This window comes from Natator depressus, chromosome 24 (genome assembly GCF_965152275.1).
Source record: "Natator depressus isolate rNatDep1 chromosome 24, rNatDep2.hap1, whole genome shotgun sequence".
Taxonomy (NCBI): Eukaryota; Metazoa; Chordata; order Testudines; family Cheloniidae; genus Natator; species Natator depressus.
Window position 1 is genome coordinate 19,261,039 of NC_134257.1, and position 62,606 is coordinate 19,323,644.

The following is a 62,606-nucleotide window of genomic DNA, read 5'->3' on the forward strand; positions in this document are numbered from 1 at the left end:
ACAAACTCGTGGGGAAAATCCCCTTTCGGGAATATCCTTGGCCCCTGGCCAGCTCTGAAACGCGCCCAGTCAGCACACGGTTCTAGGGATTTAAAGAATAAATATTTCCTCCCATTTCCACAATTGTTTCACTCCTTGCCACGGGGACTTTGTGACTTCCAGCCCCCTCCTCCTCGGACATTGTCACTCGGACGCTCCCAGCTCAGCCCCCGTTATTCTGTGGCTGCTTTTCGGTTACGTTCAGTAACAGTTTCACCCGGCAGGTGGCTCTGAGTCCATTGGAGAAGTTAGGAAATCATCCCTGTAGGAACAGACCCCACTCACCCGTCGCCAGGAGAGCAGCGAGGATGCAGACGGCAATGGGAAAGCAGTAATGGGGCCTGTGACGGGGTCTGTGATGCAGCCAAATCTCCAGCCGGGGGATTGATCACAGACGGGCTGAAATGAGGTCAGAAGAGAGATTGTATATGCCTCATCCGGCCGGCATAGTGGAACCACCGAGCCATTTGCCACAGTTCTGTGGAAACCACCCGCACCTCCGACCCCTTCGTGGCCGTTGTGTTCACAGCATCCACCCAGAGCAGACAGAGACAAACCCCAAATACTCCAGCTGAAAGGTTGCAGCATAAGGTGACTCTGTTTCTGGGGATCCAAAACAATCACCGACAAGAACAGAATCAAGAAAGAGACAAAGCAGGCTGCTCCCTGTGGCAGTGAGAGACAACTCACCAGCCTTGTTCTAGGCTGGTTCTTTCCAGACTGCATCTGGTCCCATGCTTCCCTGCAGAGCCCCCAAGACAGCCAGCGGGACCAGGAAACCCCACTTCCCTTCCTCCCCATTAAAGTGATAGCTTGCCATTGCAAGCAGTCCTCAATACAAAACACCCATTAACATTCACGGAGTGGAGGAGTGGGGCTGGGAGCCAGGACTCCTGGGTGCTAGCCCCAGCTCTGGAAGGGGAGTGCTGTCTAGCGGTTAGAGCAGGAGGGCCTGTGAGCCAGGAGTCCTGGGTTCTGTCTCTAGCTCTGGGAGGAGAGTGGGGTCTAGTGGTGGGGGTGGGGGCTGGGAGCCAGGCCGCCTGGGTTCTATTCCTTTCTTCGGGAGAGAAGGGGAACAGGATCTAGTGGGTTAAACAAGGGTGGCTGGGAGCCAGGACACCCAGGGTTTATCCCTGGCTCCAGAAGGGGAGTGGGGTCTTGTGGTTAGAGCACAAACAGACCAGAGGGGTGTCATTTACCAAATGCATCCGATGAAGTGAGCTGTAGCTCACGAAAGCTTATGCTCAAATAAATTGGTTAGTCTCTAAGGTGCCACAAGTCCTCCTGTTCTTTCTGCGAACACAGACTAACACGGCTGCTCCTCTGAAACCTGAATTAGGTCAGGGGTTCTCAAACTTCATTGCGCCGCAACCTCCTTCTGACAACGAAAATTACTGCACGACCCCTGGATGGGGGACCAAAGCCTGAGCCCCCTGCCAAGCCCCGCCACCCTGGGCAGGTGGTGGGGGGAGGGGGGGAACCGAAGCTCAAGGACCCTAACAAATCCAGGGAGGGTGATCACTTTACATAAGCTATTACCAGCAGGAGAGTGGGGTGGGGGGAGAGAAAACCTTTTGTAGTGATAATCACCCATTTTTTCATGGTTTGTGTGTATGCGAAAGCTTATGCTCAAATAAGTTGGTTAGTCTCTAAGGTGCCACAAGTCCTCCTGTTCTTTTTGCGAATACAGACTGACACGGCTGCTCCTCTGAAACCTGTTATAGTGTGAGGTTTGCTGACGCCAAGTTAAAGATACTAGGAGATCGTTACAAGGCCAGGCAGGACGTGCTCGTTGTTTAAGTTGCTAGGAATGCTTGTTAGAGGTTGCAGGAAATAAACATTGTTGTGACCCACATAAGGAAGGCAGAGTATTTGTGCAAAGTTTTCATTGGCTGATGTGTCGTGCAGTAGCATTAAGGAATATAAAAGTGTGTGTAATGACCTGCTCTGGGTGCAGGATTTGAGATTCTGTTCTCCCTGGACCTTGTTTGCAACTGCAAATAAACTTTTCTGCTTCTCCACCCCGTTGTGATTATTGGGTGACGCACACCGGGCAACGAACCCCTGCTGTTGTGTTGCCTCTCGGCACTGGCTGCCGGCAACAGATGCATCAGCCAGAATCTTGTGTCTGAAGCTGATTTCAGGGCAGCAACAGACCTTTAGGGTCACCACTTTGTTACAGGGTTAAAATTAACATTTTGAAATGGGTAAAAGCATGCAAGAATTGTTTTCTCCTGCATTGCAATCTGATGTTCTTGTTCAAATGTTCTGTGTAAATTAATCCTGTTTTGTGTGCAAATGAGGGATGTGTGTGTTAGAAGATAAGTGTGAAGGCCATCACCGGACCAGATTTCTAGGGAGGAACCGAGGACAGATGTGAGGGCTCCAGGAGATGGCAACACGCCCCTATTGAGATGTCAGAGGAAGGCAAAGAGATGACTCTAAAGATGAGACAGGCATCTATCAATGGGGACAAGATAGCTGTGATCAACACCAGCATGGGGTAACTCCCTGAGAGACTGATAAAAGAACAAGATAAAGGATAAGGAGGACCATTTAGAGAAAACAATCTCAAACGGCAATTAATTACAGCATGACAATGCAAAACTCATTGGTCCCAATGAGTAAAAATTGCTATATAAACGAGGTGCTTTGTCATTGGATTTTGGGTTCGTCCTGCCAAGACTTCCCCAGAGCATTGTGTCGCGACCGACAGAAACCAGCTCCTTTCTACCGTGACAAATCTAGCTGGCCGCTAGATTGATCCAGACCCTGGACTGGTAACTATAAAATCAACTGGCAGGCCCGTGTGCGTGTGGGTGTGATTGAATGTATGCTAACTGTTGTAACTTCAATAAACGCAGCGTGTTGCCTTTTCCCCTGAAAAAGATCCCCTGTGCTTCTCATAAACATAACAGTCTTGGTGGAGAATTGCGAAAGGGGGAGGATGTGTACTGTGATTGATGAAAATATTGCTAAAGGGAAAAGGTATCCCATATGTATAAAGTGATGGTTCATTCGGTGTGCACACCTCGGCTCATAGAGATACCGGGCAATAGTGGGAGGATTAGAGTCCTCACTGCCCCTACCTGTCTGTCGGGGAAAACTGTACAGATATATATATTTAAGCTGTTTGTACAAACTGTCTAGGTATATACACCCCACCAGTCGTAGAGATACCAGGCCATAAGGGGGAGGATTCGAGTCCTTGCTGTTCCTACCCTTCTGTCGGGGAAAAATTGCATAGGTGAATATACCCTCGATCGTAGCAGAGTCGGGCCCAAAGGGAAGGGGGCTTAGCATTCCCCCCTCCTGCTCTGTCAGTCAGGGTTTTTACTGAGTATACACTTTTTGTGTTATGTAAGTCCCAGCCCAAGGGCATAGAAAAGTTATAAAAGTAAAAGAACTTTATTAAGAAAATATGTTCAGGCGAAAAGAGTCCCTGAAGGACAACGCTCAAGAGGAGCAAAAGAAATTGCTATTCATACAGGAAATGACTCCTTTTAAGAAAATTTTGCAAACATTTGGGCACAGCCTGTGGACTGAACAAGCATTGCCCGATGTCCATACTATCTAGATTGGCAAAATATTTGTTGGTCTACAGGCCATCGATCCCGATAAAAAGGGACTCGGATGCAATTTAGCTCTTGGGGGAAGCATGCAATGAGGCATTCCTCCGCTTGGCAAGCTGCCGAGAGGAGAATGCCGCACTGTGTGAGAAACTTGGTGTATCTGAACGAGAAACTGATAAATGGAAAATACTGGCCACCAGGATCCAAAGCCAGTTGGACATTCCCAAAGATACCCTAAGAGGAGTTAAAATAAAAGAGGGGATTAGCTGAACAAATAGAGGAAAAAGAGAAAAGAGAATCAGGTTTTACAGGGAATGGTAAAGAAACTAAAGTGAGAACAAGGTAAAGCCCCTGCCAACCACCACCGTTGCGAATCTATTTTTAAACACCTCAAAAAAAAATGGGGTTTGCCCCCCCACCACATGGCAGCCATGATGGCAGGAGAATGGGGCCAAGCCCAATACAGCGAGATCCCCGAACAGGAGGGAGAATGGGACCCTAGTGAAGCTGGGAATGGAGATATATGGGATGAGCTCCTGGGATCATAGAATCATAGATCATAGAATATCAGGGTTGGAAGGGACCTCAGGAGGTCATCTAGTCCAACCCCCTGCTCAAAGCAGGACCAATCCCCAACTAAATCATCCCAGCCAGGGCTTTGTCAAGCCTGACCTTAAAAACTTCCAAGGAAGGAGATTCCACCACCTCCCTGGGTAACGCATTCCAGTGTTTCACCACCCTCCTAGTGAAAAAGTTTTTCCTAATATCCCACCTAGACCTCCCCCACTGCAACTTGAGACCATTACTCCTTGTTCTTGTCTGGGATTGGAACCTATCCAACAAAACCCTATCGCAGCCATACCGCGAACCGCAGTCACAGCACCCACACAGGGTGGGGGAAATACAACTCTCACCACCGTCCCTGTATCAGCTGCTGATCTAAAAGCCATGGCCGAGAATTTGGGACCCCTAAAGAGACCCAGTTTCTGCCAATGGTGCTCTCATGCGTTTTTTCTCGCAGTAAGGGAAGAGCTGAACGCCTCTAAAGCCCCCCGCTGGATGAGCATCTGCGGGGCGTCAGAGAGTCGGGGGCCCTAGATAGGATTAGAGTCCACGAGAAGAGCAGCTTAGTAACTTCAATGGGACGTTTTGGGGAGCAAATAGGCAGGAGCAATTTTATAGCACAAGCCGTAGCCACAACCCAAGAGCCCAATGAAGACCCCAAGAATTATTTAACCTGATGGGGTTTGATGCAGGTAATGGCCGGCTTAACACTGGGGGGCAGTGCCACCACGCTGGATACAGCGGCAGTCAGCGTACAATCCTTAAGAGACTAAGCTGCTTCCCTAACCCCCTACTATTAGGAAAAACTTTTTCACTAGGAGGGTGGTGAAACACTGGAATGCGTTACCTAGGGAGGTGGTGGAATCTCCTTCCTTAGAAGTTTTTAAGGTCAGGCTTGACAAAGCCCTGGCTGGGATGATTTAGTTGGGGATTGGTCCTGCTTTGAGCAGGGGGTTGGACTAGATACCTCCTGAGGTCCCTTCCAACCCTGATATTCTATGATTCTACTACTCCGGGGGACTCGGAATTTGGCAAGAGGGTCGCTCACCTACCCTAGGGGAACTAAGAAGTTCGGTCCAACAAATAACCACCCTTTCTGGACCACAGCCCACTAGAAAAAGGGAAAGAGCTGCCTATGTAGCTGCATTAGAGCCAGCCGTTACGTACATCAAGGAGAGAGGCACAAAGGGAATCACGGGCTCCCGAGGAGGATATACTAGAGGCTGTTCCCGTGGACGGGGAAACCGGGGGGGGACAGGGAGATCGGTTATACCCAGACCTCCAGCAATATCAGACACCCTCCTCGCAGCACTCAAAGGAGGGTAGTGGGCTCACGGAAAATGAGGTTCACCGGCTAGCCTGGTGAACACTAATGCAGCACGGGGCAAACCGAGAACAGTGGAATGGGGCCCCTGCACTAGACCTAGTCAGGGAAGCCATGAGGTTGCAAACCCCACCTAAAGAGGTGGCTAGCATAACTCCTAGTGCACCACCCCCCTCTTCCTCACTGCAATGCCTCCCAGACCCACTCCCTTTTCGGGGGCAAGAATAGAGGGGCCCGCTGAATGGGGAACCCCCACCACCAGCAGGGGCACAGAGGTGGATGTTCTTAGGCAGCGTCTCTGTACGGTCGTGTGTGTCCGTTCAGCAGGGTGGATATACCCCTACACTAGCTTTAATAGCTACAGGGGCTGCTGTATCCTTAATCAAAACAGCCTCAAAGGCAGGAAAAGGATTAAAACAAGTAGCTTTAAAATCCTTTAAAGGGAAACTTAGTCTCGGGTGGGAATGGACTCAAGTCCTTTTTTCAGTACAAAGGTTTAAGACATTGGGGGATTAGATCCAGACTCCCAACATGGTTGATGAAATTATCTGGGATCCGACTGGTTGTTTAAAAACCATGTGGTGATGGATATGCCTAGAGGTACCCTGTGGAAGTTAGAAATTCCCCCTCCCCACTCGGTAAAAAGCAGGCAGGATGTTATGTTATCAAAAGAGAAAGAGAGACCGGCAGCCGCACTTACAACCCAACAAGCTGAAAAGTGGCGCTTGAAATTCCCCTCAATAGGGACTCAAAAGAAAACAGATTGCTGTAAAATTAATGCTTGCGTTAAGATTGTTGGGGAATTTGTGCCTCTCCAAAAACAATACTCATACCCAAGAGAGGCAAAGGCCCCATTAGTGCAAACCATCCAGGACTTAGAACAACAAGGGGTCATTCAAAAAACAAATTCACCCTTGAACTCCCCTGTGTGGCCAGTGCTGAAGGCAGGTGGCCAATCCCGGTGTCTAACAATTGATTATAGAAGAATCAATAAGGGCACCATTCCTATGGTTCCTATTGTGGCCGATATGACACAGGTCATACAAAAAGTGCAGGCCAGATCTAAATATTTCTGTTGTTTATTTGGACAACTGTTTCTTTGCCATACCCCTACATCCGGACTCCCGAGATCAGTTTGCCTTTACAATAAAGGAGCAAGGATTCATGATGTGACAGAGAGACTGCCGAGACTCATCAAACCCTCGGATCGCTACCCCTTCCTGCTTCTCCACGTGGGCACCAATGATACTGCCAAGAATGACCTTGAGCGGATCACTGCAGACTACGTGGCTCTGGGAAGAAGGATAAAGGAGTTTGAGGCACAAGTGGTCTTCTCGTCCATCCTTCCCGTGGAAGGAAAAGGCCTGGGCAGAGACCATTGAATCGTGGAAGTCAACGAATGGCTACGCAGGTGGTGTCGGAGAGAAGGCTTTGGATTCTTTGACCGTGGGATGGTGTTCCAAGAAGGAGGAGTGCTAGGCAGAGATGGGCTCCACCTAATGAAGAGAGGGAAGAGCATCTTCTCAAGCAGCCTGGCTAACCTAGTGAGGAGGGCTTTAAACTAGGTTCACCGGGGGAAGGAGACCAAAGCCCTGAGGTAAGTGGGGACGTGGGATACCGGGAGGAAGCACGAGCAGGAGCACGCGAGAGGGGAGGGCTCCTGCCTCATACTGAAAAAGAGGGATGATCAGCAAGTTATCTCAAGTGTCTATACACAAATGCAAGAAGCCTGGGAAACAAGCAGGGAGAACTGGAAGTCCTGGCACAGTCAAGCAATTATGATGTGATTGGAATAACAGAGACTTGGTGGGATAACTCACAGGACTGGAGTACTGTCATGGATGGATATAAGCTGTTCAGGAAGGACAGGCAGGGCAGAAAAGGTGGGGGAGTTGCACTGTATGGAAGGGAGCAGTATGACTGCTCAGAGCTCAAGTATGAAACTGCAGAAAAACCTGAGTGTCTCTGGATTAAGTTTAGAAGTGTGAGCAACAAGGGTGATGTCGTGGTGGGAGTCTGCTGTAGACCACCAGACCAGGGGGATGAGGTGGACGCAGCTTTCTTCCTGCAACTCACGGAAGTTACTAGATCGCAGGCCCTGGTTCTCATGGGAGACTTCAATCACCCTGATATCTGCTGGGAGAGCAATACAGCGGTGCACACGCAATCCAGGAAGTTTTTGGAAAATGTAGGGGACAATTTCCTGGTGCAAGTGCTGGAGGAACCAACTAGGGGCAGAGCTCTTCTTGGCCTGCTGCTCACAAACTGGGAAGAATTAGTAGGAGAAGCTAAAGTGGATGGGAACCTGGGAGGCAGTGACAATGAGATGGTCGAGTTCAGGATCCTGACACAGGGAAGAAAGGAGAGCAGCAGAATACGGACCCTGGACTTCAGAAAAGCAGACTTTGACTCCCTCAGGGAACTGATGGACAGAATCCCCTGGGAGAATAACAGGAGGGGGAAAGGAGTCCAGGAGAGCTGGCTGTATTTTAAAGAATGCTTATTGAGGTTACAGGGACAAACCATCCTGATGTGTAGAAAGAATAGTAAATATGGCAGGCGACCAGCTTGGCTTAACAGTGAAATTCTTGCTGATCTTAAACACAAAAAAGAAGCTTACAAGAAGTGGAAGATTGGACAAATGACCAGGGAGGAGTATAAAAATATTGCTCGGGCATGCAGGAGTGAAATCAGGAAGGCCAAATCACACTCGGAGTTGCAGCTAGCGAGGGATGTTAAGAGTAACAAGAAGGGTTTCTTCAGGTATGTTAGCAACAAGAAGAAAGTCAAGGAAAGTGTGGGCCCCTTACTGAACGAGGGAGGCAACCTAATGACAGAGGATGTGGAAAAAGCTAATGTACTCAATGCTTTTTTTGCCTCTGTCTTCACGAACAAAGTCAGCTCCCAGACTACTGCACTGGGCAGGACAGCATGGGGAGGAGGTGGCCAGCCCTCTGTGGAGAAAGAAGTGGTACAGGACTATTTAGAAAAGCTGGACAAGCACAAGTCCATGGGGCCGGATGCGCTGCATCCGAGAGTGCTAAAGGAGTTGGCAGATGTGATTGCAGAGCCATTGGCCATTATCTTTGAAAACTCATGGCGATCCGGGGAAGTCCCGGACGACTGGAAAAAGGCTAACGTAGTGCCCATCTTTAAAAAAGGGAAGAAGGAGGATCCTGGGAACTACAGGCCAGTCAGCCTCACCTCAGTCCCTGGAAAAATCATGGAGCAGGTCCTCAAGGAATCAATTCTGAAGCTCTTAGAGGAGAGGAAAGTGATGAGGAACAGTCAGCATGGATTCACCAAGGGCAAGTCATGCCTGACTAATCTAATTGCCTTCTATGACGAGATAACTGGCTCTGTGGATGAAGGGAAAGCAGTGGACGTGTTATTCCTTGACTTTAGCAAAGCTTTTGACACGGTCTCCCACAGTATTCTTGCCAGCAAGTTAAAGACGTATGGGCTGGATGAATGGACTATAAGGTGGATAGAAAGCTGGCTAGATCGTCGGGCTAAACGGGTAGTGATCAATGGCTCCATGTCTAGTTGGCAGCTGGTATCAAGCGGAGTGACACAAGGGTCGGTCCTGGGGCCAGTTTTGTTCAATATCTTCCTAAATGATCTGGAGGATGGTGTGGATTGCACCCTCAGCAAGTTTGCAGATGACACTAAACTGGGAGGAGAGGTAGATACGCTGGAGGGTAGGGATAGGATACAGAGGGCTCTAGACAAATGAGAGGATTGGGCCAAAAGAAATCTGATGAGGTTCAACAAGGACAAGTGCAGAGTCCTGCACTTAGGACAGAAGAATCCCATGCACCGCTACAGACTAGGGACCGAATGGCTCGGCAGCAGTTCTGCAAAAAAGGACCTAGGGGTTACAGTGGATGAGAGGCTGGATATGAGTCAACAGTGTGCCCTTGTTGCCAAGAAGGCTAGCGGCATTTTGGGCTGTATAAGTAGGGGCATTGCCAGCATGATCATTCCCCTCTCTTTAGCATTGGTGAGGCCTCATCTGGAGTACCGTGTCCATTTTTGGGCCCCACACTACAAGAAGGATGTGGAAAAATTGGAAAACGTCCAGCGGAGGGCAACAAAAATGATTAAGGGACTGGAACACATGACTTATGAGGAGAGGCTGAGGGAACTGGGATTGTTTAGTCTGCGAAAGAGAAGAATGAGGGGGGATTTGATAGTTGCTTTCAGCTACCTGAAAGGAGGTTCCAAAGAGGATGGATCTAGACTGTTCTCAGTGGTAGCAGATGACAGAACAAGGAGTAATGGTCTCAAGTTGCAGTGGGGGAGGTTTAGGTTGGATATTAGGAAAAACTTTTTCACTAGGAGGGTGGTGAAACACTGGAATGCGTTACCTAGGGAGGTGGTGGAATCTCCTTCCTTTGAGGTTTTTAAGGTCAGGCTTGACAAAGCCTTGGCTGGGATGATTTAGTTGGGGATTGGTCCTGCTTTGAGCAGGGGGTTGGACTAGATACCTCCTGAGGTCCCTTCCAGCCCTGATCTTCTATGATTCTATGAAACACGGAAAGCCTCTTATGGCCTGGACAAAGTTCACTTTGCCCTGTGTTGAGTTCTTCAACCAACTGAGCACGAACATTCAAATTCTAGAACAAATACACTCATCAGAGAAAAACAGCTATTAATTCAGTTAGCTTCTCTAGGGCTGCCAGCATCAGGAATACAGGTGAGTACAATTCCTTATGTGTGTCCAGGGATGGGAGTTTCCAAGCTATGGACGATTTCTGTCTCCTAGGCATTTTGGGGGAGCTGTGAAAATTAAGAGGGACTTTTTTTTTAATTACTGTCCATATAAACTGTATAAAATCATTTTGTTTGTAAAGTTTTTTTAATGCACCACTAGGTGGCGAATGTCATTTCTGTTAATGATCATTTAAAATATTTACTTCTGGGGGAATTCTGCACCAAAACATTAAAAGTTCTGCACGCAATATTGTAAAATTCTTCAACATTCTGCATATGTTATCTGTCAAAATAATAGAATATAATCCCACCCGTTTCAATTATTTTGGTAATTTATTTCAAAATACCTGTCAGGAAGTATGTCTGTAACAAGGAAAATGATTCACGAAATGGTTTTTGATAGATTCCTTACGAGGCAGGTTAATACAGAACTTTGAGTGATCATTCTTGTAAACTACAACACAGCAATGTGTTTCTGCACCCCTCAAAAGCAGGGCAAAGGCTTGGGGGAGTCGGGGCAACGGAGAAGCTGAGGGAGAGGGAAGTCATTGCTGGGAAAGAGCCTGGGAGGGAACCTGGAGGGTTGTTGGGTGCATGTGGGAGAAGTGTGAAACAGGGTTTTTTGAGGGGGAGTTGTTAGGGAGTTGGGGAGCCTGCCCCATGCAGACCCTGACTGACCCGTAACCGCTCCCATTTAGTCAGGCATATCTTCCAATGTCCATAAGTGTCCTTAAGCCCCCCTCCACCATCCCTATGTGTCCCTGCACCCCAATTCAGCCACCCCCTCCCTGGCAACTGATGGCCAAGGCCCATCCTCTGCACAAGGCAGCCGGAAGAGCTGTCCCTGACTTTACTAAAACTAACTGTGACAAAATGGGGAGTGTGGGGGTCCAGCACCCACCGCAGCTCCAGCTTCAGGGTTTCCTCCCCGCCACCGTGGTGGCTGGGAGCTGCGGGGGCCCCCTTCACACCCAAAGCGACTGGGAACAGTGGGAGCCCCCTGCCACCTGCCACGGCACGGAGCTCTGGGGCTGGTGGCCAGGAGCTGCGGGGGGCCCTGCCGCTTGTGGTAACTGAGAGCTCTGGGGCCCCCACTGGCTGACAGCTCCAGCCCTGCTGCCCCGGGGCTGAAGCAAAAAATGTCACGGAGGTCTCTGGAAGTCACGGATTCCATTACCTCGGTGAGATAATCGTAGCCTAATAAACCCTTCTGTGTCACACGCTGGCTGAGGGTCACTGCTGACGGTGAAGTTGGGGGCAGGGCCCTTTGGGGGGTGGGTAGCGTTTTCACAGGTGTACGATTCGGGGGGCTCACAGTGTGAACAGGGGGTTGAGTGCTCCGAGGTCAGAGGCTGTCCCGGGTGTGAGTCTAGCCCGAGGGGAGTCACTGCAGGAGGGTCCTGTCTGAACTTCATTCCGGGCAGTTCAGAGCCCCAAGCCTGGTGCCCGGGACACTGGGCTGCCTAATTTCCCCACTGGGGTCTTTCTGAGCCTGATCTTAGGGCACAGAATGGCTTCCTTATGAGGTGAGCTTAAAAAGATTGGGGCCTTTCAGCTTGGCAACAAGATGACTCGGGGGGGATGAGACAAAGAGTAAGAAAATCATGCCATGAGGTGGGGAAAGTGACTAGAGAACTGCTATTTCCCCTGCCCCACGGCACCAGAACCTGGGGTCACCCCATGAAATGGACAGGCAGCAGGTTTCATACAAACAAGGGGCCGTGCTTTTCCCCTGCAATGTACAATGAACCTGTGAAACTCGTTGCCAGGGGATGTGGCGATGGGCAAAAGTATAGCAGGGTTCAGAAAAGAACTAGATCCATTCCTGGAGGATAGGGCCATCACTGGCAATTAGCCAAGCTGCTCAGAGACACAACCCCATGCTCTGGGTGTCCCTAAACCTCTGCCTACCAGAAGCCGGGAGGGGAAGACAGGGCTGGGTCTCTCCAATATCGCCATGTTCTGGGCACTGCCCTGGACGTTCTGGGTGTGCCACTGTCTGGGACAGGAGAGTGGCTAGCTGTGGCCTCGCTTCTGTTCCTAACAGGCTTCTCGATGGTCCCACCCACGAGAATTAAATTTTTCCCGTTTGAAAGAAATAAATAAATGCAATTCCAGAGAGTTTGGTCTCCAGTGTGTTTTATTCAGTGAAGCAACATCAGAGGGATGTGAGTGCGTCCGGGAGCAGAGAACCCCTGCCGGGGGGAGAGCGGCTAACCCAGGCTGCGGGGTGGATTTCAGTGCGGTGGGGCCGTTGCACCGGGTGGGGAATCAGGAGAGAAGCGTCAGCAGGAGGAGCCCAGGGAGGGCCGGGAGGAGGTGCCCGGCTGGTCCCGGAGCTGCGCCCGCCACGCTGGAGGTTGTGGTTTCCGGAGCCGCCCCTGCCACGCCGGAGGCCACTGTGCATTTGACTGTGGTTAGATCTGCACCGATCCCTGCGACGGTCCCCGAACCCGCTTTTATCTGGGCGCAGAAGGACTCAGAAGCGCAGCCCTTCATGATGGTCTGTATTTGACTTCCACCTGCGTGTTTGGGAGAAACAGGTGATTGCCAGGGAAACAGCTCCACTCCCCCAGCTGGACTAGGACACAATGGCCTCCTCCTCCTCTGGGCCCCCCCAAACTCCCCTCCCCAGACCCCCACAGCCTTCATTTCCCCATCTGTCTGCTCGCGCCAGCCTGTCTGGCCCGGGATGGCTTCCCCCTTCTCCGCTCAGACACAGTCCCGCTGTGTGCCTGTAAACCAGTCACTTGCCGCCCCGATCCAGAGCCCACTGACAACATCTAGATTGGATGAGGCCTGTATTAGCCACACGGCTCATCTACAAAGAAGCAGCTCAGTGCTGGTGGCAGTGCTGGGATCTCCAAGAAGGGGGCTTTGTAGTGAATTAAGGCACCATGATGGGACGCCGCAAAACAAGGTTCAGATCCCAGCTCTGCCACAGGCTTCCTGTGTGACATGGGGCAAGTCACGGCACTGCTCTGTGCCTCAGTTTCCCCATCTTTAAAATGGGGAGAAAGAGCCTTTGTTTGCCTGCTTAGATTGCAGGCTCTTTGAGGGCAGGGACTGTATCTCACTGGGCATCCTTCAGCATCTGGCAGAAGAGGGGACCCTGATCTCAGTCAAAGGTCTTGAGCAGCACCTGGCTCAAGAGGGGACCCAAATCTTGGTCAGGGGTCTGTCCAGTGCCTAAAAAACAGGGGTTCCCAGGACTAAGCCAGGCCCTACCACAAAGAGTTTACAGATTAAACTTTATACAGGCAATGGAGAGAAAGAGAACCAGAGGCCCAGGGAGGGGGAGACACTGGCCCAAGGTCACACCGGAGGCCACCGCTGGGAATAGAACCCAGGAGTCCTGATCTGCAGCCGATACCTTTCCCTAGGGCCCCTACCCAGCGTCCCGCTTCTGCCCTACGAGGGGGGCGGGGGAGGGGAAGAAACAGCAAAGGAAAAACAACGCCGGAATAAATGAACTGAAGTTACCAATCGTTACGATCCCAGCGGCGTCAAGACGCTGGGTCTCGGATCCAGCACACTCTGTGGTCTGCTCGTTGCATTGAGCAGCATTCAACACGTAGCAGCCCCGGCAGCGCCGGCCACTGGGTTTGGGGTCGGCCGGGGGCGCTGGGAAGAAGCGGAGCAAACGCAGTCAGCTCGGGGTACGAGCCCCAGGATGGGGCGGGGCCGGGAGAGCAGCTGGGGGCTGCAGAGCTCAGCCCCGGGGGCCCCCTGCAGGGGGCGCTGTAGCTCCAGGGACGCCGGGGGCAGCAGGGGCAAGGGAGGGGTTTGCAGCAGGGAGCCCTGGACCCCACCCCGGGTGGGGCCAGCCGGGTTCACACCTGGTGGGAGCCTAGAGCCCCGCTCACTAAACTCCACCCAGCCAGGGGCTCAGTGTTAGTCCACGGGGCGCCCCCCGCAGGGCGGGAGGACCAGGCCTGGGACGTTATCGTGGGGCAGGTTCCAGGCAGCCGGAGGTGCAGGGGATGGGGCAGGAGAGGCGGAGATGCGGAGAGGTACCTGTCACGGTGGTTGTTCTGCAAGCGATGCTCGTCCTTGCTGTCATTCCCTTCCCAAAATTCATAGAGAGGGGGCCGGCATTACATTCGCTGGATGGGATACAGCCCTTGAGAAAGCTCTGTGTCCTCTCTCCCTCTGCACAAGAGGAGAAGTCTGAGATTCCCCTTCCACTCCCACCCCACCTTCACAACGACACCCTGTACCATTAGTCTTCCTCTACCCATGGGGAAACTGAGGCACAGAGAGGGGAAGTGACTCACCCGAGGTCCTACAGGGCTAGAGAAAGCCATTTCAGAACCTAAACCCAGCACTTAGATCCTCCAGCTCCCCACTCAGGGGCCACCTAAACCTGGGGGCCCCAAATCTCTTACCGAGAAAGTATTTTCACTGCCGAAGTTCCCACCCGGGGGTATGTGCCGGGCCGCTGAGATCCCGACACTAGGCATCCAGCCACCGCTTAGCCGTGGCGGGAGTCACAGTCTAGGCATTCCCCTTCCGATATCACCTTCGGGGCCTGATCCAGGGGATGCCCTCGGAGCACGCCCACCGGATCCGGCCCTGCACAAAGCCCAGCCAGGGGAGGAGATGCTGGGTTGCTCCCACCAGATACCCAGGAGCCCAGTGGGTCAGACGCTCCCTGTGGACGTGGGGGAATCAGGTTCCAGGGAATGTTTAACTATTTCATACAAGGTGGGGTGGCTTCAACAGGGAGACAGAGAGACCCACCGGGATCCAGGGGGCCAGGCACAACCGTAGGAGGGGAGGGATCTGGGCTGAAGTCTCCAACCCGATTTGGGCCAAGTGGGGATTTGAACTTGGCTCCCCCAGGGCCCAGCTGAGTGCCCCACCACTGGGGTCTCCTGGCAGCCCTTCCTCCACAGCTGTCTTCTGCAAGGAAAGGCTGACCCGGTTCAGACGCCCGACTCCCGGCGAGGGGTTTCCAGCTGTGGATCCCAACCAGAGCCGGGTGCCTCCATGAAGCCAAGACGTAGGGCCAAATTCCGGGTGGGGGCCGGGCTTAGGCCACACCCCTCGCCTCGGCATTTCCTACTGGCTGCTTAGGTGGCTCCCACTCAGCGTGCTGGCTTTTGCAGATCCCATCCTCAGTGGGCCCCTGACCCCCTGGCTGGCTAGTCACCTGGATGGATTCAGTGGACACATGGGGCCACCAGAGGCCAGCAGATGCTTCAATGGCAGTCACCGCGACTTTGGGGGTCCCAGAGCCCCTTCCCCAAGCTCCCGGCACTGACACCTGCCCTGAGACGCTTTCTTACTGCAACCTTGCTCTGTCCAGTTCATACAGCTCATCACAACTGCATCATCCTTCCTAGCACCTCTTCTTCTCTACACGGTAAGGGCGCCTTCCTTTACCGACGCGGCACGTCAAACCTGTCGCCAGGACAGCGTTTGAACTGGAAAAACTGCAGCCACTGGGAAGTTGCTGGGCCTTGCATCTGAGACCCACTGAGATGCCTTTGGTGCACGAGCCCACAGGGGGCCGCACAGAGCCCAGGAGTCCTGGCTCCCAGTCATTGCCTGTTCGAACCCAGCCACCCCACTCCTGTCCCGGGGGAAGGTGTAGAGTAGAACCCAGGAGTCCTGGCTCCCCAGCCTGTTCCCTGACCCATGTTGATAAGGATCTATTTCACCTACCCACTATGACTTCAGTGAGAGAGATGCCGCAAGAGTCTTGTCCAGGGGCGCAGGTCTGCATGCTGCCCGTGCAGCTGTTTCCAACTCCAGCGCAAACCTCACACTGCAGACAGGCCCCTGGAGAAGGAGAGAGAACAGGGCGGGTCTAGATTTGTCCCTTCCTTGCCCCCTCACTTTCCCCTGAATTTAACTGACCCCAGCTGCGGATCTGGCCCCATTGACGCCAACTGGGGATCATGATGTAGAAATGCCTTTTATATTCTCTTGAGCTCATGTGTGTGAAATTCAGATCTGTTTCCTTTCAGACAAACTCGTGGTGCAAATCCCCTTTCAGGAATGCCCCTGGTTTCTGGCCAGCTCTGAAATGTGCCCAGTCACGATTGGGTTCTAGTGATTTAAAGTGTAAATATTTCCTCCCTTTTCCAGAATTGTTTCACTCTCTGTCACAGGGACTTTGTGACTTCCAGCCCCCTCCGCCTCGGACGCTGTCACTCGGACGCTCCCAGCCCAGCCCTCATTATTCTCCGACTGCTTTTCGGTTACGTTCAGGAACAATTTTATCTGACAGGCAGCTCTGAGCTGTTGGCACGTTGGAGAAGTTAGGAAATCAGCCCCTGTAGGAACAGACCCCACTCACCCGTGGCCAGGAGAGCAGCGAGGATGCAGACGACAAGAGAAGTCTCCACGCTGAGGAGGAAGCAGGAGATCGGCGCTAATGCAACTGTAAGCAGAGTCAGGATGAGCTCTACCCTGACTTCTGGTGGCGAGTCATGGTGGGTTGTGGAAAAGAACTTCAGGAGCTGATCTCATTTGCATAGGCACACCCACCCTGCCTAGATGGTCACTTTGGCTGCTGTAGGAGCCCCAGTTTCTCTGGGGCCAGGAGTAAACTGTTATTATCCTGATTATGTGACCCAAGGACAGCAGAACTGTACTCAGCCTTTTGTTATGATGGAGGGACTCACCATCAACTAAGCAGCACTCGCTAGGCAAGGGTCATGGGTTCCAAAACCCAGTGAATGGAGAGAGGCTGGGTTATTTGGTGAGGGGTTTATGTGCTAATTGTACTTCCTCATCTCTCCACTGTGGAATATCAGAGCTGATTTTGATTCTATTAGGAGTCTAGTTACAGGCTGCTGAGCTCACTTTGGGCTAATGGTGCATCAGCCCTGGGCCTCTCCTACTACAAGCTGAAATCACAAAAGAGCTGAACTGACTAAGAGCTGAAATCACTGAGTGTTGTGTTAAGTAGTGGGGGAGCCTGAAGCTATATGGTAGAGCAGTTTGCGGGACGGCGAGTGGAGCGGAGCGGCTGGCGGAGCAGCTCATGGGGGTGGCTGGCAGAGCGGAGCCCCATGGAGAGGTGGGGCCATCAGCTTTGGACCACGTAAGGTGCCCCTTAACTCTTCTCCACCCAGGTAGGGAGGTAAAACTCTGCAGATAAACTTTTGAACTCTGGGCCTGCCCTGACCAGGGACAGAGACTTTTGGGTTGTTGGACTTTTGGGACTTGGGTGATTTTGGGTTGCTGGACTCAAGAACCAAAGGGAAAGGACACGCCCCAATTTGCTTGGGGTGGGTTTTTTTTTGCTCATGGGTTGTGTTATGAATCCTGTTGGTGGTGTCTCCCCAACATAATGCCACATTGTTTCTCTCTGTTATTAAAAGGCTTTTTTGCTACACTCAGACTCTGTGCTTGCGAGAGGGGAAGTATTGCCTCTTGGAGGCGCCCAGCGGGGGTGGTATAGATTTGTCCCAGGTCACTGGGTGGGGGCTCGAGCCAGTTTTGCATTGTGTTATTGGAACAGATCCCCTAGATCCTGACCCCGGCCCTTGTTGCTGCCAACTCTGACAGGCAGAAGGGTTACATTTTGGGGGTCTCATTCGGGATCCCTGAGTCAGTACCCCCCGCAAGCACCTATTGAGTGATCCACTACATTGGGAAACAATTTATATTTTGTTTTGTTTGTGCTTATATTGTGAGGAAATTACTGTCTTTATAATGGCTAATATGTCAGGTTTGTTGGGCCCTGGCTCAGCAGCTTCCAGCTCAGAGGCTGCAGCCTCGGCCGACGATTGGACAGAAGCTCTGGGGCAAACGCTGGGAAAGGTTGTGCTGTCCCATGCTGCGTCAAACTCTTGTCGTCAGTTAAGGTTGTTTGCTGGGGAGGAGGAGTTTGAACCCTGGTTGGCGCATACCACTGAATTGCTGCAAGAGTGGGCCCTACCAGATGCCGAACAGCGAAGATGCCTCCTAGAGAGCCGTGGCGGCCCAGCATTAGATGTGATTTGCACCCTGAAGCTCACTGACCCTGGGGTCAGTGTGAAGGACTGCCTAGAGGCCCTTGAACACACCTTTGGGAGCGTAGAGGGCCCTGAAGACAGCTACTGTAAGTTCCTTAATTCCCGACAGCAAAAAGGCAAGAAGGCTTCAGCCTACATCCAGAGACTGGAGATTGCTTCAGAGAGCTGTCATGAGGGGAGCAGTGACTGCTGAGCAGATGGATCAGACCAGACTGGCTCAAATTGTAAGAGGAACTCAGTGTCAGAACCCGATTCTACTTCATCTCCAGCTTAGAGAACGACGGGAACATCCCCCAAGTTACTCCCAGCTGATGAAAGAGGTCAGAGAGGAGGAGGAAAGGCAGGCTGCCCGTGAGTTTTGGGAAGCCCAAACATCGGATCCAGCCAGCACAACACCACTGCCAACGGCCAGTGTACTGATGGTGAGCACCAGAGAGGAACTTGCCCAACAAATGCAGGTCCTGACGGAACGGATAGCTGAGCGGCAAAGTACCGTTGACCGAGTTCAGACTTCCAGGAATAAGGAGCCTCAAACGGTGGCGATTGAGAAGCCCGCACTTAGAGCCACCATCCAACCCAGACGAAGGGGGAAAGGTCAATTCTTCTGCTACCGATGTGGTCAGGATGGGCACGGTGCTGCCAAGTGCCGTAATGAAGAAAACCCCTCCTTAGTGTATGGAAAGCTGAGGATCAGTTGGGAGAGATCCGGTAGCTGCCAGAGGGTCTGGGGACGGGGACCCCCCAGGTCTGCAGGATTTGAAGATTCCCCCAGAAAAGACTGTCCAGCTGGGATCCCCGCAGGACTGATAGGGCCTCGAGCAGAGGTCACGGTGAGGATTGAAGGGGTGGAGTGTAAAGCAGTGCTTGACACTGGATCTCAAGTGACTATTATATTTCAGTCATTCTACCAGCAGATGCTTAGGCACCTGCCTATACAGCCACTGACTGGCCTTGGCCTGTGTGGCCTCAGCATGGATGAATACCCCTACCAAGGGTATGTCATCGTGCACCTGGAATTCCCAGAGGAGGTTGCTGGGGTAAGAGAAGAGGTAGACACAGCTGCCTTAATATGCCCTGACCCTAAAGGGACCTCTGATGTGTCTGTGCTGATAGGGATCAACTCCAGTCTCTTCAAGGTACTCGCGGATTACTGCAGAAGGCGGGCTGGGGACCAGTACCTGAATACCCTGATGATCCATACGCTTTGTGCTGAAGCCTACAGGAAAATTGAGAGCGCTAAAAGGGACACATCTGAGCTACCGCTTGGAGCACTGAAGTACGCGGGCATGACCCCCTTAGTAGTGCCTGCAAGGACGGAGCAAGAAGTGCTTGTCTTGAGTACCTGACTGAAAGGCAGTAAACGGACGTTAGCAATGTTAGAGCAGCCGATGGGAGGAGAGCTCCCTGAAGGAGTGCTGGTCCCCAGTGGAGTCATAACTCTACCCGTTGAAGCCCAGGAAAGGGTGACTATACTGATTGCTAATGAAACGAGTCGTGATGTTGTTGTGAAGCAAGGACAAAAGACAGCAGACCTCTTTGAGCCTGAGTCGATTGTAAAACCCCAGTGTGAAACTCAAGTTCCAACAGTAGACCAAGCAAAGTTTGACTTTGGAGATTCACCAGTGTCCGAGGACTGGAAAGATCGCCTGAGGAAGAAACTCTGTGAAAGATCCAAGGTGTTCTCACTGCATGAGTGGGATGTGGGATGTGCAAAGGGAGTAGAGCACAATATCAGACTACATGACTCTCGACCTTTCAGGGAGAGATCTAGGAAGGTTGCTCTCTCTGAGATGGAAGATGTGCGACATCATCCTGAGGAGCTGGCTGCGAATGGCATCATTACAGAGTCCCGCAGCCCATATGCCTCACCCATTGTGGTGGTCCGTAAAAAGAATGGGAAAATCCGGACGTGTATTGACTACCGCACTCTAAACAGCCGTACTGTGGTCGACCAGTACACTATGCCTCGAGTGCAAGATGCCTTAGACTGTTTGCTGGGAAGCCAGTGGTTCTCTGTGTTGGATCTTCGAAGTGGATACTACCAGATCCCTCTGGGAGAAGAAGATAAGGAGAAGACAGCCTTCATCTGCCCATTAGGGTTTTATCAGTTCAAATGCATGCCCCAAGGGATTTCTGGAGCACCTGCCACCTTTCAACGTCTCATGGAGAAAGTTGTGGGAGACATGAATTTACTGCAAGTGTTAGTTTATTTGGATGACCTGATTGTGTTTGGAAGAACCTTAGAGGAGCATGAAGAAAGACTTCTTAAAGTGCTTGATCGGTTGGAGGATTATGGTCTGAAGCTTTCAATTGACAAATGCCAGTTCTGCAGAACCTCAGTGAAGTATGTGGGTCACATCGTGTCCCAAGAGGGTGTGAGTACTGATCCCAATAAAATAGAAGCACTCACTACATGGCCACGTCCAAGTAACTACAGAGAACTCAAGGCCTTTCTTGGATTTAGTGGCTACTACCGCAGATTTGTGAAAAACTATACTACGATTGTAAAGCCTCTGAATGATCTCACCAGGGGACACCAGTCCAGCAAGAACAAATCTAAGACCAAGAATAAGGGGAGGTCCCCAAAGCCTCCTGTGCAGAGGCACTATGGCCCCTTCGAACCATTTGGGCCACGGTGGGATGAGAGATGTGAAAGGGCTTTTCGAGAAATCATTACTTGCCTAACTCATGCTCCAGTCCTAGTTTTTGCTGACCCAAGCAAACCCTTTATCCTGCATACTGATGCCAGTTTGGAGGGTCTGGGAGCAGTCCTGTACCAGGAAGTGGAAGGCAAACGTAAACCTGTAGCCTTTGCCAGCCGAGGACTGTCTGATAGTGAAACTCGCTATCCCACCCACAAGCTGGAATTCTTGGCCTTGAAATGGGCCATCACTGAGAAATTTCGAGACTACTTGTATGGTGCTCAGTTCCAGGTGTGGACAGACAACAATCCACTGACTTATGTGTTAACAAGTGCTAAGCTGGATGCTACAGGGCAGAGATGGGTGGCCGCCTTGGCTAGCTATGAGTTCAGCATTCAGTACTGATCAGGGAGAAGCAATGTAGATGCAGATGCATTGTCCAGGCATCCGCAGGCTCCAGAAGTTGCTGTGATACCCACAGATGGAGTGAGAGCTATTTGCAGTGTGAGTCGCCGAGAGCCAGAGGCCCGAGAGAGCCTTCAGGGATGTGTTGCAGAAACTTTGGGCCTGCCCCCTGAATGCATGCCTTCTGCTTCAGTGAACTATATTGCATTGGACCAATCTCCCTTGCCCATGCTCAATGCGGCTGACTGGCAAGAAGCCCAGCGGCAAGATATTGACATTCGTGATACACTACTTGCCAAAAGGGAGGGGCGAAGCCCAGCTGCGGTTGTCCCACCTAACCCGGAGGGTAAACTACTATTGAGAGAATGGACCAAACTAAAACTGATTCAGGGAGTGCTACACCGAATGACCACCGCCCCTTTACAAAAGCAACGAGCACAACTAGTGCTGCCAAGAGAGTACAGAGCCCTGGCCATGAGGGCCCTGCATGATGACTTTGGGCATTTAGGGATGGAGAGGACCCTGGAACTGATTCGTAGTAGGTTCTATTGGCCCCGAATGGCTGAAGATGTTCGCAGGAAATGTGAGACTTGCGCTCGACGTGTTCAAAGGAAAACTCTGCCCACGAGGGCTGCATATCTCAAGAACATCACCAGCAGCAAACCTTTGGAGCTGGTGTGCATTGATTTCTTGTCTGTAGAGGCAGACAAGAGGAATGTTGGGAACGTTCGAGTAGTGACTGACCATTTTACACGGTATGCACAGGCATACCCCACACGTGATCAGAGGGCCACCACCGTCGCTCGAGTATTGTGGGACAAATATTTCTCAGTCTATGGATTCCCGGCTCGGATACACTCTGATCAGGGGCGGGATTTTGAGAGTCACCTTCTGAGGGCGGTGCTGAAGATAGCAGGAATTAAAAAGTCTAGGACAACGCCTTATCACCCCCAAGGTGATCCTCAGCCAGAGAGGTTCAACCGAACCCTATTAGACATGTTGGGGACTTTGCGACCAGAGCAGAAGGCAACCTGGAGCCAGCATGTCGCATTTCTGGTGCATGCCTACAATGCCACAAAGAACGATGCTACGGGAGTCACCCCATATCTCTTGATGTTTGGGCGAGAACCAAGATTACCCATAGACTTGTGCTTTGGTGTTTCAGAGGATGGAGATAGCTATGAAACTCACCAGCAATATGTATCCCGACTAAGGGAAAAGCTGCGGGATGCTTATCGCTTAGCTACCGCTGCGACTCGGAAGAACGCAGACCGCAACAAACATCGATATGATGCTAGAGTGCGTTCGCAGGAGCTCCAGCCGGGGGACAGAGTCCTGCTGCGAAATTTGGGTATTGCTGGCAAACACAAGATAGCTGATGGATGGAAGGCAATACCTTACCTGGTGATGGAAAAGCTGGGAGATCTGCCGGTCTACAAGATCAAACCTGAAGATGGTCCAGGGCAAATAAAGACTGTGCATAGAAACCTTTTGCTCCCTGTGGGGGAATTGGTAAGCATCCCTTATGAGATGGGCCACGACAGGGCAGACGGGCAGAACAGAAGTGCTAGACCAAAGCCACCATCCAACATGGACAGCGGGCCCCCTGCAGCTAACGTACCCCTATTCAGCACATCCGAGAGTGAGTCTGAGGAGGAAGACACAACCATGGTGTATCCTGGAATGGAGACAAGATTTCAGTCTCGATCAGCTGAACCAGGAGAGAGCTCCCCCTCCTCCTCCCTAAACCCCATGGCAGAGGTATTTAGGCCCGTTACTGGCACCCTTGTGCCGCTGATGGGACCCCCCTGTGATGATGCACACAGGTTATTGGACAGTGGAGACATCCAGGGGGAGGGGGCCCTAGTCACGTTGGACCTTCCACGGTCAGAACCGGAGATGCAGAGGCCTATGCCAGTAGCTGAGGGATCCTCAAAGGAAACCTCTCCATTCATCGCTCAAGAAGATTTCCTGCCTACCCCTGCAACAAAAATTCCAATAGACGAGACAGGGTAATAAGACCAGTAAAACGGTTAACTTAGGAGGCACCTGGGGTGACTAGTGAGGAGCCAACACACTTAGCACACAGGCTTGTGAAAGCTGAAGTGGGCTTTCTGAGGCCCTTTGGAGGGAACCAGTGAATTGGTATAATAGGGAGTGTGATTGGTTGGGACGACAAATTCTCGGCTGGGGGGAGGATGTAAGCAGAGTCAGGATGAGCTCTACCCTGACATCTGGTGGCGAGTCATGGTGGGTTGTGGAAAAGAACTTCAGGGGCTGATCTCATTTGCATAGGCACACCCACCCTGCCTAGATGGTCACTTTGGCTGCTGTAGGAGCCCCAGTTTCTCTGTTATTGGGGCAGGAATAAACTGTTATTATCCTGATTATGTGACTCAAGGACAGCGGAACTGTACTTGGCCTTTTGTTATGATGGAGGGACACACCATCAACTAAGCATCACTCGAAACTCAAGTTGGGGGCTGAAATGAGTTCAGATGAAGGATTCCACATGCACAATCCAGCTGACAGGGTGGGTGGAAGGACGGAGCTATTTGCCACAGCTCTGGGGTAGCCACAGCACTGAGCCCTTGGCAGCTGGTATGTTTGTGGCACCCAGCAGGAGAAGTCAGAGACAAACCTGAAATGCTCCTGCTGGAAGGTTGTGGTTTAAGGTGACTCTTTTTCTGGAATCCAGAACAATCACACACAAGAACACAAAAACGGGGGAGACAAAGCAGGCTGCTTCTTCAACAGAGTGAGACAAAGCAGGCTGCTCCCTACGGCACCAAGAGACAACTTGCCCACCTTGTTCTAGGCTGTTTCTTTCCAGACTGCCTCCAGTCCCACACTTCCCCGCAGAGCCTCCAAGACTGCCAGCAGGCCAGGAAACCCTACTCCCCCATTCACCCACTCTTAAAGTGATATCTTGCTATTGCAAACGGTCCTCCATACACAATGTCCAGTATCATTCACAGGCAGGGCTGGATTAAGTTTTTGTGGGCCCAGCACCACACATATTTGTGGGCCCCCATGGGACAAGGTGCAGGGGGGCGGGATGCTCAGTCTCGAGAGTGAAGGGCAGGCTGGGGGCAATGAGGCCCAGCGCAGCGGGAGCAGCCCCGCTCCACACAGCCCAGCAGGAGGGCACGGTTTACAAATCTGCAGCTGCCAGACGCACACCAGCCTGCCCAGCCCTGTGCTGCCAGCATGACCCTTCCCCTTGAGGGTGGGCCCGCACCACACTGCCCCCCTGCCCAGTGCCCACCCTTATGCCCAGCACCCCCTGCCCATAGATCTCCCCACTGCCCCCCACTTTCCTCACAGCCCACCATTACAGCTGCACAGCACCCCATATTCCTGAGGGGATTCTGCACCAAAAAAATAAAAATTCTGCGTGTAATAGTTTAAAATTCTGCAAATTGTATTTGTCAATAAATAAATGTGGAGGCTCCAACATGGCAGTGGGGAGCACAGGCCACTGGTTGCATGGAGGTGGGAGATCCCTGCAGCCTCCCCCCACCCCATCCCGGGACAGGGACTCGGCAGTGAGGCTGCACCCGACCCTGACACAATGCAAGGGCCAGGCCTGTCCCAGCAACACCCTGGGGCCCTGCCCCCCTGTGCCAGGCACACCAGGTGTGGGTGAGCAGGCTCAGCCCAGCAGCAGGATCCAAGTGCAGAGGGACTTAGTGTGGGGGGATCCAGGTGGGGGTAAGAGAGTTCGCTGTGGGGCAATCTGGGTGCGGGCGGCTCAGTGGGAGATCTGGCTGCACAGAAGCTCATTGAGGGGTTCCAGGTGCAGGGGCAAATGGGACTCTGCAGGGGATCCAGGTGAAGGTGTTTGGGGCTCAGTGGGGGGGGTCTAGGTGCAGGGGAGGTGGGGTTCATTTGGGTGGGCATCCAGGTGTAGGTGGTTGGGACTCAGTGGGGAGGGTGTCAGGGGGGTTCTTCGGGGTGGCACAGATGCAGGGGAGGTGGGGCTTATCAGGGTGAGGGTTCGATGGGCCTGCTGAACAGGGGAGCCCCAGCTTCTGCCAAGGGGATGCCGCAGGCTGGGCTCCAGCTTCCTCCCTCCCCTTCTCTTCCCCATCCCCTGCCCCTTCCCCACTGCCCCATCTCCTCCCCACCTCACCCTCTTCCTTCCCCACTGCCTCTTCCCCCTGCCCCCACTTCCCCCTCCCCTTCTCTTCCCCATCCCATGTCCCTTCCCCACCGCTCCATCCCCTCCCCAGCCCCCACCTTCCTTCCCCAATGCCTCTTCCCCCTGCCCCCGCTTCAGAGCAGAGTAATATAAATGGTGAACGGTTTAGAAAACGTGACCTATGAGGGAAGATTATAAAAACTGGCTTTGTCTAGTCTGGGGAAGTGAAGCCTGAGGGGGGACATGAGAACAGTTTTCAAGCCCATAAAAGGTTGTTACAAGGAGGAGGGAGAAAAATCATTCATAGGCACTGTCTGCGTGAGTGCTCCAGGGCTGCCAAGCTCCCTCCGCCCCCGTGCCCCACCTCTTCTTCGCCTCCTAGGACAATTGGCTGTAAATGGCTCTGTTTACTTGCAAACCTTCCTGGGTACGTGCAGGCCAGCCCTGGAAGAATGGAGGCTTGGGGTCTCACAGGACATGTGACCATGTCACCTGATACTGGAATCCATCATAAACCTGGTGCTTTTCCATTTAGAAGGAGGGGTGGGGACCCAGAGAGACAAAAGATTCCTGCCTTGTGCCAAAGCTGTAGAAGGGGGTGGAACAGAACAAAGGGGGCTGGAGTCATGAAAACACCCCAGCTTCCCACCTAAGATGTCTGCTGGAACTAACAAAGACTGTACCAGGGGAAAGGATTGGGCCCAGACTAGGAAGGAGTCTAGCCTGTGAAAGAAGCTTCTTGGAACATCTCTGAGGGTGGGATTTTACCTGTAAACAGTTTCTTAAGGTATTAGGCTTAGACTTGCGTGGTTTTGCTTTATTTTGCTTGGTGACTTACTTTGTTCTGTCTGTTATTACCTGAAACCACTTAAATCCTACTTTTTTTACTTAATAAAATCACTTTTGTTTATTAGTAAACCCAGAGTAAGTGATTAATACCTGAGGGAACAAACAGCTGTGTGTATCTCTCTATCAGTGTTATAGAGGGTGGACAATTTATGAGTTTACCCTGTATAAGCTTTATATAGAGTAAAACGGATTTATTTGGGGTTTGGATCCCATTGGGAACTGGGTATCTGGGTGCTAGAGACAGGAGCACTTTCTAAGCCATTTTCAGTTAAGTCTGCAGTTTTGGGGGGACGTGGTTCAGACCCTGGGTCTGAGTTGCAGCAGGCTAGCATGTCTTGCTCAACAAGGCAGGGTTCTGGAGTCCCAGGCTGGCAGGGAAAATGGCCTCAGAGGTAACTTCAGCACGTCAGGTGGCAGTCCCAAGGGGATATCTGTGACCAAACCCGTCACAGTGGAATCTCCATCATTGGAGATTTTTACGAGCAGGTCAGACAAACGCTTGTCAGGGATGGTCTAGATGATACTTAGTCCTGCCATGGGTGCAGGGGACTGGAATAGATGACCTCGCGAGTCCCCTTCCAGTTCTATAATTCTATGAGAAGCGGGATCCTGTGGTTAGAGAAGTGGGGGTGGGAGTCAGGACGCCTGGGTTCTTTAGAGTGGAAAGCAGGGCAGAGTAGAGTAAAATTGAGTGGGCCTTTGAAATCTGGATTTCTGGTTTTCATAAGGATGTTGGGTCTAATAAATGTAGGAGGAAGGGGTCCTGCAGGTCAGGACTCCTGGGTTCCATTGATGAGTGAGTGGGGCCTAGTAGATAAATCCGGTTGTCAGGACTCCTGGGTTCTATCCCTGGTGAGGGGAGTGGGGTCTAGTGGGTTAGAGCTGGCAGATTGAGAGCCAGGACTCCTGGGTTCTCTCCACCCAGGCCTGGCTGCCGGGGAGAGCAGCCCAACATGCCGCGGAGGCGCAGTGGGAGAAGGACACATTGTACTGCCAGAAGGCTGCAGCATAAAGTGACTCTGTTTCTGGAGATTCAAAACAATCACACCCAAGAACCACAAAGGAGAGGGAGACAAAACAGGCTGCTCCATACTGTAGTGATAAATAACTCAAACCTTGTTTTAGGCTGTTTTTTTGCAGACTGCCCCTGGTCCCACGTCTCCCTGCAGAGTGCCCGCGGCTGCCAACAGGACCAGGAAACCACCCCCGCCCCCAAAGCAATAACTTGCCACTGCAAACAGTGCTTGATACACAATGTCCCAGTCTCTGCAAGGCGGCTCTCAGCCACACACTATTTTGAACAGCGGAGGGATCCCTGGGCCTGGAAAAAGGCAAACTTTTATCCCTCCTCCAGAGCCAAATTACCTCTGTTCCCCCTCCCCACAGATGAGGGCCTGGGGCCCCTGCACCATCTCCCCAGGTTCCCTTGTGGGAGGAGGAACACAACACACAGCTGTGACATCTCCCCAACCCAGTTGAAGTCCCTCACTTTTCCATAGGCCATCAGGGAGCCATAGGCTGGGGGGAGACATTCCCCCTCCCTCCTAGTGGCAGCTACCTCTGCCCCCCGTCCCCCTGCACTGTGCTGGGGGCTTCCCACCCTTGCAGGGTGTCACAGCATTGCCAGTGCTCTGCAGCTGCCTCCGTTTCCCCACTCTCCGCCACCCTCATGCTCTGTTGTGCCAGGGCGGAGCTGATTTCCCTGCTCCCGGCAGAAGGAGTCCAAGAGTTTACACGGGAGTCAGCGAGTCCCCTCTCCGGCGCGGCAGCGGGCGGCTCTCTCCCCTCACCCCACCCCTCAGTCTCAGGTAGCTGTTTGCACTCGCTGGGTAGCGAACTGGAGCTGAACGGTTCTTCTCCCTTGATACGACCCCGCTGCAGCTGTCAGTTACCCCGTTTGCACGCTGGCTCTCGCCTTCATCAGCATTCATATGGTGGAGGAGTGGGGCTAGCAGCCAGGCCTCCCGTGTTCTATCCTGGCTTGGACAGGGGAGTGGGGTCCAGTGGTTTCAGCATCAACAGACTGGAGGTGTATCACTTACCCAAACGCTCCTTAGAAAAAAATTTCCGTGGGGTGAAGCCGGTGGCTAACTCTGCAGAGTGGGAAAGCTGTACCCGTCTCTCGCTCTGGGCTGTCCCTGTCTCTCGCTCTGGGCTGTCCCTGTCTCTCTTTCTCTTTATACAGAAGGGCTCAGGTACCTGCTGTGATGTAATATAGAAACCATCAGGTAGAGTATATACATTTCTATTCTTCTCACTGGCCCTGCGTGAAGCAGCAGGGAGAGGGGAGTGTTGACCTGGGAATGTGGCAGGGGAGTTTCACTGGGGGTAGGAGACCTGAGAGCGGGTAACCTGAGCCGGGAGTGGGAGGGGGAAGTAACACCTCTGCCCGGGAATGTGGACAGAGGCTGCAGGAGGGAGCCTGCTGGGGGAGGGAGGGTTGGTATCAGTTTTGTGCTGGGTGGTGGAACGTAGGGAACCCCAGGGCTGGGGTCTAAGCTCCCTGCTCCCCCAGAAGGACTTGACTGAGGGGTCCTGGGTGTCCCCACAAGCTCTGTTTTGGACTGTGTTCCTGTTGTCCAATAAACCTTCTGTTTTACTGGCTGGCTGAGAGTCTCAGTGAATCCCAGGAAGAGGGGTGCAGGGCCCAGACTACCACACACTCCGTGACACCCTGCCCACTCTTTCGACATTTGTGCACACGGACAAATTCTCCTCTCTTCCTGTTAGGAAATCGAATTACAGGAATGAGTGAAACCAACTCTGCGGAAGAGAAGAACGAGGGGGGATTTGATAGCTGCTTTCAGCTCCCTGAAAGGGGGTTCCAAAGAGGATGGATCTAGACTGTTCTCAGTGGTGGCAGATGACAGGACAAGGAGTAATGGTCTCAAGTTGCAGTGGGGGAGATTTAGGTTGGATATTAGGAAAAACTTTTTCACTAGGAGGGAGGTGAAACACTGGAATGCGTTACCTAGGGAGATGGTGGAATCTCCTTCCTTAGAGGTTTTTAAGGTCAGGCTTGACAAAGCCCTGGCTGGGATGATTTAGTTGGGGATCGGTTCTGCTTTGAGCAGGGGGTTGGACTAGATATCTCCTGAGGTCCTTTCCAACCCTGATATTCTATGATTCAACTCCCCTTAAGAGGCTTGGGGTGGCAACGTGGGCAGCGCGTCAAGCAAGGTACAGAGCAGCCGGACTTCTGGGTCCTGTCCTTGGGAGAAGCAGGATGCCTGGGTTCTATAGAGTGGAAGCAGGGCACAGTGGAGTAGGGTTGGGTGGGCCTTGGAAATCTGGGTTCCATAAGAAAGTGGGGTCTAGTTAATGCAGGAGGAAGGAGGCCAGCCGGTCAGGACTCCTGGGTTCCATACAGGGGTGAGGGGGAGGCTAGTAGTTAAAACTGGTTGCCAGGATTCCTGGGTTCTCTCTCCAGCTCTGGGAGGAGAGTGGTGGCTAGGAAGGTAAAGCCAGGGGCCTGGGTGGCTGGACTTCCATATTCTGGCGTCAGCTGTGTGGTCCGGTGGATTAAAGCAAAGGCCTGCGAGTCAGGACTCCTGGGTGCTAGGCCCCGCTCTTAGGCGGAAGCAGGATCTCATGGGTTACAGCAGGGCTAGGAGCCTGGGTTCCCTTTTCAGCTCCTCCAATCACTCTGTGTCCCTGGGAAAGTCACAGGACCTGTCTCTCCTTTTCATTGCATACGTTATAACAATATTGCCCCCCTCCACCAGATCTCGTAATAACCTTTGCAAAGTTCCTGGTACATTTGGGCATAAGGGCCAAAGCTCTGAGGGCATTTTTGTCCCTTTTCCTTGTTCATCCCATTGACACTCAATTTAAGCCCCATTTAAATGCAGAACGGAACAGAGGAAACAGCCAGGGCCCTGCAATGCAGCTGAGTTTCTACCAGGCTGGCAAAGTCATTCCAGGGGTTCCCATCACCTTCCTAATGACCTTGACAGCAGCTCTGGTTTCAAATTGGTTGTAATTTGAGCTTTGCCTCTGTGTTTCTTCCTTCTGTCCATCAGCCCGCCCCCAGCTTCCTCACACTGTGTCACCAATGTTATGCAAGAGTAGAACTGGATTACCGCTCCCAGTCCCAGAGTAAATGTCAGATTATATCAGAACCACACACGCCCAGCCGCCCCGAAAACCTCAAAAATCTGAAAATCATAAAACCGTTGGCGGAAAATTGCAGGTTAAAAAAAATTCAGCCGGAAAATGAAAATTGTTCAGCTGAAAAGAGACAATAACGTTAGTTGAAAAGCGCTAAAGCCGGGATACGGTTTGGCTACGAACTGCTACAAAGGGAACCATGATTGGCCAAAAAGTGAATCATTTTCAGCCTAAACCCAACAATGTTTTGAGGCCAAACTATCAAAACCCAAACAATTTTCAGCAAAAAAAAGGTGAAAAATGTCACGTTTCCTGCAGAAAACTGAACAATTTTTGGCCCAGAAACTGCCAAAAGCAAACCACCTTTAAGCTGAAAAAAGTCAAACCCTGAGAAACGTTTGCGGTCCCAACTATTTTCAGCCAAAATGTTCTGGAAGCTGAGCAATTTTCAGCTGAAAACCAAATGAGTTGGGACAAAAATTAAGCAATCTTTAGCCCAAACCTGCCAAAATCTTTGGACTCAAACCTGGACAATTTTTCGTCCAGATCTTTGAAAATATGACAATTTTCAGCCAAGAAATTAAAAGAACGTGGCCCAAAACTGCTGAAAACAGAAAAAAATAAAATAGTTTTGGGTTTTTTGGGGGGGAAGGGGGTTACAAAACTTGAAATTTAGGAACAATGCAGGGGCCCTTGCTGTGAAAAAGTTTGAGCTGAAAACACCTGATTTCCGTTTAACCTGGAGCTGAGGCAGGGCAGAGCTAAGGGGACAGCAGCAGCTGCAGCCCGAGCTGGGCCGGGGGCAGAGCAGCAGCCAGAACCAGCCTAACCCTGCTCATACCCAGTGGCAGGGAGTTTCACAGCCTAACCCTGCTCATACCCAGTGGCAGGGAGTTTCACAGCCTAACCCTGCTCATACCCAGTGGCAGGGAGTTTCACAGCCTAACCCTGCTCATACCCAGTGGCAGGGAGTCCTCCTGGTTTTCCTTGACAGTGGCAAATTTCTGTGGCTTCTAGGTGGTTTTAGAAAGGAAATTTCCCTTCAGACCCAACGAGGGGCCTCTGCCTATTGTCTCGACTCACCTGGGGAACGCAGGACCCAGCGCAGAGAGAAACTTGGATGGCGTGTGTTTGCCCAGCAAAGCGTCCGTGAGTCTGTCCCCAGCACGCCTGAGCCCTCCCCTGTGTGTTGAGTTCACTCCCCTTAACTCTGTGTCTCCTACATGCTCCACCCCACCTACTCCCTGAGATCCACAAGCTGCAAACCATGAACGGAAATGATCATCAGACACTGTCTTAGCAGCGAAATCACTTAAGCAACAGCCACCGCTTTAAAACTGGCCCCCACTTCCTTCCATAGAGCACAGGAGTCCTGGCTCCCAGCCCCCGGGCTGTAATGAACTAGATGCCAGAAGCTCTTCTACTGAGGCGTGCCCCTGTGAAGAGGAAGGGCCTGTATTTTGCACAAGTCCTTTCCTGATACGGGCTGCACCACGATCCAGAGATAACCCAGCCGCTTTAGCTCAGAACAAACGGTGAGTCACAAATGATGCAACTCCCAGCCGAGGAGTGGGGGGGTCTAGTGGTTTGGAGTGGGGGCTGGGGGCACTAGGAGATCGGACTCCTGGGTTCTGTCCTCAGTTCTTGGATGGGGGTGGGGTCTAGTGGTTAGAGCAGGTCAATATTCATGAGGGGTCCTGTGTTATCTGCATGTTGTGGGTACGTCCCTGGGTGAGACAACTCCTGTGAAATGCTGCCCCTTCCTGTTCTAGATTAAATCTCAGTCACACCCAGCCCCCCCAGGGGTGTTCGATACACAGGCCACATCCTCGGAGCTGGGACCCTGAGACCCCCCCAACGGGAACCCAACGTTACTGGGAAAGCATCCCCCAAAAGCATGATACACAAGACCAAGATTGAATTCTGAGGGGAGTGGGATCTAGTAGTTAGAGTGGGAGACTGGGAGCCAGGACTCCTGGGTTCTATCCCCAGTTCTGGGTGAAGAGTGGGATCTAGTGAGCTGGAACGGGGAGAGTGGGGTGGGAGCCAGGACTCTGGGGTTCTATCCATGGCTCCGGGAGGGGATAGGGTCCAGTATGAAAGATCAGGGAACACTTCTGTCTCTCTCTCCCTCTTCTCCAATCGCCTTTGTGTTCTTCCCACACCTCCTTAGGGTCTCACAGCCCCTCTGCCTTCCCAGCCCTGTACAGCACCTCCGCCTTCCCAGGCAGCCCAGCCCCTCACTACTCCTCCACCTTCCCAGCTAGCCCAGCAGCCAATGGGAGCAACCCCCAGCTGGTCGGGAAGGGAAGTCAAGTTGCAACTCCATGTGGCACCCCCTGGTCCGGGTGGCAGGCTGTGGGCTCTGCCTGTGAGTTCCGGAGCTGAGGTTGAGGATGATGGTGACCTCCCTCTTCTCCTTCCATCTGGTGCTCACCTACCTGCTCACGTCCTGCTTTATAACTCTGTTCGCGTCTACCTCTGCCTGGGTTTCCACTGGGTCTTCGGCATGGCCATGTATGAACTCAACGGCTGCCTCTCCTTGTGCATGTTCTCAGCATCTTCCTCCTCACCCTCACCAGCCTGGACCACTGCACTCTCCCCTGCCGCTCTGTTGGGTCCCAGCATCACCCCACCGTGGCCCAGGTCAGGAAGCTGTTCGCAACTGGTCTCCTTCACCCTCAGTGCTCCCTAACTGGGTTTCCGGGAGCTCCTGGAGATGGAGGGATCAGGGTTGTCTGCACGAATAGTTACACCTTCTCTGGAGAGGGGGACAGAGCCGAGACCAGGCCTGGAGGACACGTCTCCATCTTGTTCTGTTCAGGGTGCAGTTCCTGATAGGCTTCCTGCTGCCCCTCTGCACAAACGTGGGATGCCATGGCTGGACGGGGCTGTAGATGAAGAAGAGGGGGCTGGCGCAGAGCAGGAAGCCTTTCAAAGTCATGGTAACTGCCGTGGTGTCATCCTTCGTCTGCTGGCTGCCCTACCACCTCTGCCACGGCCTGCTGCTCTACGAGAATGCATTGCTGGTGTCATTCACGAGCACCTTCCTGCTTATTTACACCCTCCTGACATGTTTCAACACTTGCTGTATCCCCGTCCTCTACATCTTTGTGGGGGAGATGTTCTGGCAGGTGCTCAGGATGTCCCTCATGACTCTGGTCAAGGCAGCTTTCATTGATGATCTTGGCAGCGAAGCACCTGAGCCCAGTGGGAAACAAGGGACAGAAGATGAGGGACCAGAACTGGAGATGGACTGAAAGTGCCTGGAGTAAGAGAACATTGGAAACTTGTCATCCCACCTGTTCCTTCATCCCTGATTGAACTAAAACGTGATGGGTTCCCGGTATTTCAATATTTTTAAACCGAGCAGTGTCCTTGGGATTCCAGGTTCCTTGTCATCTGCAGAATCCCATGTGTTCTAGGTCTCTCAATCTTTTCAACATCAATAGGTCTTTAAAGAATCTAGATTATTGTCCACCTCTAGAACCTCATTTGTTCTTGGTCTTTCTATGTTATGAAACTCAGTGTGTGTTCAGGGTTTCCAGATCACTAGCTGGTTCCAGAATCTCCTTTGTTTTAGGTCTCTCAATGTGTTCGTACCTAACTGATTCTCATGGGATCTGCATCAGCGGCTGGCTCTAGAATCTTTGTTTTATGTCTGTCAGTGTGTTCACACTCAGTAGGGTCTGTGAGTTCCGGATTCATGACTTGTTCTAGGACCCAAGTGGATTTTAGAGAGTTTTCAAACCATATAGAATCCAAGAGGTTCCAGATTCTTTGCTGGATCTAAAAATCTCATCGGGGTTCTAGATTTCCTAATGGTTTAAAATCCATTTGGCGTAGTGTATTATAGGAGAATCTGTGTATTATAATAGCATTATCTAGCTCTTCTCTAGTGCCTGTCCTCAGTAGATCTCAAAGTATTTTACCAAGGAGGTCAGTAGCAGTCTCCTGGTTATTATAAATGGGGAAAATGAGGCACGGAGTGTGGAAGTGACTGGGCCAAAATCACCCAGATGGCCAGTGGCAGAGCCAGGAATAGTACCAAGGTCTCCTGAGACCCAGCCCTGGTCGCGATCTACCCTGCCTCCCTAGACAGTGAGCTCTCTTGTGAAGGGACTCCCTTTTTGCTCTGTGTTTGTACAGAACCTTGCACAACAGGGCCTGGGGCCGGGACTGGGGCTTCCAGAACTACCTGAAATAAAATATAGTAAGTAATAATCATTGTTAGAGAGCTTATTCCTTCACTCTCCCACTTCCCTGGTCCTTCTCTCATGAACAGAGAGCAACAATACCCGAAGTCCGAAGGTGCAAACAATTCGATGTTTATTGGGGTGAACTTCCAACAAGCTTAAATCCAAGTTCCTTTTCCCTTATTTTCGAATCCCAACTTACTTCCTGTTTGCCCCTAATTTATTTAGTAATATTCTTAGTTATACCTTAACCAATCATTCTACTGAAATTTAACGAACCAATCCTAACATATGGTAACATAATTAGCTAACCATTTATATCCCACCACCTTAATTAGTTTACACCCAGCAAAATTAATTATACAGCAGACAGAAACAATCACAGAACCAGACAGAGACCGTGCAAATAAACAACAGCAAAGTGGGAACTATAATGACAAAACAATACAGAAGTGAGGATTTCACAACTACATCTCGAAAGACATAAGGGTTTCCTCGCTGTGTCTGTTGATAAGTGAGTTCTTACCAGACAGAAAACTATCAACCTAAATTTCCTTTGCATCTTCTAGGCTCTTCCCTTTCTCTGGAGGTGATAGATCGGATCACCTTCCAAACAGCCCCAGCTTGACTAGTTTGGGATGTGAGGAGGTGACCGGTCGCTTCCCAGCTTGGGGCTGCCCCTGCTGCTTAGCCTAAGAACAGGGCCTCAGACTGTCACAGGGAGAAAAGGCCCTTACACCGGCAGACAGTGATTTTGATTCTTTCTTTTATACCTCTATAAGGCATTGGTGAGTTTCCTTGCTTGTCAAGTCCCTCTGGAACACAACCAAAGCTTGGATGGGTCATTCAGTCCTTTGTTCAGAGCTGCAGTTTGCAGAGAAGTTACTCCAGAGGTCGGAAGCAGGATTGAAGAGAAAATGGAGAAGATGCAGCTGCCTTCTTATATCCTGGGTACATCCTCTGTCCCAAACACAAGTTCCCAGCCTGGGGGTATGGAGAAGCTCTTGGAGTCCCCTGCCCACAGGCATGTTCCTACAAGTCCTGCTGACTCAGAGGCGTAGCCCCGGCTTCTCTCAATGTGTTTACCGTACAGCGGATCGAACAGACTAGCCGGTGCTAATGCCAATGTCTGGGGGTTACACCGAGACACACAGCACGAGTTGGAGCTATCAATATACCACACATATTTATAACTCATAATTCAAAGATGACACATACATATAAACAAGCTTACCATATTTAGCAAATCATTCCTTTTCCACTGATACCTTCCATGGCATCTGTGGTCTGATTCATGCACATTTGTAATATCGGTATCCATAATATTGGAAGTGATCACCCACATTCCATACAGCACCTCAGTTACTAGCTTGGACGTTACCTCTTCACCACCCTGAATGTTCACGGGCAGGGGGTTTCTTTGGAGCCGCTCTTCGTTCTGCTGGCTTGCTCTCCTTACCGGCTGCTGTTAAGCTAAGCCAGAGATTCCCCACACGAAATATCCCAGTGAGCGTGTCACGTGGTGTTTGTAAATTATGTCTGAGTTGCCCCACAAAACTCACAGAATTTATGTAGTTCAAGGAAGGCCTGGGAATGATTATTTATTATTATTTTTTATTTCGGTACCGCTGGGAGCCCCAGTTCTGGCCCAGGACCCCACTGTGCTAGTCGCTTTACAATCACAGAGCAAAAAGACAGTCCCTGTCCCCCAGAGCTCACAATCTAAGGAGATGCATGGATAGAGACCTGGGGTGGGACACAGCAGGATGGGTTTCCTCCCAGTTGTGCCCCTGGATGGACCGAAGGTTCTACTGGGTGACCTTGGCCAAGAAACTTCCCCACTCTGTGTCTCAGTTTCCCCATTTGTAAAAACTGGAAGAGTGCTACTGATCTCCTTGCTAAAGTTCTTTGAGATCTACTGAGTAGAAGTACTGGAGAAGAGCTAGATGCCGCTATTGTAATATACAGACTCTTCTATAATATAGGTTTCAGAGTGGTAGCCGTGTTAGTCTGTATTAGCAAAAACAACGAGGAGTACTTGTGGCACCTGAAAGACTAACAAATATATTTGGGCATAAGCTTTCGTGGGCTAAAACCCACTTCACCTGGTGCAGGGAGTGTAAAAGAAAATGGGAAGATATATTTCTTGTAGTGACTCATCCACTCCCAGTCTTTATTCAGGCCTAATGTGATGGTGAACATCTGCACATCTACCAATGTGATATATGCCATCATGTGCCAGCAATGCCCCTCTGCCATGTACATTGGCCAAACCAGACAGTCTCTATGCAAAAGAATAAATGGACACAAATCACATGTCAAGAAGTCTAACATTCAAAAACCAGCAAGCCTCCCTGGACACTCAATAAGAGATTTAAAAGTGGCAATCCTTCAACAAAAAAACTTCAAAAAAAGACTTCAACGAGAAACTGCAGAACTGGAATTAATTTGCAAACTGGACACCATCACACTAGGCCTGAATAAAGACTGGGAGTGGATGAGTCACTACAAGAACTAAAAAAACCCAAAAAACTAATTTCCCCATGCTAATTTGCCCCTACTGTTCCTCACACCTTCTTGTTAACTGTTTGAAATGAGCCACCCTGATTACCACTACAAAAGTGCCATTGATGACCCATTGAGTTTGAAAAAATTGAGGGACCTAGAATGTATGGAGTGCTGGAGAGAGCAGGGAATCTAGAATCCAGGGACACTGCAGGGTGTTTGAACAGTGAGATACCTGGAACCCATTAGGATTTAGAACGATCAGGAATCTAGAAACAAATGGGATGCCAAATTTTCAACTCTCCCTAAGGCTGGGCATCTTCAGGCCATAACCTGTTGTCATAAATATAAAGGGAAGGGTAAACACCTTTAAAATCCCTCCTGGCCAGAGGAAAAACCCTTTCACCTGTAAAGGGTTAAGAAGCTAGGATAACCTCGCTGGCACCTGACCACAATGACCAATGAGGAGACAAGATACTTTCAAAAGATGGGGGGATGGAGAAACAAAGCCTCTCTCTGTCTGTGTGATGCTTTTGCCGGGGACAGAACAAGAATGGAGTCTTAGAACTTAGTAAGTAATCTAGCTAGATATGCGTTAGATTCTGTTTTCTTTAAATGGCTGAGAAAATAAGCTGTGCTGAATGGAATGGATATTCCTGTTTTTGTGTCTTTTTGTAACTTAAGGTTTTGCCTAGAAGGATTCTCTATGTTTTGAATCTAATTACCCTGGAAGGTATTTACCATCCTGATTTTACAGAGGTGATTCTTTTTTACCATTGATTCTTTTTTACTTTTTCTTCTATTAAAATTCTTCTTTTAAGAAACTGAATATTTTTTCATTGTTCTTAAGATTCAAGGGTTTGGGTCTGTGTTCACCTATGCAAATTGGTGAGGATTTTTATCAAACCTTCCCCAGAAAGGGGGGGTAATGTTTGGAAGGATTTTTTGGGGGGGAAAGATGTTTCCAAACGGACTCTTTCCTAATAATAATAATACTGGTTACACGTTTGGTGGTGGCAGCGAAAGTCCAAGAGCAAAAGGTAAAATAGTTTGTACCTTAGGGAAGTTTTAACCTAAGTTGGTAAAAGTAAGCTTAGGAGGTTTTCATGCAGGTCTCCACATCTGTACCCTAGAGTTCAGAGTGGGGAAGGAACCTTGACACCTGTTTTGCGTTCTCGTATCTTCCACTAGACTCGGAGGCACTGCTGCTGAGATTGTCGACAAAAGCCGCTTTGACCAGAGTGAGAAAAGATGTCCTGAAGACCTGCCAGAACTTCTCTCCCACAAAGAGATAGAGGATGGGGGTGAAGCAGGCATTGAAGCAGGACGTGAGGGTGTAAATGACCAAGAGGGTGCCCGTCGCTGACTCTGGCACCTCCTTCTTGTAGAGCTTCAAGCCGTGGTAGAGGTGGTAGGGCAGCCAGCCAAGAAAGAAGGAAAGCATAGCGGCCACCATGACTATGAAGGGCTTCCCAGCCCACGTCAGCTTCTTCTCCTTCATCTTCAGCCCAACATGGACATAGCATCCCGTGATGGTGCAGAAGGGCAGCAGGAAGCCCAGCAGGAACCGGACTGTGAAGACAGCCACGTGGACCCGTCTCCCCAGCCCCTGTGGCTCGGCTCCATTCCAGTCTCTGGAGAGGGTGTAATTGTTCATGCAGATGATTCTGCCCCCGTCCAACACCCGGGTCTCCCGGAAAGCCAGGTAGGGAGTACTGATACGGAAGGAGGCCAGCCACACGCCCACAACCAGCTTCCCAGCCCGGGGCACGGTGCGGTGATTCCGGCACCAGATGGGGTGGTGAGTGAGGGTGTAGCGGTCCAGGCTGATGAGTGTGAGAATGAAGACAGAGGAGAACATGCCCAGAGAGATGCAGGTATTGAGGATCTTGCACATGGCTGTGCCGAAGACCCAGTGTAAACCCATGAGGAGGGAGACGATGAAGAAGGGGATCAGTAGGGTGAGAAGGAGGTGAGAGGAGACCAGGGAGAGGAACCAGAGCATGGTCACTGTCTTCTTCATCTTCAGTCCCAGCACCTACATGTACAGCCCGTTCCCCACCACACCCACCAGGAAGGTGGCGAAGAGCAACACTGCAGAGGCCAGATGAGCAGAGCTCACAGCTGCTGGGGTCTGGCTGGAATTTTTCCCAGTGATTGGTGGGAGAGTCGTGTCCATGGTACCCTGGGGAGAGACAGAAGAGGGGTTGGAAGGGATGACAATAGACAGGAAATGGGACAGTGGAAGAGGAGGAGTGAAGAAATAACAGAGGGGGTTAGGAACACACTATTGGACAGGACATAGTTCGGTACGCTCTGGTCCTCCAAATATCCAGGCTGGGTATTCTCAGCAACTGGGCTATAGCCGGTGGAACTCCCTGCTACAAGGCAGAACTATGGGCCACAGAGGAGGAAAAGAGGGATAGCAGACTGGGGAGGAGTGGCGAAAGGGGGCAATCTGGTAGGTCAAATACACAGCGAAGCTGAGAATACCACATTGCTGTGATCTTGATGACGGGCTGGCTCAGAGGGGTGGGGAATAGGACACAGGGCCTTTCCTCCCTAGCAATCGCCAGCTCCAACCTGTCTCCAGGGCAGGGACTAGCTGGCTCAGGGAGGCAGGGATCGGTGCTGTTGACTCCTCGCATGCAGGAGCTGGTGATGGTGGAAGTCACTGCTACAAGCTGGAAAAAGCCGCCCCACTCCCAACCTTCTGTGCTCATCTGCCTGTCACAGGAATTCATGCTACACTCTGACTTGTGAGAGTGGGCAGGGTCCTTCTCATCCTCATTATAACACAGGAAGCCTCAAGCCACTGACCTACTTCTCTACCCCCTGGCCTTGCTGCCAGCCCTGCACAATGTATTCTACCCTAAATGACTCTCTCGGATTCTGCATCACTGGCTGGCTCTGGAATCTCACTTCTTGTAAGCCTCTCAATGTGTTCAAACTCAAAGTCTATGGGTTCTAGATTCCCAACTGGGTCTAGAACCTCAGGGTTCTTACCTCTACCTGGACAGTGCCCCCCATGGCCTTGTTAGATTGGAGTTCTTTCTCCTCTGCAGAATGGCCTAATGGTTAGAGAAGGGCGGGTGGGAGCTGGGACTCCTGGTTTCTATCCTCGGCTCTTAGAATGGGGTGCAGGGATGGGGGTCAGAACTCCTGAGCTGTGGGAGGGATGTGGGGGTCCGTTGTCTTAGAGCTTCATAAGTGGGAAACATCTCATCAGATTAAATGTGAAAAGCGGAGAAAAATTCACCCATGTCAGAGATCTCACCTCCTACTTCTGTCTGTTGAATGCTCCAGGTTAACCCCAGTGCTACCCAGTGGCAGGGAGTTTATTGGGCTAACCCCACTGACACCCAGGTGTCCAGAGGGCCCAGAGCTGGGAGCTGGAGCAGGCCAAAGCCAGCAGCTGGAGTAGTGGAGAGCAGCCAGGCCAATGGGGAGCCAGGGCTGAGCTACACCAGAGGGCCCTGGGCAGGGACAGGAGGCCTGGCAGGCCAGGATTGTAGGGGGGTCAGGACCCCGACAGGGGGGTGATGCTGGGGAGAAGGTTCCTGCCCCCAGCGCCTGAGGGCGTGTGGGCACCGCCAGAGCAAGTGTCCGACCCGCGGTGTCACCGCAGCATAGCTGGGCTTGGGACGGGTGAGGGACAGACGGTGAACTTTCCTTGCATCCCAGAGACGGCTCAGAGCCTATGCATAGAGGAGACATGGAGGGTCAAGTGGCATCCCAGAGTGGTCTGCGGAGAGGGACTCTCTCCTTCTCTCCCTGCACCTCTCCCCACTGCACGTTCGGCCGCTCTCCCAGGGATCCTTGTCGGGGTTACGAGGACTCTGTCGTGTGGGAGGGAGGACGGGGAGCCCTCGAGGGCAGGCCGGGCTCCAGCTGAAGGGAGTGGGAGCGAGGATTCAGATCCTGTCACTGTCCAATTCCACTGAGATGCTGCAGAAGCCAGGAAAGTCCCCCATAAGAGCGGGACCATTCCCCCGCTTGTATAATTTGCATCACAAACAGGATCCCATCTGTAGGATCCACCCCACTGCTTTACTGGTTGGATCTGATCAGGAGCCCTGTCATGGCTGGACTTGAAGAACCATGGGCCCAATTTGCTGAACTTCAGCGTAAATTATCAGACCAGGCTGAGGCATTACGAAAAGCTAGACCCGAGCAGAGAGAAGATTTGTCACTAGCTAAGAGAATAAGACACCCACAGACAGGAGAAGCTATGAAAGCTTCTGCTATTTATGTCCCACAGCAGCAGATGTCAAAGAATTCAGTGGGTTCCTGATTAGACCAGGTGTTATGGTGGAGGAGTGGATCCAGTCTGTGAAAGCGGCGATGCGCCTGCTAAGAGGACCTGAAGATGATCATGTTGACTTTGTAGAGGATCACCTCCAGGGCCAGGCCAAGGCCACAGTGAAGGTCATGGCAACGGCAAAAAAAAGATGTGGAAAAGGCATTTGAACTCCTCCTAGAAGTGTGTGGAGACAAGGTACCTACTGGGCCCAGACTAAAGGAGTTCTCTGAGAGAAAGCAGGAGTCCCGGGGAAACTGTCCAGGCGCATGGGTGATTCCCTCTGCTGTGACATGAGCAGGAGGCTTAAAAGAAGAGCCCGGTCAGAAGTTCCATGAACTCATGCAAGCTGCCATGACGCGGTCGGAAGAGGAAGCTCCCGTGAAAGAGACTGTGAAGCCCTCACAAAACATGGGATCAATAAACCCAAACCTGAGCTAAACAGTCTGGCTCCAGAGCAATAATGCAGCCCCAGATTCATAAACCTCTACCATGATGCACCCACAAGAGGGGGCTGAAGGCACCCGCTGGCTTATACACACATATGTTTCCGCGCGAGGAGAATGCCCGCTCGGCAAACTGAAAGTAAAAGCCAACAAGCCGGTAATGAGGCCGTCCTTTTTGTCCGGCTCTGGCTGCTGGGGATTGAGGAAAAGACAGAGCAGATCTGAACAGAGTGGAAATCAGAACGCTGAGATGGTTGCTTGGAGAGCCAAGGAAGGGCTGTGTTGGAAATGAATGTGGGAAGTAGGAAGCTGGCACCAATGAAGTAGAGGGAGTCCAGGCTTAGCCGGTTTGGCCGGGGGACATCAGAAGACGATCCAGAAAACAGAGTGTTTTAACACCCTGCGGTCAGAGGCGGCTGGAAGACCCAAAGCGAGATGGCTGGACGACACACAGAAGGATCTGATTAACCGCAGAGCTGCTACAAGGCAGACTGAAACGGAGAACTGGGGTGACCCCGTGCGTCTGGCCGTGATGCAGGCTCTCTGGGAACATCCCCTTCTTATAGCCAGGCCCCGGCTGCCATGGGAGACCCCCACGGCTCCGCTACTTCAAGACTGGGTCCCTGGGTCCAGCACGTCTCTTTCCTACCGTGGCTCCTTCGGCCGGTCCCAAAGCGTTTGCACCCCCGTTGGAGGCTGAACTGACGTTCTCCGGGGCTGTGTAGCTCCCGGCCTCTGCTGCCTAACTTCCCCACTCGGGATATTTCTCACCTAATCTCAGGGCATGGAGCAGCTTCCATATGAGGCGAGACTAAAACCATTAGGGCCGTTCAGCTTGGCACAGAGACGACTAAGGGGGTGTGACGATGTGACGCAGCAGGGAGGGGGGAGTGTTGACCTGGGAATGTGCCCTGGGGACGGGAGACCTGAGAGCCTGTCACCTGAGCCAGGAGGGGGAGGGGGAGGTGACACCTCTGCCCAGGAATGTGGATGGAGGCTGCAGCAGGGAACCTGCTCGGTGGGTTTAGTTTCAGTTTGGGGCTGGGTGGAGGAACACAGGGAACCCCAGGGCTGGGGTCTAAGCTCCCTGCTCCCCCAGAAGGACTTCACTGAGGGGTCCTGGGTGTACCCACAAGCTCTGTTTTGGACTGTGTTCCTGTTGTCCAATAAACCTTCTGTTTTACTGGCTGGCTGGGAGTCTCAGTGAATCCCAGGAAGAGGGGTGCAGGGCCTGGACTCCCCCACACTCCGTGACAACTGGTGGCAGCGGTGGGATCTACTGCACCCCGTGAACGGCGCTTCCTGCAGTAAGTGACTGGGGAACAGTAAAACGAAGGGGGATTGACGGGGACCAGGCGTGCTGAAGATTCAGAGAGAGACGGTTTCAGGGGGCGGTTAACCCCTGGGAGTGTGTGACCAGAGAGAAGGACTTTTGCAGTAACAGGGTCCCCCGGGGGATTGCAGCGAGCGGTCCCAGGGGTGGAGGAGTCTGCAGCTCGACCCTGGCAAAGAGGTGGTGACCTCAAGAAGGACTGGCACACTAGGGGCTTTTCCTGGAAACCGTGGACAGCTGCCCGGCCTGCGAGTGGCCAGCCGGGAGATGTACGCCAAACGCCTTAAGAGCGACCTGGTGGAGCTGTGCAGGCAGAGGGGGCTGCGCGTCGGGAGGTCCACCAAGGAACTGCTGATTGCCCAGCTGGAGGAGAGGGATCGCTTGGATGACCCGATCCCTGTCCCTGAGGGAAGCCGCCCGGCGGACGCAGCGTGGGCCCTGGGGCCTGACCAGGCTGGGAGGGGTCAGACTGCTGCCCAGGACACCCCGAGACCCTTCCTACCTATGCCTGGGGGAGGGGTTGTGGGAAGCCCAGCGAATACCGAGGGCCCCCTGACCCCAGCAGCCAGCAGGGGATCCTCCCAGCGGAGCTCCCCATCCCTGGAGCGGATGCGGCTGGAATGGGAGAGGGAGAGGAAAATGAGGGAGCTGGAGGATCATGAAAAACAACGTCAACATGAGGAGAAACAACGTCAACATGAGCAGGAGGAGAAGGAGAAACAACGTCAACATGAGCAGGAGGAGAAGGAGAGGGAGCGTCAGGAGAAGGAGAGGGAACGTCAGGAGAAGGAGAGGGAGCGTCAGGAGAAGGAGAGGGAACGTCAACATGAGCAGCAGGAGAAGGAGAAACAAAGACAGCATGAACTGGAGCTGGCCAGGCTGAGGAGCAGTGGGGCCCCGGCTGCGGTGAGTGAGGGGGGACCCAAGACTGCAAGGAGCTTTGATAAGTGCTTCCTGGCCCAGCGGAAGGAGGGGGAGGACATAGATAGCTTCCTGACGGCCTTTGAGAATGCCTGCGAGCTGCACAGGGTTGACCCTGCAGACAGGCTCCAGTTCCTCACCCCCTTACTGGACCCCAAAGCCGTGGAGGTCTACAGCCGGATGACAGGGGCAGAGGCAGGGGACTATGAACTGTTCAAACAGGCCCTGCTCCGTGAGTTTGGGCTGACCCCCGAGATGTACCGGAGAAGGTTCCGGAGTCAGCGTAAAACGCCTGAGGTCACCTACCTACAACTGGTCAACAGGATGCAGGGATATGCCCGCAAGTGGACAGCGGGGGCCCAAACTAAAGAGGACCTGCTTGACCTAATCGTACTGGAGCAGCTGTATGAACAGTGCCCTTCCGACCTGAGGCTGTGGCTGGTGGACAAAAAGCTCGCGAACCCCCAGCATGCAGGGCAGCTGGCCGACGAGTTTGTGAACAGTCGGTCAGGGGGTAGCCGGGAGGAGTCCCAAAAGAACAGGCCCCCCCCGATGCAGAGAGAGAGTCACCATGGGGCCTCCCAGCGGGGAAATAGGGAGAACCCCCTCCAAAGGGGAATGCCTGGCGTCGGGCCCCTCCGACCCGTTCGAGGGGACCAACGTGACCTGAGCTGCTATCACTGTGGCCAGAGAGGCCACGTACGGGCCCAGTGCCCCGGGCTCAGGGACAAACTGAGCAGACCCAACCTACCCAGGGTTAACTGGGTAGGGACTCAGCTGGACGAGGGGCAGGCGACCCAGGAAAGGGGGGCTACCAGTTTGCCACCTGCTCAGGAGGGAAGAGTACCCCCAGCCAGCCCCGCCAGAGGGCTGGAGGCTCTGGACTCAGGGTGCTCGGTTTACAGGGTGGGTGCGGGGCTGTCCCTCCGGAGAGAGTGCCTTGTTCCCCTGGAGGTGGATGGGAGGAAGGTCAATGGATACTGGGATATGGGCGCGGAGGTGACGCTGGCCCGGCCCGAGGTGGTGGCCCCAGATCGGGTGGTGCCCAACACCTACCTGACCCTGACGGGGGTGGGCGGGACCCCATTTAAGGTGCCCGTGGCAAGGGTACACCTGAAATGGGGGACCAAGGAGGGCCCCAAGGATGTGGGGGTACACCACCATTTGCCCACTGAAGTTTTGATGGGGAGAGACCTAGAGGACTGGCCAAGCGACCCCCAGACCGCCCTGGTTGTGACCCGTAGCCAGAGCCGGCGAGGGGCACTGCGACCTGACCCTGGGGAGGGTACCACACTGGAGGCGCGAGACCCTACTCGGGTGGGGAGGGAGCGCCGAGGGGCACGGCTCAGAGAGGCTGCGGCCTCAGACCTGGCCACGGAGGGGGAACCGGGCCCCATCCCTTCCCCAGCCGCTGAGTTCCAGGCCGAGTTGAGGAAAGATCCCTCCTTGCAGAAGCTCAGGGACCTGGCCGACCTCAGTGAGGGACGGACCGTGAGGAGAGGCTGCCAGGAGAGGTTCCTGTGGGAGAAGGGGTTCCTGTACCGAGAATGGGCTCCCCCAGGGGAAGGGGAGTCCTGTGGGATCAGGAGGCAGCTGGTGGTCCCCCAGAAGTACCGCCGCAAGCTCCTGTCCCTGGCCCATGACATCCCCCTCGCAGGGCACCAGGGAATCCGGCGCACCCGGCAGAGGTTGCTACAGAACTTTTACTGGCCCGGGGTCTTTACCACCGTCCGGCAGTATTGCCGATCCTGTGACCCCTGTCAGAGGGTGGGGAAGGCCCGGGACAAGGGGAAAGCGGCGTTGAGACCTTTGCCCATCATAGAGGAGCCTTTCCAGAAGGTGGCCATGGACATCGTGGGGCCTCTCAGCAAGACGACCCGGTCGGGGAAGAAATACATTCTGGTGGTGGTAGATTTCGCCACCCGCTACCCCGAGGCAGTGCCCTTAGCTTCCATTGAAGCAGACACCGTGGCAGATGCGCTCCTGACCATTTTCAGCCGAGTGGGGTTCCCCAGGGAAGTCTTGACAGACCAAGGCTCCAACTTCATGTCGGCCCTGCTCCGGTGCTTGTGGGAGAAATGTGGGGTCCGGCATGACTGGGCCTCAGCGTATCACCCCCAGTCCAATGGGCTGGTGGAGAGGTTTAACGGGACGCTAAAGATGATGCTGAAAACCTTTATGAACCAGCACCCGCAGGATTGGGACAAGTACTTACCTCACCTGCTGTTCGCGTACAGGGAGGTGCCCCAGGAGTCTACCGGATTTTCGCCTTTCGAACTGTTATATGGAAGGAGGGTGAGGGGCCCCCTGGACCTGATGAGAGACGAGTGGGAGGGGAAGGCCACTCCCGATGGAGAGTCAGTGGTGGAGTATGTCCTGACCTTCCGAGAGAGACTGGCTGAACTCATGGGCCTGGCCAGGGAGAATCTGGCCAGAGCCCAGAGGAAGCAGAAGGCCTGGTATGACCGCACGGCGTGGGCCCGTGCCTACGCCACCGGGGATCAGGTGATGGTTCTCATCCCCGTGAGAAAGAACAAACTACAGGCCGCCTGGGAGGGCCCGTTCAAGGTCGTCAAGCAGCTCAATGAGGTAAACTATGTGGTGGAGCTGTCGAACCGGGCCCACCACCGCCGGGTGTACCATGTGAATATGATGAAGCCATATTATGCCAGGGGGAATGTGGTGTTAGCTGTGTGTGGTCAGTGGGAGGAGCAGGGAGATGACCCTTTAGTAGATCTATTCCCTGGGACCAGAGCTGGTTCCCCCCTGGAAACAATCCCCCTCTCGGATCAGCTCACCCCTGCCCAGCAAGCTGAGGTCAGGGGGGTGCTGCATCCGTACCGACAGCTGTTTTCCAACCAGCCTGGACGCACTAATCTGACTGTCCACCGGGTGCAGACAGGGTCGCACCCGCCGATAAGATGCTCCCCCTTCCGAGTCACAGGGAAAACTGCTCAGGACCTGGAAAGAGAGGTCCGGGACATGCTGGCTTTGGGGGTGATCCAGCCATCGGCCAGCCCTTGGGCCTCGCCGGTGGTGCTGGTCCCCAAAAAGGATGGGTCAGTCCGGTTCTGTGTGGACTATCGGAAGCTCAATGCCATCACTGTATCGGATGCCTACCCCATGCCCAGGCCTGACGAGCTCCTAGACAAGCTGGGAGGAGCTCGGTACCTTACCACCATGGACCTTACAAAGGGCTACTGGCAAGTGCCGCTGGATGCAGATGCCCGGCTGAAATCGGCCTTTATCACCCCTCTGGGGCTCTATGAGTTTCTGACCCTGCCTTTCGGCCTCAAGGGAGCGCCGGCCACCTTCCAGCGCCTGGTGGACCAGCTCCTGAGGGGGATGGAGAGTTTTGCCGTGGCGTATATTGACGACATCTGTGTCTTTAGCCAGACCTGGGAGGACCACGTGTCCCAGGTTAGACAAGTGCTGGACCGACTCCAGGGGGCTGGGCTGACTGTCAAAGCGGAGAAGTGCAAGGTGGGGATGGCTGAAGTATCTTACCTGGGCCATCGGGTGGGGAGCGGCCGCCTAAAGCCGGAACCGGCCAAGGTGGAGGTGATCAGAGACTGGCCCGCTCCCCACACCAAAAAGCAGGTCCAAGCCTTTATTGGGATGGCAGGATACTACCGAAGATTTGTGCCCCACTTTAGCGCCATAGCCACCCCCATCACTGAGCTATGCAAGAAGGGGAAGCCAGACAAGGTGGTCTGGACCGAGCAGTGCCAGGAGGCTTTCCGGGCGCTGAAGGAGGCTCTGGTCAGTGGCCCAGTTCTAGCAAACCCAGACTTTGACAAGCCCTTTGTGGTGTTCACCGACGCCTCCGACACGGGACTGGGGGCGGTGTTAATGCAGGAGGATGAAAAGGGGGAGAGACACCCCATCGTGTACCTGAGCAAGAAGTTGCTACCCCGGGAGCAACACTACGCGGCCATCGAGAAGGAGTGCCTGGCCATGGTGTGGGCCCTCAAGAAACTAGAGCCCTATCTCTTCGGGCGACACTTCACCGTCTACACCGACCACTCTCCCCTGACCTGGCTGCACCAGATGAAAGGAGCCAACGCCAAGCTCCTGAGGTGGAGCCTGCTCCTGCAGGATTACGACATGGACGTGGTCCATGTGAAGGGAAGTGCCAACCTGATAGCGGATGCGCTGTCCCGGAGAGGGGGCCCCGAACTTCCCCAGGTCACTGGTCACAGTGACCCCGCTCAGTTCAGTCTCGAAGGGGGGAGAGATGTGACGATGTGACGCAGCAGGGAGGGGGGAGTGTTGACCTGGGAATGTGCCCTGGGGACGGGAGACCTGAGAGCCTGTCACCTGAGCCAGGAGGGGGAGGGGGAGGTGACACCTCTGCCCAGGAATGTGGATGGAGGCTGCAGCAGGGAACCTGCTCGGTGGGTTTAGTTTTCAGTTTGGGGCTGGGTGGAGGAACACAGGGAACCCCAGGGCTGGGGTCTAAGCTCCCTGCTCCCCCAGAAGGACTTCACTGAGGGGTCCTGGGTGTACCCACAAGCTCTGTTTTGGACTGTGTTCCTGTTGTCCAATAAACCTTCTGTTTTACTGGCTGGCTGAGAGTCTCAGTGAATCCCAGGAAGAGGGGTGCAGGGCCTGGACTCCCCCACACTCCGTGACAGGGGGGATGCGACAGAGGGCTAGAAAATCATGCCACGGCACGGGGAAAGTGACTAGAGAACTGCTATTTCCCCTGTCCCGCAGCACCAGAACCAGGGGTCACCCCATGAAACGAACAGGCAGCAGGTTTCATACAAACAAGAGGATGTACTTTTCCCCACAGTTTACAAGTAACCTGTGGAACTCATTGCCAGGGGATGTGAGGGTGGTCAAAAGTACAGCAGGGTTCAAAAAAGAACTAGAACTGTTCCTAGAGGATAGGATCACCCATGACAATTAGCCAAGATTGTCAGGGACACAACCCCCTGCTCTGGGTGTCCCTAAACCTCTGACTGCCAGAAGCCGGGAGGGAAAGACAGGGGTGGGTCTGACCTAAATTACTGTGTTCTGTGCATTTCCCCTGAAGTTATGGTTGTGCCAGTGTTGGGGACAGGGCACCGGACTAGCTGTGTCCGCTTTTATGTTCTTACCGGGCCTCGTGATGGTCCCACGCACGAGAATCCCATTTTCCCTCCATTGAAATAAATAAATAAAGTTCCAGAGCGTTTGGTCTCCAGTGTGTTTTATTCAGTGCAACAATATCAAGGGGATGTGATTCAGTGCAGGAGCCGAGAACGCCTGGAGGGGAGAGGGGCTGACGCAGGCTGCAGGGTATATTTCAGTGCAGTGTGGCCATTGCACCCGGGGGGGAATTAAGAGAGAAGCTTCAGCAGGAGGAGGCCAGCAAAGGCTGGGAGGAGGAACCCGGCTGGTCCTGGAGCCGCGCCCGCCGCGCCGGAGGTTGTGGTCGTTGAAGTCATCCCTGCCTCATGGGAGGTCGTGGCTGCTGGAGCCAGGCTTGTCGCGTTGGGGGCCCCGGGCCCCGGCGTCGCGTCCGTCGCGTTGGGGGCCCCGGTTCCTGGAGGCACGTCTGTCGCGTTGGGGGCCCCTGTTCCCTGAGGCACGTCCGTCGCATTGGGGGCCCCGGTTCCCGGAGGCACGTCCGTCGCGTTGGGGGCTCCGGTTCCTGGAGGCACGTCTGTCGCGTTGGGGGCCCCGGTTCCCGGAGGCACGTCCGTCGCTTTGGGGGCCCCGGTTCCCGGAGGCACGTCCGTTGCGTTGGGGGCCCTGGTTCCTGGAGGCGTGTCCGTCGCGTTGCGGGCCCCGGGTCCCAGAGGTGGGTCCATCGTGCCAGAGGCCACAGAGCCTGTCCAGGAGGGGTGACCTGGAGAGGGGGAGAGATCCATAGGGAGGCGCTGACAGACGGGCTGATGCTGCATCCCAGGCCTGCACCATTCACCCTGCACAGTGACAGGGAGCAACAGTGCCCCCCACCTGAGAGTGAGGCCGCAGGTACCCCCAGCATCCCCCAGGTACCCCCTTCCAGTACACACACCCCCCTCCAGCATCCCCCAGGTACCCCCTCCCAGTACACACACCCCCCTCAAGCATCCTCCAGATACCCCCTCCCAGTACACACCCCCTCCAGCATCCCCCAGGTATCCCCTCCCAGTACACACACCCCTCCAGCATCCCCCAGGTACCCCCTCCCAGTACACACACCCCCCCCCAGCATCCCCCAGGTATCCCCTCCCAATACACACACCCCTCCAGCATCCCCCAGGTACCCCCTCCCAGTACACACACCCCCCTCCAGCATCCCCCAGGTACCCCCTCCCAGTACACACCCCCCCCAGCATCCCCCAGGTACCCCCTCCCAGTACACACACACACCCCTCCAGCATCCCCCAGGTACCCCCACCCAGTACACACACCCACCCTCCAGCATCCCCCAGGTACCCGCACCCAATACACACACACCCCCTCCAGCATCCCCCAGGTAGGTTCCAGGCAGCGGGAGGTGCAGAGGGATGGGGCAGGAGAGGCGGAGGTGGGGGGAGGTACCTGTAACCGCGCTTGTTCTGCAGGCGTCCCCCATGCAGCAGGTGAAGCGCATCGTTATTTCCATTCCATTCCCGAAATTCACAGAGACGGGGCTGGATCTACATTGGCTGGATGTCACACAGCCCTTGAGAATGGTTTGGGTCTTCCTTCCCGCTGCACAGAAGGAGACATCTGAGATTTATTCCCCTTCCACTCACACCCCGTCGACCGCCCTGTGCCATTAGCCTTCCTTTACCCATGGGGAAACTGAGGCACAGGGAGGGGAAGTGACTCACCTGAGGTCCAGCAGGGCTAGACAAAGCAATTTCAGCACCTAAATCCAGCATTTACATCCTCAGCTCCCCACTCTCCTGCCACGGGGGAATCAGGTTCCAGGGAACGTTTAACTATTTCATACCACATGGGGCGGCTTCAACAGGGGAGACAGAGAGACCCACCCGGCTCCAGGGGGCCAGGCACGACTGTAGCAGGGGAGAGACCTGGGCTGAAGACCCCAGCCCGATTCGGGCTGAGTGGGGATTTGAACTTGGCTCCCGCAGGGTCCCGCTGAGCGTCCAACCCCTGGGGTCTCCTGGCAGCCCCTCCTCCACAGCCGTCATTAGCAAGGAAGGGCTGACCCGGTTCAGACGCCCGACTCCTGGCGAGGGGCTCCCGGCCGTGGATCCCAAGATCCAAGATCTGTGCAGCCCAGATTTAGGGGCTGAAATCCGGGTGTGAGGGGGGGGGCTTAAGCCACACTCCTCTCCTTGGCATTTCCTATTGGCTGGTTTCGGCGGCTGCCTGCTCTGCATGCTGGCTCTGGTGGATCCCATCCTCAGGTGTCTCCCTCTCCCCATGCACCGTACGGGGAGCCGGGCCCCGACCCACTGGCTGGCGAGTCGCGTGGGGGTTCGGCATCGCCATGCTGAGCCGAAGGCCCCGTTGGGGAGCCAGCCCACAGGGTCTGGCATAGGACCCAGGCGTCCTGGCTGCTTAACGGCTGCTCAGATCCATCCACCCCATGCCCTTCCCAGAGCTGGGACTAGGAGAGGACCCAGGCGTCCTGGCTCCCCAGCCTGTCTGCTGACCCAGGTTGGGTACGGCCCCTCTCACTTACCCCATGTCACTTCTGTCCGAGCGATGCCACAAATGTCTTCCCCAGCGGCGCAGGCCTCCAGGTCGCCCGTGCAGTTGGTTCCTGGTTCTTCGCAAACCTCACACTTCAGACAGGCGCCTGGAGACGGAGCGAGAACATGAGCCACCTGGATTTGTTCCTCCTTCGCCTTCCCTGGGGCTCTGCGGGGAAGCACCGGGTGCAGCGCCCCGGGGTCCCTCTTCCACCGCGCTGCCCCAGTTTGGTCCCTGGTCCCAGCTGGTTACAGGCATTTCACGCGTCTCCCTGGGTTCACTGCAGCTTTTAGTTCACCGGGCGGTTTTCCCACCTCACAAACCCCAGAGAGATCCCCAGTGGGTGTGAGCTGGTCTCGCTCTCAGCAAGTGTAAGCGGCGGAATAGTGCCGCTCTTGTGGGGAAATTTCCTGGCTTCTGCACGACCCCGGTGAAGTGGGCTAGCAAAAGGATCTGAGTCCTCGCTCCCACTTCCTTTACCCAGTGGCCTCCCTACTCTTGAGGACTCCCCTTCCCCTCTCCTGTCTGGCAGAGTCCTTGTAACCCCAACAAGGCTGGGCCCAGGATTCCTGGGGGACTCGACCCCCAACCCTGCTGTGGTCACCTAGGACAGGGGCTAGGGTGTCCCCACTCCGGGGTACTCTCTGCACTGGGCACTTCTCTGACCCACTGACCATTACATACAAGTTAAAGCAAATGCAAGTTATTTAATTGACAATTAATGTTAAAAAGAATAAGGGAAAATGGGAAAGGTGAAAGGAAACACATCACCCCGCTCTGTGGCAGGGAACATCACAAACAGCGTCTCTGGAGTGTCAGGGCAGTTCACAGTCTGCTCCTTGTAGGTCCCAGGCCCCCTGGTCCGGCCCTGGCCGTGCTGCAGGGATGCTGGGGGTCGGACACTCGCTCTCGTGGTGGCCACACGCTCTCAGGCTCTAAGCGGCAGGACCCTTCTTCCCAGTGTCGCCCCCGCCCTGTCGGTTACGATCCAAGCCTGGCCTGCAGAGCCTCTTGGCTGAGGCGTCTCCCTGGGCTGGGCCTGCTCCCCAGGGTCCCCCTCGCTCTCCCCAGCTGCTCACCGCACCCAGCTCCGGATGGCTCCAGCCCCAGCTGCACCACTCGGTCTCTGCTGCTCTGCCCCCAGCTCCCTGGGCTGCTTCTCTGGCCCCTCTGGCTCTGGGTGCTGCAGCTCCGCTCCCAGGACAGGGGCTGCTCCCTCTGGGCTGCACCTCTCGTCCCCCTGGATTTGGCCCAGCTCTGCCCCCCAGCTCAGCTCGGGCCCTGGCTTTCTCCTTAGCTCGGCCCCACTCTGTCTGTCTGACCCAGGCAAATCCAGCTCACCCGCAGGAGGGGACCTGACTCCCTGATTAGCCTGCCCGCCCTGTCATTCAGGCTGACCTGGAGCATTGGCCTCTCCCCGGTGTTCCTGGGGGCTGTCAGTCTCCGGGTCCTGATTCCCCATCCACCCTTCCCCCTTTTTAGTACTGGGAGCTAGCAATTAAAACACCCCCCCGAATGTTAGTAAGGGGGCAACAGTCCCCTTACACAAGGGCCGATTGACACCGGCCATCGAGTCCAGTGCAGCTGCGCCCCCCTAACACCGGCTGGGCCCCGGCCCCATGGACACCAGCTGGGGGTCACATCGACCTGGCCTTCATATTGCCTTGAGCTCCTGCTGCTGAAATTCAGATCCGCTGCCTGTCACACAACAGACAATCCCTGTTCGAAATGCCCTTGGCCTCCGGCCAGCTCTGAAACGTGCCCCGTCATGACACGGTTCTTGTGATTTAAACTGTAAATATTTCCTCCCATGTCCACAATTGTTTCACTCGCTGTCACGGGGACTGTGACTTCCAGCCCCCTCCTCCTCGGACACTGTCACTTGGATGCCCCCAGCTCAGGCCCCGTTATTCTCTGGCTGCTTTTCGGTTACGGTCAGGAAAAAGTTTCACCCGGCTGGCGGCTCTGAGCTGTTGGCTCGTTGGAGAAGTTAGGAAATCAGCCCCTGAAGGAACAGACCCCACTTGCAGTAAAGAGAAAGCCAGGAGCACAGGGTCTGGTGTAAGACCGGCGGTTGGACCCAAAGTCAAAGCAGAGAGTTACCAGGTCAGCGTCTGGCACAGGGTTCTCCTGAGAAGTACCAGGCACCGGGTATTCATATAAACACATTCCAGAAGGCGAGGACAGGTCCACCCCAACATAAAACTACGGTATAAATACCGCCCTGGGAGCCGGCCAGGGCCACACCGACCCCCCAGTAAAGCCAAAGGTAGGAGGACAGAGTGATGGATGGACATGGTGTGTTGGAACCAACAGGAGAAGGTGCAGGGTGGTGGCTAACCCCGTCGGGAGTGTGATACGAACTTGTTTGTATCAAGGTGTAAAAGAGAAATCACAGGGGGGCACCTTTGCCCGGCCTGGGGGGCAGCAGAAAGTCTTGCTGTTGACTGAGCTGTTAGGACCCTGTAACCACGCAGCCGGGACGCTAGGACGGTGTTTTCTCAAGCCCCTTCGCCACCGAACCGAGCCTGTGGTCTTTGTGGGTAATACCATCCAGGTCTGCTGTGCCCGGATGGCACACGGAAAGACCAGGCACGCACGCCAACTGCCAACCCCACTCACCCATCACCAGGAGAGCAGCGAGGATGCAGATGGCAAGAGAAGCCCTCATGGTGGTGGGGAAGCAGGAGATCGGCGCTGGAGGTCTCGGATGCAGCCAAATCTCTGGCCAGGGGGTTTATCCCAGATGGGCTGAAATGAGATCAGATGAGGGATTGCACATGCATGAGCCTGTCGATAAGGTGGGTGGAACCCCTGAGCCGTTTGCCACAGCTCTGGAGTAACCGCACCTCTGACCCCTTCGTGGCTGGTATGTTCGTGGCACCCACCCGGAGAAGTCAGAGACAAACCTGAAATTCTCCTGCTGGAAGGTAGCAGTGTAAGGTGACTCTGTTTCTGGGAATCCAGAACGATCACACACAAGAACCAAAAACAAAAGGGAGACAAAGCAGGCTGCTCCCTAAACAGAGGGAGACAAAGCAGGCTGCTCCCTATGGCGGAGAGAGACCACTCACCCACCTTGTTCTAGGCTGGTTCTTTGCAGGCTGCCTCTGGTCCCACACTTCCCCGCAGAGCCCCCAGCCTGCCAGCAGGACCAGGAAACTCCACTCCCCCAACCCACGCACTCTTAAAGTGAGAGCTGGCCATTACAAACAGGCCTCAATACACAACGTCCAGCTCCCTGCAAAGCCGCTCTCAGCCATGCACTACTTTTAACAGCGGAGGGATTCCAGGGCCCGGGCCAGGACAAACCCATATCCCTCTTCCAGAGCCAAATTCCCTCTGGTCCCCCTCCGCACAGCTCAGGGCCTGGGGCCCTGCACCATCACCCCATGTTCCCCAGGGGGAGGAGGAATTTTACTGGCCCCTCCCCCACGCAGAGTTGGGGTTTTGCTCCCCACACCACACAGCTGTGACACCTCCCCCACCCAGTCGGGGTCATTCATGTTGCCACAGACCATCCGGCAGCCATAGACTGGGTGAGACATTCCCCCTCCCTCCTGGGGGCAAGGACCTCTGTCCTCACCCTCGCCCACCCTCTGTGCACTGCGCTTGGGGACTTCCCACCCTTGGGGGGGGTCACGGCATTGCCAGTGCTCTGCAGCTGCCTCAGTTTCCCCACATTTAGCTGGGGGCTCAGCCACCCTCATGCGCTGTTCTGCCCCATGCTCCCTGGTAAGGGGGGGACAGAGCTGACTTTCTGGGCCCAGCTGAAGGAGTCCAAGAGTCTACGGGGGAGTCAGAGAGTCCCCTCTCCGGTGCGGCAGCTGGCGGGACTCTCACCTCACCCCACCCCTCAGTCTCAAGTAGCTGTTTGCATTCGCTGGGTAGAGAACTGGAGCACAATGGTGCTTCTCCTTTGATGCAAACCCGCCACACCCATCAGCTGCGCTGTTTGCATGCTGGCTCTTGCCTTCATCAGCATTCATACGGTGGAGGAGTGGGGGTGGGTGCTAGGACTCCTGGGTTCTATGACTGGCTCTGAGAGGGAAGTGGTGTCTAGTGGTTAGAGCCGGGGGATGGGGGACGGGACGGGACGGGACTGGGAGCCAGGACTCCTGGGTTCTCTCCCCAGCTCTGGGAGGGGAGGGGAGTCTAGTGGTTAGAGCCGGGGGCTGGCGGGGGGGGAACGGGATGGGATGGGACTGGGAGCCAGGACTACTGGGTTCTCTCCCCAGCTCGGGGAGGGGAGTCTAGTGGTGAGAGCAGGGGGGCGGGGCTGGGAGCCAGGACTCCTGGGTTCTCTCCCCAGCTCTGGGAGGAGAGGGGAGGGGAGTCTAGTGGTGAGAGCTGGGGGGGGGGGGGCTGGGAGCCAGGACTCCTGGGTTCTCTTCCCAGCTCTGGGAGGGGAATAGGGTCTAGTGCTTAGAGCACCAACAGCCGAGAGCGGTGTCACTTACCAAACGCTGCTTAGAGAGAAGTTTGCCTGGGGTGAAGTAGGTGGCTAATTCTGCGAAACAGAACGGTGCACCTGTCTCTCTCTTTTTATAGACGGGCTTGGGTAGATACTGTGAGGTAATATAGAAACAAATGGATTAGCATGATTCTTCTGGTCATGCCTATACATTCCTGTTCCCCGCGCCGACCCTGCCCACCTGTGCACACTGCCAACTTCTCCTCCCTTCTGGCCGGGAAATCCTATTTGAGCAGTTATTGCCAAACTGGGGAACGCGTACCCCTAGGGTGTACATGAGCTCTCGTCGGGGGTACATGCGAGAATCCTGTAATGGCGGATAACCATAGGAATAGTTTGACCTCTCTCTTTGGAGGGGCAGGGCCCCTGGCCAGCAGCCGCCGTTCTTTGGCCGCCTGGCTCTGAAGGCAGAGCCACCGCCCACAGCAGTGCAAAACTTCAGAGCTGGGCGAGGACTATAACAGGGTTACAAAAAGAATTAGATAAGTTCCTGGAGGACAGATCCATCCATGGCTATTAGCCGGGATGGGCAGGGATGGTGGCCCTAGCCTCTGTTTGCCAGCAGCTGGGAATGGGCAACAGGGGATGGGTCACTGGATGATTCCCTGTTCTGTTCACTCCCTCTGGGGCACCGGGCCCTGGCCACTGTTGGCAGCCAGGATCCTGGGCTAGATGGACCTTTGGTCTGACCCAGTCTGGCCGTTCTTATGCGTCTCCGCTTCCCCACGCAAAGCAACTAGAAACCTCTCCCTCAGCAAAGTTTTTGGTGCATTGAAGTGCTGGGCATGGGGAAGGATAAAGCTCTGAGGGTGGTTTTGTTCATTCCATTGACACTCATGTTAATCCCTGTATAAAAACGCAGAGCGGAAAAGAGGGACCCGGGCCTGGAGAAGAACCAGGACCCTGCAATGCATGGAGACACAACGCAATGAGCGAAGAAGGGAACTGATCCTACCATGCTGAGTAAATCAGGCCAGGGCTTTTCATCGCCTTTCTAACGACCGTGACCACAGCTGTGGTTTCAAGCTGGTTGTGAACTGGGTGTAACCTCTGCGCCTCTTCCTTCTCTCAGCCATCCCCAACTCCCACACACTGTCTCATAAATGTTATAGAAGCACAGAGCTGGATTCCTGCCCCCAACCTAGAGATCACATCAGATTTCATAAATGGAACTCTGAAAACCTCAAAGATCTTAGAGCTATAAAACTTTTGGGGGGAAATTGCGGGGGGGAGGGGAGGATGGATTTCAGCTAAAAATGAAAATTGTTCAGATGAAAATAAAAAATAAGAGCTGAAAATGGTCTTAAAACTGGCTCAGTTTTGGCTACAAACTGCTACTAAGTAAACAATTATTGGCCTAAAAGGGAATCATTTTCCACCAAAACCCCCAAATCTTTTGACCCCAAACTATGAAAACACAAACTCTGGTCAGCAAAAAATGGCCGTGGGCATTACGGGGAGGGATGGGAGCAGGATTAGCGAAATTATTCCCCCTCCAGCACAAACAGGAACCCCCCCAGCCGGCAGCTGCTGCTCTCTGGCCGCCCAGCTCTGAAGTTCGGCGCTGCTCAGACAGGTGTACGTGGTAGACTACGTTACCTGGAAATGGGTACACAGCCGGAAAAGTTGGAAAACCGCTGAATTAGAGGAATGAGTGAAACCAGCTCCCCTTCGAAGACTTGGGGTGGCAATGTGGGGTAACAGGTCAGACATGGGACAAGGAGGCAGGAATCCTGGGCTCTGTTCCCAGAGCCATGCCGATCAAGGGCAGGGCCCTTGGGTCCTACTCCTGTCCTTGGGGAAGCGGGATTCAGTGGTGAGAGAAGTGGGGCTGGGAACCAGGACGTCTGGGTTCTATAGAGTGGACAGTGGGGCACAGTCAAGTAGGGTTGGGTGGGCCTTGGAAATCTGGGTTCCATAAGGATGTGGGGTCTAGTGGGTTAACGCAGGAGGAAGAGGGCCTGCAGGTCAGGACTCCTGGGTTCCATTGAGAAGTGATGGAGGGGCTATTGGTTAAAACTGGTTGTCGGGACTCCTGGGTTCTCTCCCCAGCTCTGGGAGGAGAGTGGGTTCTGGTAGGTTAGTGCAGGAGGACTGGAAACCAGGACTCCTGGGTTCTCTTCCCAGCTCCATCAATGACTCTGTGTCCTTGGGAAAGACACAGGGCCTGTCTCTCCTTTTCGTTATAACAATATTGCCAACCTCCACCAGATCTCGTAATAACCTTTGCAAAGTTCTTGGTACATTGAAGGGCTGGGCACGGGGATGGCTAAAGCTCTGAGGGTGTTTTTGGTCCTTTTCCACCTTCATTCCATTGACACTCATGTTAATCCCTGTTTAAATGCAGATTGGATTAGAGGAACCTAGGCATGAAGAAGAACCAGGGCCCTGCAAAGCAGTCGATATTCTACCAGGCTGGCACCTGGCAAAATCATTCCAGGGGTTTCCATCACCTTCCTAATGACCTTGACAAAAGCTCTGGTTTCAAGCTGTCTGTAAATTGGGTGTAGTCTCTGTTTCTCTTCCTTCTGTCGGTCACCCAAACTCTCTCACACTATGTCATAAATGTTCCGCAAGAATAGAATTGGATTCCCGCCCCCCCAACCCAGAGGAAATATCAGATTTCATTTAAAAAAAATGAAAAGCTCAAAAATCTGAGAGTCATAAAACTTTTGGTGGGAAGGTGCAGGGGGAGGGGGATTATTTCAGCCTAGGTGAGCACTGAATTGCCATAATCCAGCCCCATGTGAGACTTTAGGCCCAAACCTTTGCTGGCAGAATAAATATTTGGGGATCCCACTACTCACACCAATGCTTCTCCTGGAGAGCATTGTCACTGCCTCATTGTCCTTCCAAGTGGGGGAAGGGAAGGGTTACAGCATGGGGGGGTGGAACCACTGTCATAAGGCACCAGACCGCAACCCACAGAGTGGGCGCATGGGGCGAACGTGGGAATGCATTCAGGGGAAATTCTAGGTGGGGAAACTGGAACACACCCGGTGACCACCATGCATTTGTGGGGCTGCTATGGGATTGTTCCAAAGGGGTATCTCTTCTTGGTGGAAGCTGCCAGCCAAACTAGGAAAGACCGTGACAAACAGCCTTTGATATTAATACAGCTACGCCTTAGATTAAAACCAACAAATCTAGGGTGTGGAACAGAATGTCTAAATCAGCTTTGCAGTCAGGGCTCCTGGGTTCTTCTCCTGCTTCCAGGAGGGGTGTGGTGGGTAATGAGTTAAAGGAAAAGGAGCCAGGAGGCCTGGTTTCTATTCATGGCACCAAGAAGGGAGTGGGGACTAGCAGTTGGGGAAATGAAGTCAGAACTCCTGGGTTCTGTCCCGAGCTCTGGGAAGCAGTGGGCTCGAAGGGTTAAATCATGACCCATGCTGCATCCCAGTGATATCTGCACTGCCCCTTTGCTGTTGTCCTGGGGCGGGGAGATGCCGCGAGGTGGGTGACATTTATGTTGCACTTTAAAAGACATCTGCCCGTCTGCAGGGGAGCAGCAGGATGAGACGCAGAGAAGCCCTGGGCCCAAGCAATGGTGGAAAAGCAAATTGTGGGGCTGGATGAGGGGGTGGCAGCTGCTGATGAGCCGATGGGTGGTCCAGCAAACAAATCACATCAACTCCAAGCAAACAGCTACCATTTCCTAAGGGTGAAAGCCAGCCTGTAGCGAGGAGGTGTGGAGGAGTTATACTGGAATGCCCTGAATATGAGATTTGGACCTTGGACTATAAGCTATGAACTGAATTCTAAAGGAACTCTTTGCAACTACAAAGCTCACCATCTCTGCTGTGAATCTGCACCTCAATGGATTGAACTCGTGTCTGTCGGTACATTGATCTTTTAACCAGACTCTCTCTCTTTTCTTTTTTAATAAAATTTAGTTTAGTTAATAAGAATTGGCTGTACCGTGTATTTGGATGAGATCTGGAACATTCAGTAACCTGGGAGGTGACGTGTCCGATCCTTTGGGCTTGGTAGAACCCGTTCTTTTATATGATGAAATAAGATTTTCAGAAATCATCATATTTGATGTGGGTACCTGGATGGAGGCCTGAGGCTGGATCACTTTAAGGGAACTGTGTTATTTGAGCTTCTGAGTAACCAGGAAGGTAATAAAGAAGCTGGTTTATGCTGGCTTGGTGAATCTAAGCGTTGGACTATTCACTAGCTTTATGGGGATTGTCTGCCCCATTCTTTGCAGTTCACCCTAATTGAGTGACCACAGCTGGCCCTCACTGGGATCCCGGTCACAGTCAAGGAGACATGAGCGTAAATCCACTTGCCGGGAGCGGTAGCTGGTTGGGATTCACTCATATTGGGCCATATGAACACAGAGACCCCCTGGGAGCCTCCGAAGACTTGATTAGTCTTGCACGCACTCCACGAAGAGCAGCCCCTGGCTGAGGAATTAGCCACTGGAAAATTTTCAAGCAGCTCTATTAGAAATTTTTTTTTTAATGAAAGCTGAAATTTTCACCTAATCCCGTGACTCCTGGAGCAGGGTCTCTAACACAGCACCAAATATTAGTGGTGCTGATGTAAGCAGAGTCAGGATGGGCTCCACCCTGACATCTGGTGGTGAGGTGTGGCAAGTTGTGGAAGAGAACTTCAGGGGCTGATCTTATTTGCATAGGCACACCCACCCCGCCTAGAATGAGGCCATAGCTGTCCAAATGGTCACTTTGGCTGCTGTGGGATCCCCAGTGTCTCTGTTATTGGGACAGGAAGAATAAATTGTTATTACCCTGATTATGTGAATCAAGGACAGTGGAACTGCACTTGGCCTTTTGTTATGATGGAGGGACTCGCCATCAACTAAGTAGCACTCGCTAGGCAAGGGACATGGGTTCCAAAACTCTATGAATGGAGAGAGGTTGGGGACAGGTATGAATATTTGGTGGCATGGGCCCCTGGGTGAGGGCCTTACATGATAATTGCACTTCCTCCTCTCTCCACTATGGAATATCAGAGCTAATTTTGATTTTATTAGGAGTCTAGCTACAGGCTGCTGAGCTGAATTCTCTTTGGGCCAATGGTGCACCAGCCCTGGGGCTCCCCTGCTGCAAGCTGAAATCACAACAGAGCTAAACTTACTAAGAGCTGAAATCACTGAGTGTTGTGTTAAGTAGTGGGGGAGCCTGAAGCTATATGGTGGAGCAGTTTGCAGGATGCCTGGAGCAGCTCATGGGGCAGCTGGCAGAGCGGAGCCCCATGGATGGGGGGGCCATCAGCTTTGGACCGCGTAAGGTGCCCCTTAACTCTCCCCCCCCCATCTCCACCCAGGTTGGGACGTAAAACTCTGCAGATAAACTTTCCATCTCTGGGGCTGCCCTGACCAGGGACAGAGACTTTGGGATCGTTGGACTTTTGGGATTTTGGGTGATTTTGGGTTGCTGAACTCAAGAACCAAAGGGAAAGGACATGCCCCAATTTGCTTGGGGTGGGTTTTTTGCTCATGGGTGGTGTTATGAATCCTGTTGGTGGTGTTCCCCCAACATAATGCCACATTGTTTCTCTCTGTTATTAAAAGGCTTTTTGCTACACTCAGACTCTGTGCTTGAGAGAGGGGAAGCATTGCCTCTTGGAGGCGCCCAGCGGGGGTGGTATAGATTTGTCCCAGGTCACTGGGTGGGGGCTCGAGCCGGTTTTGCATTGTGTCATTGGAATGGATCCACTAGATACTGACCCCAGCCCTTGTTGCTGCCAACTCTGACGGGCGGAAGGGTTACACTGGCAACGCTGGAATCTTTGCAGTTGTCTCTTGGCCTTTGCTCTTCCTCTCTGCAGAGAAAAGCGATGGAGGAAACCACAAACTAGTCCTCTTGGCTTCCTGCCTCCTCCTCATGGCAGCGGCAGTTGACCTCCTAGTGCCTCGGTTCCCCATAGCCCACGGGGATCAACTCTGAGCAGCCACGTGCCTTGGGTGGTCACCTCCACTTTCCTAGCTCTCTCTGCTATTTAGAGGGGCTTAATTGCTCCTTGCACTGAGCCTGAAGGCAGGTGCTTGCCACAGCCATCGGCTTTCATGAGGTCTGTGGCTGTCTTTGCACCCAAGAGTCACCCATTGGCAGCCCTTAGCAACCTTCAGCATAACAACACGTAAATAGTGAATAGGGGGTACTCCAGAATATCGTTCGGGCAGGCAAGGCGTCACCAGGTGGTGCTGTTACACTTAGCCTGGGCAGGACTTTTTCTGATTGTGGAGCAAGTTTTGTCTTGTGGGGAGATGTGCTGGGGTTTTGCTAGTTCTTGGGGGGTGGGGGGGGGGAATTGTGCAAGGTTTTTGTGTGGAGGGAAGTGTGCAAACAGCAGGTGTGTTTGCTGTGCCCTGCAGCCTCTGATCGGAGTCAGTTCTGGAGGCAGAGTTGCTCCCTGAAGCACGGGTGTTTGTCAGAGACACATGAAAGCGGAGGAGACATGGTCAGAGCTGGTACACACGAACACACACGCATGCA

The 62,606-nt window shown here is 53.5% G+C and overlaps 1 protein-coding gene and 2 pseudogenes across 1 annotated transcript; 1 reads left to right on the forward strand and 2 right to left on the reverse strand.

Moving 5' to 3' along the window:
• Positions 1-12,349: 12,349 nt before the first annotated feature.
• On the reverse strand, positions 12,350-31,696 carry LOC141977571 (phospholipase A2 inhibitor gamma subunit B-like). The gene is made up of 7 exons (XM_074939083.1): positions 31,687-31,696; positions 31,422-31,596; positions 16,523-16,572; positions 15,886-16,002; positions 14,233-14,367; positions 13,699-13,839; positions 12,350-12,737 (listed from the first exon to the last, which is right to left on the reverse strand). The coding sequence occupies exons 1-7, from the start codon at positions 31,694-31,696 to the stop codon at positions 12,487-12,489; spliced, it is 879 nt and encodes a 292-aa protein (XP_074795184.1). The 3' UTR covers positions 12,350-12,486.
• Positions 31,697-32,048: 352 nt separating this feature from the next.
• On the forward strand, positions 32,049-33,598 carry LOC141977572 (putative G-protein coupled receptor 33; annotated as a pseudogene).
• A 4,570-nt stretch (positions 33,599-38,168) lies between these two features.
• On the reverse strand, positions 38,169-39,218 carry LOC141977573 (putative G-protein coupled receptor 33; annotated as a pseudogene).
• Between the last annotated feature and the right edge of the window lie 23,388 nt (positions 39,219-62,606).

Coding starts and splice junctions, on each gene's coding strand:
- LOC141977571 (XM_074939083.1), bottom strand. Junction 16,003..16,522: donor CGCTGCTCTCCTGGCCACGG/GTGAGTGGGGTC, acceptor CTCCTTCTCCAG/GGGCCTGTCTGCAGTGTGAG. Junction 13,840..14,232: donor CAGAACAACCACCGTGACAG/GTACCTCTCCGC, acceptor GCTTCTTCCCAG/CGCCCCCGGCCGACCCCAAA.